The 72,089-nt window shown below is 35.0% G+C and overlaps 6 protein-coding genes across 6 annotated transcripts in view; 3 read left to right on the top strand and 3 right to left on the bottom strand.

The window, feature by feature from the left end:
- Positions 1-13,202, top strand: part of LOC107193994 (unconventional myosin-XV) — a 74,231-nt gene extending 61,029 nt beyond the window's left edge. Inside the window, 8 exon segments of the mRNA XM_015583548.1 lie at positions 6,479-6,855; positions 8,869-9,172; positions 10,032-10,427; positions 11,204-11,388; positions 11,549-11,681; positions 11,828-12,032; positions 12,295-12,431; positions 12,972-13,202. Of these exon segments, the coding sequence (XP_015439034.1) occupies positions 6,479-6,855; positions 8,869-9,172; positions 10,032-10,427; positions 11,204-11,388; positions 11,549-11,681; positions 11,828-12,032; positions 12,295-12,431; positions 12,972-13,202 (1,968 nt within the window).
- A 2,221-nt stretch (positions 13,203-15,423) lies between these two features.
- Positions 15,424-22,966, bottom strand: LOC107194123. Its single transcript, XM_015583690.1, has 6 exons — positions 22,928-22,966; positions 22,473-22,599; positions 21,836-21,933; positions 19,052-19,268; positions 18,024-18,576; positions 15,424-15,779 (listed from the first exon to the last, which is right to left on the bottom strand). Exons 1-6 carry the CDS (start codon positions 22,964-22,966, stop codon positions 15,452-15,454), a joined length of 1,362 nt encoding a protein of 453 aa, XP_015439176.1. The 3' UTR covers positions 15,424-15,451.
- A 5,277-nt stretch (positions 22,967-28,243) lies between these two features.
- Positions 28,244-29,275, top strand: LOC107193902 (probable RNA-binding protein 46). The gene is made up of 2 exons (XM_015583438.1): positions 28,244-28,675; positions 29,045-29,275. Exons 1-2 carry the CDS (start codon positions 28,244-28,246, stop codon positions 29,273-29,275), a joined length of 663 nt encoding a protein of 220 aa, XP_015438924.1.
- Positions 29,276-30,938: 1,663 nt separating this feature from the next.
- LOC107194182 (adenylosuccinate lyase) lies at positions 30,939-70,797 on the top strand. Its single transcript, XM_015583760.1, has 6 exons — positions 30,939-31,187; positions 67,490-67,693; positions 68,001-68,283; positions 68,465-68,616; positions 68,988-69,386; positions 70,070-70,797. The coding sequence occupies exons 1-6, from the start codon at positions 31,044-31,046 to the stop codon at positions 70,331-70,333; spliced, it is 1,446 nt and encodes a 481-aa protein (XP_015439246.1). The 5' UTR covers positions 30,939-31,043; the 3' UTR covers positions 70,334-70,797.
- Positions 46,548-51,562, bottom strand: LOC107194183. Its single transcript, XM_015583761.1, has 4 exons — positions 51,517-51,562; positions 50,398-50,608; positions 49,786-49,971; positions 46,548-46,804 (listed from the first exon to the last, which is right to left on the bottom strand). Coding segments are annotated over exons 1-4 (630 nt in total). The 5' UTR covers positions 51,519-51,562; the 3' UTR covers positions 46,548-46,573.
- Positions 64,225-66,596, bottom strand: LOC107194184. Its single transcript, XM_015583762.1, has 4 exons — positions 66,546-66,596; positions 65,011-65,217; positions 64,817-64,936; positions 64,225-64,335 (listed from the first exon to the last, which is right to left on the bottom strand). The coding sequence occupies exons 1-4, from the start codon at positions 66,594-66,596 to the stop codon at positions 64,225-64,227; spliced, it is 489 nt and encodes a 162-aa protein (XP_015439248.1).
- Positions 70,798-72,089: the final 1,292 nt, after the last annotated feature.

Below are 72,089 nucleotides of genomic sequence, written 5' to 3'. Positions count from 1 at the left end.
AACCGATTCCCGGAAGATCGAGCCGAAACCCTTCAACAACGTCCAAAGAATCGTTCGTAGATCGGAGTTCCTGCGTAAATTCGAGTCGAATGACAACACCAGAAACTTCGACTATCGTCGAGAGGTGAAGATCGAGAGGAGATCCACGCCAGACTACGCTTTCTGTCGCGTAGATGAAGACTACAGGAAGCATTACGACGATCACGACTCGAAGTTAGGCCCACGACGGAAAAGCTTGAGTAATCTCGTCGGGAAATTCGAGCAGAAGAATTTCTCCGATGAAGATCGAAAGACGAACTCCCCGGACAGTCTGCTGGTGAAGTCCTCGGAATCAGATCTGAGCAGCGACGAGTATGGACAGACCGACGACTCCGGTGCCTTCCTCGAGAAGGCTTCGAACCGCGACAGAGGGATGAAGAGCGACCAGAGGAACAGGTTCATCAAATTCTTCGCGAAGGATGACTGCAAGAGGAAGAAGAAACAAGAGGAACGAAAGGTGTCCCCGGACTCTGGTCGACTGGACGTGAACAAGAACAATGTGAAGCAAACGTCGAGGTGCTTGGAGTCGAACAAAAAAGAGTCGAAAGTGTCCGGTCAGCAGAAGTTCGAGTACGAGAACATACCGAGGATCGATGTGTCGAAATTAGAACAGAAGTCCTTTCTTAGCCCTATAACTTCGACGGTGAGCTCGTTGAACTCAAGCAACTCCGATCGACCTCAGAGTCAACCGACCATCGAACAGTTGAGACTCGAAGAGGGTTGTCTGTTGAGAAACTCGAAGAACGCCAGCCAGCCGGGCCCGATCAAGAATAATGAGTCTCAGGAAATAAAGTATCGAGCTCAGTCCCCGGGTAAACAGAGGCAAAACTCGGAGGATTTACAGGTGAACGATCTGATCCAGGATTTTTACGACAGCGATCAGATCGTGGGTCGGATGAACGGTGAACGGAAAGTGTCGAAAATGGAGACAATCGCGGAGGAGAATCCTGACGGGAGCAAACTCAGTGTCCGAGAGATCCTGAAGAGGTTCGAGGAGCTGAGGACCCAGAACGAGACGCAGATCGAGGAGAAGCCGAATGACAAGACGCTCTCCACTATACAGGAGACCTTGAAGAAACTCGACGAGAAGGTCAAGAGCTACCAGGTCACGATCTCGATAAAATTCTTGTCCTCGATTAATAAATAGTCAGTAAATCTTGCCGACTTCGCGGAGAGATCAAACGTTTACAAGGCTCGTTGGTTTTCTTTTCTTTTTTTTTCTCGTAATTTTCTGTACTTGTACTTTGGTGAACGACGAAGACGTTTTGAGTGAAACTTTTCGAAAGAATTTTCAAGCATAATAATTGACGATTTTTATTCCTTTACTCACGATCGTCGGGCTTTTATTTCGCAACAGATCATCGAAAATTTCAAGCAATTAGCATTCTTTGTAACTTTGTACTTTCATTTGGTTCATTCGATTATTTTCGTGATTTCTTTTTTACCAAATTATACATTCATTCACTTCTTAATGCTTCTACCGACAGCTAATGTACTGTGATCTATTCTAATTACTACCTGAACAAAGACGTCGATGGAGTTGTATAACGCAGGAAATTTCTGTACGCAAATTTTTCGGTTATGTAATTAAGTTCATCATTAGATCATGCACAAGAGTTATGTAAAATCGATGCCTTTACAAACAATCTATGCAGTGTTCTAATTATAGGCACAGAGTAATAACAGAGGTTCTTTAACTGAATTTATATCATGCAGTACATCTCACAATTTAATTCTGCAGAACGGTGCACCTATTTCCTCATTCGCACTTAATTGTTCTCAAAGAATAGATACAGAATTAATTTCAGGAATTAAATATATCTGGATTAAATATATATGACCCAAAATGAAGACTATATTTCAATAGGCATTGCGTTTTTAAATACTTGTTTTTAGTATCCTATGTACTTAAATTGTACGTCTACTTTTTGCGTATTTGCCGTTTCTTAAAAACAAATCATATCAAAGCTGGAAATAATTGTATTCAAAGGGATGCAAACGTGAAGAATAAGTTAGAGGAGACCAAATCAAAGGTGCAAAAACCTTGTAATCTTGTAACCGTTCTATAAGAATTCAAAAAGAAACAAGTACAAGTGGTGAATACAATGGATTTACATTTGTTTGAGTCGGAACAAGATATAGACTTATCATTTTTACACTATTATATTAAAAACTAAACGACATGGAACGAAATAATTTCTACCATCGAAAGGAGTCAAAAAATTTGATATAAGAAACCTGTAAAATATAATTTTCTTTAAAAAGAGGAGTTAACACACTCTGGTTTAGAGCACTCCAGACATAGAGTATCGACCCTATACATACAAAACCTTCACGATCTATAGTTCCTAGATACCCATCATCATTATTACAGATACTACCAATTATATCAGTGTTTATATAACATCGAACGCCGTAAACGTTTCCTTGCTTCGCATGCAAAACGAAAAACGAAATTTCCCCACACCGCTTCCCGATGTTATCGCAGTCTCAGGTCGCAGTTAACCGGGAAACGATCGACTTGCCGTTGTCGGATGCGGTTTTCCATCGCGACGATTTACGCGCGTCGTCACTGATGTCGTCGAGGGACAGGGTCGTCAACTCTTGTGCTTTACGACCGATAAAATTTCATTTCCTATTAATCCGAGTCGCAGTGTCCTTGATGACGCCGCTGGCGCTGGGATCTTCCCTCCTCGCCCTGCTTCGTTTTACAAGTGCCGCGTGAAAATCCGTTTTTTTAGACAGTCACTCTGCCATCGGAATCCCTGCCCCTCTCTTCAGCAGCCGATTCTCAAAGACGTGAAATCGTCGGAGTGAAAAACACTGTTTACCGTTATCCGGACGATACGAAGCATCGAAATGGAATGCAGAGGTTGCCCCGAAGCATCTCGCATAATCAGCCCTGTTTACGTCTCCACTGTCCAGGCGGGAGGGGGATATATTAGTAAAGCGATCGCCGGTGTAAAGGTACCGTAATTGAAGGCTACGCCGTGTGTAACGAGCGGAACCATTAAAAGTTTAAAGAGAATTAATGGTGCCATCTTAGAAGGCGTTCCTCGTCGGGCAATTAAGGTTAACGAACAATGAATTACGGCTTTATGACGGCTGAAATAGTGCATCCTTACCGTGACAGCCGTTGACGGTCCTTGGGCGTCTTCATTTTCTTTGGTATTTAGTATGGGTAAATAAGTAAATTATTGTTGATCGATTTCGTTGACGAGTTTATTTAGCTGATCTTTTCTAAATGAGAGTGATATAAGTTCTAATTGTCGTTAAAAATAGACGGTAAAGGTGGTAGAAATATTGAACTGGTCATTGGTTTATGTAGCTTTAACAATCGCATGGTGGTGCCTGGATCCATATAGACCCGAGTATTTAAAGACTTCATCTTAACTCATCAACTTATGAATCGTATTTAAGCTAAGAGTTGCTGATATTAAGTCACATAAAAATGGAGATCGTCTTTTCACGAGTAATAGAGAATTAGAGTAATAGAGATTTCAGGAGTAATAGAGAACCGCTGATGTACGAACATTAAACAAGTCCGCCTTCCGAGGATTATTAGTGTTTCGTTTAATTATATCTTGTTTGAGAATAGGAAAGATTCCCTAGAAAATACATGTATTAAAACGGTTGAAGTGGTCTTTAAAAAGTGAGTAAAAATAGTGTAGAATTTTTATAATATTTATTTCGAATATTGCAGTGCTTAACGGTTTGAATCTAAATATGTAGTGGTAGCGCTCTCTTACCATGCATTGAAATCTCCTGAACTGCATTTACAATACCATCTTACATGACTCACACTAGCCATATTTATTCCAATTTCATGCCTTCGAAATGCTTCAATTTCTTACTCTCTCATAAATACTGACATTTAGAGTTCTAAAAGTTGATATTTTAAAATTATTTATTACAAGAATAACACATGCTGTTAAGGTTAGAAAACTGTGACAACACTTCCTCGCGACACACTTTACGTTTAATAGACTGTACCTGATATGCGTAAATCTGCAAAACTGTTTCTCGATATGTAGGAAGTGAAATAGTTAATAATTTGTTATTCATACAACCTGTCACATTGGTATTAAAATTGATTTTATAAACAGGCCGGAGAAAATCAAGTGGATTGATGTGCTTATTAGTACTACACCGTAGCTATGTGTGTGCATGTCTTCCGCCATATCTCGATGCATTGACGATTATGTGGGTCAGGGTCATCATCTGCTTATCCCGCTTCCTCAGGTACATTCAGGTTTTGTCAGCGGAATCTTAGGTATTGATATACCGGGTGCTACTCAGTGACATCTTTGGAGAAATTGCTTGTTCGAAAAATTTCCACGGCAACGTTTCGTTTACAGTCGTTTACTTCTAAATGAAACTATACTTCTAATAAAAATAGACTAAACGAAACCTGGTTGTCATTGCTATAATAACTATTCTCGCGTTATAATCACATATAATTTAGGTGTCTCTGAAACTGACATGGTCTTTAACAGCAATTATTATGTGAATGTACAGTGTGGAAAAACACGCAAAACGTCCTCGTTAAAAAAAGATTTCATTTCATTGATTAAAATAGGCAAAGCTTTCGAGACCACACGTCTAATGACTATTAGTATTTTCATAATTACTAACTAAATTGTTTTAAGCAGTCAAATATTATCTTCAAGATTTAAATTATTTATAATTGTATTTTTCTTATTCGTAATAGTTTAAAACAAAATGCCTTGATTTCTAGTCCGTAATGCCCTAAATAGTTTTTTCCTTTCGAATAATAGCTGCTCATTACTCTCAAAATTACAGTAGATTGAGGATGATATTATTGCATTATCATTCCCTCAATAACGCCGGACTGTAGTCATATTCAAGAGAAAGACATCACAATTTACTAAATATATGTCAGCCGAAGCAAATAATAATAGCAATCAGTCGGCCCCATAAACTTTCACAACACTATGAACGTTCTCAAACTGCATGTGTAACGCGGACAAAACCAAATCTGTACCATTACAGATAAAAACACAACAGATTATTGAATCTATTGTCCATGAATTCTGTAATACTATTTAAGATTAAATATTCTTAACATGCAATTGCAATATTTACCATTAGATGAAGGGAATACTTATTTTAAAAACTATCTTACAATAAATGTGGATTTATGTAATTTTAATCGGAAGATCCGAATACTACTCTCGGTCGTATTATTAATTCAGTAATTAACCTTGCTATTCTCTTCGGGTCTATACATATAACCCACAATGAAGATTATATTGCAATAAGTACATTGTTTTTAAATATTTGTTTTTTGTATCCAACGTACTTACATTCTACGCCCATTTTCTGTGTATTTCCCATTTCTTTAGATGGGGATATTTCCCATTCATTCCCAAGTTTGAACTAGTTTTATTCGAAGGGATACAAACGTGAATAATATAGGAGACGTCGTGTCATATTTTTAATCACCAATAAACAAAGTTCCGCGATGAAAGCATCGATAAGTCTGTGTATTTAGTAAATAACTGATATTTATTGACGGTTCATAAGTTAAGAAATTTACAATTCCATGGTGGAAACGAGGAAAATGATATTTGTACCTCGGTAATCATGTTGTTCTTGGCATTCCTTCTCTGGATCTCGATCGCGTGCAAGGAAACCCGTTTTCTCGTACGCGAGATCGATCGATGGATCCAAGATATCCGTGACGGCGGCCGGTGAAAAGCAGGAAATGGAAGTCGAAAGAGAAAATGAATAATAGGAAAGGTCGAGAAACCTTCGTGTAAATCACTCGCGAAACCAGGGCGACGCTATCGCCTACATGCGAAGGATTTTACACTTGTAATTTACGCGGGCGAATGTAATTTCGATCGAGATTAAAACGAACGGAAAAACCGTGTCAACGAAACATGAAATCTCGACTTGTGATGTCGATCGGAACGATATTTCGTGTGTCTTTCCGTCAGTTTCATTACAGGAAGCGAATAATTATTCGCTAATTACTAATGTGTAATTGTCAAAATGTCACTAGCGATGTGGTTACGTGTTTTAATTTATATCGCGTAGTACAATTAAACGTCGTATAATTGTCACTTTCTTGGGAAAAAGGGAAACGATTTCCTTTGCCCTAGTTCTAGTTTTTCTTCTGTGAACGGTGTGAAAATTTCAATTTGTGGTCTTTTAGTCTACAAGTAGAGTCTGTTTAACAACTTCTATTGAAATTCTATCGCCAGAATTATAGAACTGTCAAGTTGAGAGAGAGTTCTCCATCAATTTCATAAACGTATTAAAATTCAACCACAGAAAGGGTCGATGAGATTGCAATCTTGTTAAAAATTTCATGAAACATTTGACTTCCAGGGATCAATATAATAATTACAAAAAATTACATAATATTACGACATAAAGGATACAATAAAGTTAATTTGTGATTTAATTGCAGGTCGATCAGAAGCCTCTGCACAAACCGAACCATCACGAGAACCACGTGTCCCAGATCACAAAATCGATCCAATCGCAGACGAATCACGGTTCTCTGAATCACGTCCAGTCCCACGGTCAATCTAATCACGTTATCTCGAATCACGAGAACCACGTGCCCGCGAGTCGTGTGCCGAACCACGTGTCGGCGGCGAACCAGACGAACCATCAGAAAAACCAGCAGAACCACCGGCTCAGCCCGAATCAGGAATGGCGGCAACCGGAAGACAACGGCCGGTTGCAAGAAGACGGTATCTACGAGAGCGGTCCAGTGGTCAACGACGGAAAACACTCACTTTTGCAGTACGCCATGTTGAACTTCAGGCAGAGCACGGAAAAGTTAGTACAACTCCTTCCTATAGAACGTCAAAATAACATTCACGAGCTTCGTTAGTTTACTATTCATCCGCTCAGATCATTTTTAACCCCTCATCCATTCCTCATTTTCCCAACTTAATTTATTGTCCGGTGTCAAATTGACAACAGTAGTAAAAAATTAATATTGTAAAGGGATAAATAGTTAAATTTGCAAATTTTTTAAAATAAAACGGAGTCTCAGCTATATTTACCTACACATGACAGAATAACATAATTTTTTAAGAATAACATGTGTCAAATTGACACAAAGGATCGATGAGGGGTAATATAGAGGGTAATTACTGATGTTTTCATTTTTATACACTCTTGATTCTAAACTCATGCATCTGTGAATTAAAAACAAATTAGGAGTAGTACGTTTTCTTTCCCTAAATGTTACATGCTGTACACTGTAGGCTAATATCAGTAAGTACATATTCGAAAGTAAAACATATCAGGACAGAAGATCCCCTTTAAGATTCTGTTCTACGAAAAAAAAAAAAAACACCCACACCGAACCGAGGCACAGTAATAAAAGGGAAATTAATGTTTAAGACTAATTGGCCTCTCTTACGCAAGAAACGCTAGACGGCCGTGTTGAGAAAGCATAACGCACTGCAGTTCTCAGAGTAGCATCGACCATCTTAGTGAACGCGCGGATAACCAGTACGTCTCCTCTTCTTTGGGCATCTTTCCGCGATCCGCGAGTTACCGTTTCGAAGCATTTCATGCGTTACCTGTTACGAATCGATTTAACGAAGTTCAAACCATTTATAGAATTTTAAAAAGTTTGGAATTTCTGTCGCAGTTTTCCCAGTGCAACCAGAAATCAGTGAAATCACATTAAATTGGAGGATTTTGAGATCAACACGACTGTTATGTAGTAGGTAGCGAAAAGTGTATGGAAATCGACGCCATTTCTAATCAACGATTGGATTCACGTATTCTTTTGTAAGAATATATTCTAACAATTTATGTGAACACTATACAATTATTGCCACTTGTATGACACATTGTAGTAATGAATTTTTGATTGGTCGAAGAGATGTTTTGCTGTCGAAAAATGGAAATTTTTTAACTTGTTTAATTCACTTTTATGTAGGTAATAACCTATGTATTATCTGGAAGATGTTCTGAATAATATAACAATTGCTTTTTCCGTAATAAAGTCGTGAAGATTACATTAATCAGATGCTGCTTCGGTGATTTCAATGCGTGGTAAAATAACATCTCCGGGCCGCACGCTCGTATTGTCAGTCTCATTATGTACCTGCTTAGTTCACCGTGTGTGGCAAAGTAGGAAGGTTCTATTCTAGTTTAACAATCTAAAGCTGTACTTCATTTTTATATTAATAGTAAATACAATAATGCATTCGAAAAAAAAATCTAAAGAATTCCACGTGAATTTGAAAATGAGTGAATTCAATGTATGTAACCTATATTTATAGTTTTAAGTTAAAAATAACATTTTATATAAAACTATGAGCTACACTAAGAAATGATAGAAGCGTGTCAGATGTAAAAAACGACAGAACACGGTTTCAATACAGAAATACAAAAATAGATTTCAAATACGGTAACAAATAGACTGCGAGACGAAAACTACGGTAAAAACAAAAACGAACGTGCAGAATACGTAGGGTCGAGTTAAAGAAGAATCATTAAGACACCTAACTAGAGTATAGATTTTCTAGACATGACTTTGACAAGTGACGACCACCCAGCCAGTACTCTGAACGGGACTTTTTCCTCCTCTGTAACAACGTCCTGCAATGGATAATCCATTTACGGCCACGTGCTCCACCGGCAAGACGTTTTCCGTTTTGGAACGCTATTACCCGCGTCGCCTCCGAGTCCCGTTCCTTCATTAAATTGATCCTAACAGTCGTCTTGCGCAATTAGAGCTTCGTACGATCACGTAACCGATAACGATAACACGGCAAAAAAAAATATTTAAACAAATCGAGGTTTCATTATGTGTATTCTGTTCGGTAGATTCGAGATGTTAAAGACCGCAGATGGCTCCATAAGCGGCTCCCTTAAAGTCATCGAGTCTCTGAAGAGCAAGAAGAAAAGCAAGAAGAGTAAAGGTCAACATGACGGCGCAGAATGGACCTGGAAGGAACAGGTGGACCTTGTCAAGTACTCACCTGTGCCAATAGAGCAGAGTCTATTGAGGCTGGACGGTGATTTAAGCGCGCTGGCCATCGAATGCTTTCTCTGTCTGATGAGGTACATGGGTGACCAACCCTTGCCTCCAGATACCAGCGAAGTCAAATGCGTCTACACCATTCTGATGGTGAGTATTAATTTATGTATAAAATTGTATTTGAAACATTGGGAGCAGTTCAAAGTTTGCATTTCTTATTCTGCTATGTAAACCGAATACAGGATTCCTGGAGACTATAGTAATTAGCAATTTTGTTAAAGTTTTAGTAGGTAGGTATCTAGTACCGTAACAAAATTATCCTTGGGTGTAATTGACTCCTAGAAAGTTTCATACTTTCTTCAGCTTCAAATAAGAATCGGTATAATGAAATGTGTCAAAGAAATCTCTATATAGGACAGTCCAGAATCAGAACAATATCTTGTTATAGTTGATATAACTGTTGCCTGTAGCAACAGAAATGTGCGGTTTCCCTTGAATTATCTCATCAGTCTCCATAACACGTTCTCTAAAGAAAGTACACCTCCAAGTTCCTAAATGATGCGTGAAGGTCTCGTTAACTAAATCGAACTTCTTTTCACGATTAAAAAAAAGTGAAACTTTACCTCAGGGTTGGCAATTTGATCCACATCTCCTCAGATTATCACCTAAAAACTTATTATACAACATTTCAAACATTACCTAAAGAAAATTATTATGATCAGAACAAACCCAAATTATATTAAATTCCACACGATCGAAGTTCCATTTCTTCATGTCGTCAACATCTCCACTGCTACGTTTATTCAAAAAAAGAACGATCTTCCGACGCGTTCGAAGGACAATCAACGGTCCTCTCGGTTGTAATTATTCCTGAGGCGTTAATTCTCCAAACAATTACCGAGAGTGAAACACAGCTTTCTCTTCTCCTCGCTGATGAATCTGCGAGTAATCAAACCAACAACTTGACACCAAGAGACTCCCTTCACACTGTGCATCGACTGTGTTGCAGCACTGTCACAAATACGAGCAGCTCCGCGACGAGGTCTACTGTCAGCTGATGAAACAGACGACGAACAACAAGAGCCCGAATCCAGACAGCTGTCAGAGGGGCTGGAGGATCTTCAGCATCGTGGCTGCATACTTCACTTGCAGCGAAGGTTTGAGACCTTACCTGACGAAATACCTGGAAACCGCGGCGTACGACAAGAGAAGGGCCTATCATGGCACTGCCACAGTGTGCCTGCAGAATCTTAGGAAGACTGTTAAATACGGAGGAAGGAAGAACGTGCCCAGTGTCGACGAGATCATGGCGATCAGCGCGGGTAGAAACGCCAAGAGACAGATTTATAGATTACCTGGAGGAACGGAGAGGGTTATTAATACGAAATGTACCACGGTTGTGCAGGTCAGTTTGAATACTCTTGGTGTACCAATTAATGTAAAAATTACTTAGGTGTACCAATAAGTAATCCACTACTTTTTAATACTTTTAAGTACCTTCTAGGTCTGTCGTTGAGTAACAATGTAGCTTGCAGGAAAGTCACTATGAATATAAATTAGACAGTATAGACCCTTGACTTCTGTAGAAATTAATATCGATTTTGTTAAGAAATAGTGGATTATTTAATCGGTGCACATAATAGTTATAGTCTGGATTTTGTGCGAATACAGCAGATGAAACTAATAAGTGAAGAATATTGAAATTAAAACTCTGAACCGTAGAGCCAGAGTGTATTAAGTCACGCTTTTCACTCGTTAGGGGAGAACAAATCAAAGGCGCGAAAACCTTGTAACTTTAGAACCGTTCGGTAAGAATTCAACGAAAAATATTCGATACTTTCGAAGTATTGAATGGACTTCAGACAAGTCTTGATACGTAGAAATGGTGAAGATTGGTATTAAGTCTTCTATGTGATGGACTTTACACTGTTTAGCTCGGAACAAGATGTTGACTTAATATTTAATACACTCAAACTCTAGGGCCCAGAATTTGCATGAAATTTTATTCAGAATTCAGTCTTGTAGTAATAAGTTTTTTCCAAATTTTTGTCACAAGTTACATTCCTAAAAATATGAAATTCAAACGTCACATTTTTGATAAGTTTTGGGAGACGGAAAATTAAGAAGTAGGTATTGTTTTTTGTTAATGTCATGTGTAATAATTATTTCTTTCCTGGACAGGACGTTATCGAAGAGATGTGTAACGTAATATCCGTAAGACATCCCCACGAAATGGACGAATTTTCATTGTATTGTATCGTCGATGGGGATGCATTCACCATGCCCTTAGCTAGAGATGAATACGTGCTGGATGTAACGACAGAACTCCATAAGAATCATCAAGTCTTCTATTTAATATTCTGCAGGTAATTTATCATGTTCCAATCTAGTATCTAAATATCACAATATTTTTTTATCATTTATTAATTTTAATCCTAGTCAGTGTATAGAATTTATATGCTTCTAGAAACATTATCAATTTTAAAATGTTGCCTTTTTCATGAAAAACGTACTTTTTAAATTTAGGTCAGTTTGGTACTACCCTCTCAGATTGGACGCACCGCTGTACATAGAAGTTGTGTTCAACCAAATCGCTCCAGATTACTTGGAGGGTCTTCTACTTGTTCTGCCTGGAGAACATTTACCTCAAGAAGTTGTAGTAAGTATCTCCTAAAATTATAATGGTCATTCTACAGTGTGCCCAACTGAAATGATTAATGAAATCAACTTTCATGGAACAATCATTTTATGATAGTGGTTCATGAATTTTTTCAAAATTAAAATTATCACTTTTATTTTTTTCAGTACGATATGGCGCAAATAGCAGCCCTTCTACATAGAGCGGCAGACATGACGCATGAGCCAACCACTAAGGAAATTAAATACTTATTGCCAAAACCGGTGCTAAGTTTGAGGGAACCAAGGCCTCAACAGTGGTCCAACATGGTTCAGCAAGCGTGGAACAATGTGCAACATAACACTGTCGCTGCCTGTAAAGCGCAGGTTCTTGGTGAGTACTTCATTTAACGCAATAGAACCGACATTAACTGTTATTATTTTTGTCCTATTAGAACAATCATATTATAGTGTTAAGAGCGTTTGTGATCCCAAATTAATGTCATTAAATTAAAATCACATACTCAGCAATTTTAGTTTCTAAAATAATTTCTTTTTATTCATTTGAATAATAATGATTTTATTATATTGAACTTCGTTCGTCTATCGAAAAATAAAGGATATGGAAAATAATACCGGATTTGTTTATTTTCCAGAAATTTTATGGAAGTGGCCGCTATTCGGGTCCAGCTTCTTCGCCGTGAAAAGAGTGCCTGAAGGAAAGGAGAAGGGCGGCGATCACATTCTTGCGCTGAACAGACATGGAGTGCATTTTATTGATTTAATTACTCACGTAAGAAATTTCATATTATTCAAAAATTATCCTATCGACTTTCAGTTATTCACTAAATTCAGTTATTCACAATTATTACTGCGATCTCTACATTACATTTCACTTTTTATTATTTCAAATTCAGTAATTTTGTTTCATTAAATTTCATTCAAAAGTTTATGTTCAAATGCATTCTCGATATTAGTAGCAACTATGTCTGAATCATTGATTAGACAAAATTTTGTGTTTGGTAGTTTTTCCTCTTGAATCCACCTTGCCTACATAATAAATAAACTACGGATTTTAGTCATTTATAGCATGCACGATAATTCAGATTACAGTTATCTGATACTCAATACTATAAGATGTATAACAAAAATGAATGGGGTTTTTAGTTTACTTAAAATCATAGAGAACTTTCAATAATAAAACCAAATTCTTCGTGGATTCCAATTTTCATAAACTATACCACAACAGTCTATATTTGCCTAATCATTTTCAATCTAGTAATAAAAAATCCTGTAGGGAATAACATAAATAAGATGTTATACAAATTTGCAGGAGACGCTGTATCATTACCCGTACTCCGAGGTGATATCCACCCGGAAAGTAAAGTCCGAGGAAGGAACCCTTTATTTGGACATGAAATGCGGTAATTTGATGCAGCAACGCATCACAAGGCTCCAGACCGAGCAAGCTCACGAAATTTCGCGGTTGATTAGACAATACATCACAATGGAACAGAGAGCTACCAACAATCAAGGCGCTGGAATTGGGTTTGGAATGAGATAAGGCCATTCAAATTTTCCTTGTTGTCGATTAATTAATCGTGAAATATTGTACATACCTATTTAAAGGAACAAAGTATGAAGGAAAAGAAAAAGAAGAAAGGAAACGTGTCTGAAGGAGTCTGTGAACAAAGAATATTTGAGAAATTTTTATACATATCGTTTGTTGCTTCTTCGATCGTGCTTCTTGCTCGTTATTAATTTTTTTTGTTCATGAAAATACAAAATACAGAAATAAATGTTCACAATTCCGAAAGTAAAAGGAGCACGAGACGAAAAAGTTCAACAGCGATGGAAAAACAATTATGATGTTTAAAAACGGTTTTATCGATCGTGATTCCGAAAGATTGCGAGGTTTCGCGTTTCACTCTGTTGTTATTTATTTATTAACGTAGAAGGGAATTGTAAAAATTCTAAGGCGCCATTTGGATTAATATTTATCGGGAGGAAACGCGGGAAAGAATTTGTTCTGAATAGTCTTTCGATTTGTAAATATGTTTAGAAAGCCTTAGTGGCAGAAACGAGGAACGAACACGAGGTTTTTTCACGAGACGAAACAAAGAAATACGTAACTTTCTTTTAAAAGCTGACAAAGTGTCTCCGTACACTTCCCTCTTGTTGTAAGAACTCTTTGATCTTGATGTAGACGGTCAACGAATTCTCGAAAATATACAGTAAATGGTACACTTATATCTCGATTCAGATAAACAGTAATCGTTGCGTTTGTGTGAATGCACCGACGAAGAGTTACGATGAAGATTAAATGCAACGTTTAATATGCATTGTCATATAGGATAAGACGATCTAGTTACACCATAGACGTTTTCGAAACGAAAACTGATGGTCTTCTATGCCAACGTGAATCGATTTGTATGTAACACGTGGAACACGTTGACGTACAGAAGGAAGAAGAAGAAACGAATGCTCAAGTATCTAAGCAAATTATTCTCGGCTCTGTAAATACGCGTTTAGAAACGTTTTAGAAGAGATGATCGATTGATCGAAGGAAGAGGACGACGGTTCTGCGAGACGAGAAATGTTTATAACAATCTCGATTGTTGGGTCGAACCATGCAGGACACGTTGATACTCGGGATCACTGTTACGTCTTCCGATTGATTTCTTTTTCTTCACGATCACGACGACGAGCTTCTTCGGTTCAGGACGAGGAAATCGTCGATAGTGTGTCGCGAATTAATATTAATACGATGGTTACAAATAATTCAGTCTCGGTGTAGAATCGTTTTATTTATACGAAAACATGAGAAAAAGAAACAATACGGTACACGAATGATGTTTTTTTATAATGTAAATCCGATAAAAGACTAATCTCTAACGAGTACGTTATGATGGAGACTAACAAGTTGCGGTTACATGTTATCATAAGGAGACATTATTATTAATAACTGTACGTATGCGTATCGATGTGAACAGTGGTGTTAAACTTTATATTAAAATTTCTACATATATGAAAGTGTTGTAATATGGTATCTTTCTCTTTTTCTTTATTATCTTGCAGAAACAAAAATTTAAGGGAAATTCAATTTATTTGTTGAGTTTGATTAGTAAGAAATGAAATACAGTACTTGTTAAACGTAAATCTGCGTTCTGTTAGGTATTACGTTACAAAATACAAATTTTAAATTGTTTCACGACAAATTAGCATTCGTTTACTACAATAACTCATTAATCCAAAAAGTAATGATGTATTTTTATATACATATGAATACATGTTTACATATTGATACATGAAGGCAGTGATTGAAAGTAAAAATCATTACGAAACAATAAACCATCAAAAAAACAAACTGCACAATAAATACGATTGGACTATTGACACTAAGTAATGGATAAGCAGAGGTATTCAACCTGTTTGAAGTCCCTTAAAATTTAGAATAAAAAACAAACATGTTTTCTATAAAACTGAATAAACAATCTCAATACTTACAAGTAAAAAAAAGACATTAATATACCATCGAACAAAAACAAAATCAATGAAACTTGAATAGTCGTTTTTCCTTTGGTTCATAATATCTAGACTTTGGAATGAATGATTTAATAAATTTATCATTTTATTTATTGATTGCTTAAAGTCTCTGGTAAAAAATATATATTTAATTTGGGTTTTCATAAAATAGCAATAGAAAATCTCAAGCTCCATAAACATCCGTAATCTAGTAATGTAAAATTCTGACGACTGGCAAGGTTTTCAGTTTCATGTCGTAAGATCGATCGCTGGTTCCTTCACATGTGATCAATTTTTTGCATGAATAGGACTACTACCAGGTGTTTTCGTCTTCGTTTCGTGAGGCCAGTTATTAGCAGTGTGTCGAACGTAACCAGGATCAGTCGGTGAAGAAGGCACTCGAGTTGCGGCCGTTTGAGTACCGGTACTGGCCGTTCGAAGGGAACCGAAACACTCTTCGAGCATTTCCATTTCGTCTTTGATTTTATCGTAAGCCTTCCCGAAACCCTTTGGAGGTGATGGAACGTTGAACGAAACGTCACGATTCTTTTTGTGGTGGGGTGAACTGCCTCGCATTCGAATTGGCACGTTATCGTACTGACTGATGTCCGAATACCTGTTGATTTAATAAAGAAATAATATATGATTAAATGGAGAATGATCATTTAAATGAACAAAAGAAATTGTACACAAAAGTGGAACACAGAATTTGACATGGAAGAAGTTTAAACATTCAGTGACATCAAATTTACCACGCATAAGGGAAAATGAATTCGCACCCCCGTGAGTCGAACAATAAAAGTGGATAAGTTAAAATTTCCCAATTTTCATTTCATCGCATAAAATATCTTCCAATACGTCAGAGATGAGTAGAAATTATCACACATAACTTTGATTAGTTAATTCTTAGTTTGATGCAAGATTGCTATATCTTGACAGCTGGCGTTGCCTGCAAACCCAAGCCAAATTTGGAAACAGGTGGCTATGGCTTTTTAGACAACGTTTGTCGATATTTGCTGGTAATTTGCTCGAAACTTGTACACAACTGGTTATCAGGGATATGAACTGCTATATGAATGAATCAGTTTCTTTTCACTCTCCTAAAAAATTGCACGTGTTCGACATGTGACACCTTTCATGCAGGGGTGCGAATTATTTTATACAAAAAGTACGTTCACATTCAAATTTTAGTTGTATTGTTTTCTATTTTCTATTACAGCTTGCAGTGTTCTTACTGTACAAATATTACAATATTTAACACGAATTGTACTTTTGACATTTGAATTCGTATTATATGACGGTCACCGGTGACCGATACAACATGAACGTAAAATTCTGTGCCGATCACCAGTGACCGCCATGACATTAGAGAAAAGTCGTATAAATGTAGTAAGTGATATTAGTTTACAATATACAGTAAACGATCGATGAGAGTTTGGAACTCGTGACCGCTTTGGATTTTTGGTTTCAGTTTTTTCAATTAAGTTCCTCAATCTGTTTTTTGCCCGAAACCGAGCCTTGATAGCTCGCCTTTGTATTTTGTCGAACATAGAAAAGGACAACGAGTGACAAACACAAAGAGAAGCCTGACTCTTAACTTCTGTTTACTCTGCTCGGTTGCGCGCCTGCGACGCTCTCGCCGTCCAGTGGTTACATTGTAGACGCTGCGGGATGGCTCTATCCCACTCGGTCTCCATGTGTCCCGTTTTGCTCTCTTCGTTACTGGTCCGATTGTGTGTATACCGTTTCGGCCAATAATGAAAATACACGTGACTGGAGGTCAGTGTGACCACCATTAGTACTTTCGTACTATGTACCCTAGTACTTTGTTAAAATTTTTTAGTGTTCTAGTACGTGCATCAACAAATTCAGTACTTTCGCCCTCCCGAATAATAATAACAACAACAACAATAATAACATGGGAGTTAAATATGTCCCATATATCACATTCAGTGAAAGAGTGAAATATGTGTGATTTCCCCTTTTTTCCTCTCTAATCCCGTACTCACATCCGTAGTTTCATTTAACAAATTGTATTGTTATTAAAATCTCCGTAAATAACAATTTAAAAAATTCAAATATTCTATTAAGTTTTCTCCACGAAATCAAACAACTTTCATATGAATGTTCGCAATAATTATTACGAGATTTACACTCAACTATTTTGCAAATTAGATGTATAACGTTATTATTAAATTATAAATATTTTACATTCATATACGTCATATTATCGTTAACGTAACTCAGAATAATCGTCATTATTAATAATTTAGAATATTGTACATCACACTACGTTGATGTATAACATACTAGAAGTAATAATACCATCATTATTTTAAATGTGCAACAACCCGTGTTTGTAATGTATCATAAGCCAAAATGAAAGAACCCAGATAGCACATGACGCCTTGAATACGGCTTAAAGGCGCCTTAGACCTAAAATAGCCGTAAAATGGGCGTCTTTAAGGTGTCATGTGCTATCTGGGAATATGAATTGTTAACCCCTTACACATAAGTAACATGATCGAAATTATATCGTGCTTGGTACCATTTAATCAGAAAAATCTCACCAATATGTTAGTAAAATTTTCATTAACAAAGAACCGAAAATAAGAAGGTTTCATTGTTGCATTATTGTTGTCTCACCGATACCCGTGCATTTAATTTTATTCTCGGCTCGTGAAATGGAAACCGCTGGCGTGTTACATTACTCGCTTGACTGGTTCCACGGCCTCCCCCTTCAGTGGTGGGGATGAACTAGGAACTCTCATCCGGTACGTCCTGTCGAACTCTCATCAATCCTTTACTGTATAAGCACTGAAATTTATTAATACGCTACTTTGCATAAATTTCAGCCTACCTGTAAGAATCGAAAGCTTCGTCGACATCGTGCTCGACCTTCATAATCTTCACACCAGGATTGACAACCTTCGCGAACATAGTTTCACGTCTAGCGTCCATTTCCGTTGGAAACCGCGGCGTATCCACTTCGTCCACGGGTCGTTGATAGATGTCCTGAACTTTGTATACAACTGTAGGCATCTCATTTCTGTGATCTATCGTGTACGAGTCCCGTTTCCCATTCTTCTGCATCTCAGAGCTTCGAAATCTCTGCGAATCTCTGAGAGCTCGTCCATTCTCAAAGTTCTGCGTGTACTCTCTCCGATCCGATTCCTCGCGTACGTAACGCCCAGTTTCGTCGTCTCTGTGCGCCCCTTTCGATGTAGGACGATCGTGTTCCCATCCTCGAGGATCCTCGGACACATCTTCAGGTGACCTTTTCTGGTGACGTTCTTCTGCTTTCTCGAAGCCGTCGTTGACAGCGCCGTCATCCTGGTTTGAGACTTTAGGGTTCGATTTTGGAGACTTTGATTCTTTTTCAGTGGTTAACGTCGCCGCCACTAGATGCTTTGCTGTGACATCGTAACAGAGAAAAGAATTAGTATTCTTTTATTTTTCAGCTATTATTTCTATAATATATGCTTTAACTTCAAGAAGAATAATTATAATACAGTAAATCGTCGATGACTGTTAGAAGGCTCTTCGACATTGACAAACAGAGGTTCCCAGGTGTGACACTGACTTTTTCATGAGGTTTAGCATAGTGATAGAATATGAAATTTTGAAGCCAATGATACTTGTTTCAACTGCATATGGCCATTACTTTATGGAATATTTAATGTTCAGTTTCGAGAAGCCTTCGGACACTCGTCGAGAATTTCCTGTACTATTCTTTTACTTTTCAGCGATGGTTTCTATATTCTGCAACTTCAAATAGAAATTTTATTAATCACTGTTGGGTAAGAACAAACTATTTCGCTAGCAAGACGAAAGGCTATTAACCATTTATCTACTGGATTCTTTTACTCTAGTTCTGTATCAGATTACCTGTTTTATTTTTCAAGTGTTCTGCCATACCCTGAACCTTCTTCTTAGGCGTGCCCATCAATAGATCAGCGATGAATACTAAAGCTGTCACTAAGCACAGAGCCCCAAAGACTGCGGCGTTATCTATCAGATTCTCAGGGACGTTCTCAATAGAGGCCATGGATAAGGCTCCAACGATGCCAAAAAGAATAACACCAAGTCCGAGGAAGAACAATTCCTTGAATGAAAAAAAAAAACCTTTAATTCCACACTAACAATAATGATTAAGTATTCCTTCCTTGCACACAATTTTAAATACCTCTATTGTCCAAATTTCGACAACAAAAACGAAAGAAATGCTGCCAAAATTTGTGATATTAAAAAACTCACAATACCCGTTGCCGTTCAATTCTTTCAATAGATAACAAAATTGTCTCGTAAATCTAGTCAATCATCACGTTAGTTCACATCGTAGGCATACTATTACAAAAATTATCTATCGTTCGTGGTGTCCCGGTAGAATTCAAAGATTCCTTTCTGATCCGCAACGCCGACAGGTCCCAACCTTTTTCAATGCAAATTTCATTCATCGCAGATAAACAAAGAGATTTGCATATTCAGGAATCATCGCAACTCGCCTAGCCTCAGCTATGACTCATTAAATAAGTCACAGGAGCGTACACGCGTTACGTGGCTCGGTGGCCATAAGCCAAGGATGCGGTTACGTGCTGTATCTTGCGACTACGCCGTGTTAAGGATGCCTGGGTAGCCTTGGCCGTCAATGACAGATCCTACCTGGACTCGTTGCACCGTCGATATTCTCACGGTATCGTTCAGGTGCGTGCTCTATTTCGAGACGGTTTCTCGTCCATCGCCGTGGCCTGTGTGTGAATTAACATAGGGGAGGGAAGAAAAAAAGATCCTTGGAAAGAGAGACTTCTCTGTAAGTGTGCCTCAAGAAGGTGCTATTCCATTCGATTATTATGCTGATCGGTTGCGCGTAATGAACGAGGCGTGTCCCAGGTGAAACGATTCGCACCAGGAAGGATATATTGAGAACGTAATATGTAACGATCGAGATCGCTATCGTGAGACTGTGAAATCTTTCGCCTTGGAAATACTTCTGATTTTAATTGCAGAGGCATTTCATTGATTTATCATCGGGGTAGAGTGGATATTTTTGCAAATGTTCGTTGTTGTTTTGCCATAGATATTTACATACAGTGGAGCGCGTTTCTTTATTGAATTCTTTGGATTTGAATGTAATGAATTAGTTTGAAAAGGGTATAGCTGAATAAGGGGGTCAAAAGTGCCCTTGAACCGTTGAAGAAATCGGTTTTTGATTTTTAAAACTATGGCGCACCCTATCAAAAAATCTGCAAACAAATAAGGATATTACTTAGTATAATAATAATAAGGTACTGTGAAAGGATAAATGTTGTGCCTTTAAAACTTCAATAAGAACAAAACTTTCTTCTGAATTTTTTAGCGTTTTAAATTTTTCGTAATTAGGATACTCAACTAAAAAATCGCAAAAAATTCTCTAACACGTGCCCCGGTAAATACTGTCTATTAGATTTTTTACAGAATTTTTGCGTATTCTTGAATAGGAAAAGTTGAGGAAAAATCGGCAATCCGAATTTTCCTTATTACTACCCTTCTGGTCGAGATAGAGGATTGAAACTGGGCCGAAATTTTTTTTTCTTGACAAGGTATCGAATGATGTAACACAAATCGAAATCGGTCTAAGGGATTTTTGACCCCCTTACTCTGCTATACTCTTCTTCTATTTTTAAAAGTGTTTGCAAGCTAACTGCAAAGCAGATTTAACTGTTTGTAATGTTATTAAAATTTTTCGAAGTATGGAAGTATGGATATTTGATCAAATTTTACTTTTCTTCAGACTATATTTTTTCGTAGAACGGATCGATGCACTTGCAAAGTAGGTATAATTATACATAGGTGTATCAATATCTAATTCACTATTCTCGACAAATGTACCATATATTTTGAAGAAAATTATAAACTTCTGCTTCCTCAGTAACACACGTTCTTTTCTCCAGCAACCTATGCCATTTTACCAGGAAGAAAGCGTGACAGATATGTATGTATCCTGAATTCACTTGATATCACCAGCTTGTTAAAAGATAGTGGATTGCTTATCGAATAAAATATAAAAAGAACTTAGGAAAATATGAATAACATACGTTTTCTATCATACAGCAAAATTTCTTCAATTACTCATTGTAATATAATGTTTCAATTAAAAAACTGCAATATAATAGAATAACTTAGTTTCCCAGAAACGATCATAATTTCTATATAAATTCGCATGTTTATAGATTATTTTATAGAGACCGCATAAAAGAATTATTTCGCGTATTAAACGATTGATAAGTTTAAAGTGCCTAAATAGGCATTCTATTAGTTATTGTTTAAATTGTTTAAATACACCACGAAAGTATAAAATCTGTAGTTTAATTGCAGCATTTAGAGATTCAATTCACACAGAATTGTAATGATCACGTGAATGAATTATTTCGTCAGTGGTTAAATTTTTGAATTCGCAGTATTCATTGAAAAGAAACATTTATGTTTGATAAAAATCGGTGTCCTCGAAGGACACCGCGTCCCGTAAAGGGGAAAGAATATCTCCGTGAGCTCAAACAATGGGACTATTAAGGACAGCAAGGTCTCGTATAATTGTTACGGAAGATGAAATTAACAGTTCCTAGAGTGCACGTTGAATTCTCGCTTGTGTCGCAATGTGGTACGCAAAAAGAAACGAAAATGGTAAATTATTACCGTCTTTCGGCCAGAAAGTTCTCCTGTAGCAGCAGCGATCAGAAGACCCGTTGTTATTATTATGTAACCACCGCAGGTCGCAGTTGCTAGTGCGGCGCCTAGAGTAACAGAAAAAGGTTAATTGTATACTTTAAATGAGAATTTATTATAATTACTTATTCCTCAATGACTAATATACTGAAATATACGTGCAATTTTTTCTTAGCGGATTTTATGTAATTAACAAACTCAAGAAGGTTATACAATTTTATAGACTAGAATTAAATGGAAAACAATTTTTTCGATCAAGAATATTGTTACGTTAAAAATTAAGCAAGAACACCAGTAGACATTATGTTACATAAATAGAATTTTTTATTTCATATGTTTTAGGTACTCATTCTAGATATAAAATAAATGTATAATATCATCAGTTAACTGATAAACAATCCGGTAGATAGTAATTGAACGAATCAAAATTAAGTTTATACAATTTTTTACATTCAATAGACAGTTATTTTATTCGTGAGAAAAGGGGAAATCCAATAAACGAGTTTTTTTGTTAATAAGGAGAATTCATTGAAGGTGCATAATACTTTCTTCATTTTATTAATAAAGAATAATATAAGAGGATAGAATGATATAAAGATACTCGAACCTATTGCACCCCACGTCACATTATTCAAAAGGGACCATTCCCTGCTTCGACTCCTCAAGTAGTGGAATACTCTTCGACTCTCATCATCGGTCACCCTAAGTGCTACCACACAAGCAACACAAAGTATCTGCAAGTCGAATTTCCAATTATCCTAATGTTATTTAAACGAATGAAATGAAAGGAGAGAATAATTTTACATTCAATCTTTCTGCACGATCGTTTCACTGCACTGTAATCCTTTAACCACAGGTGTAATTACGAGTAATTAATTGTGAGAACGTTCAAAGGTATAATTATCTTTTTTGTCTGAAGAACAAGAAATTGAATCAATTAAAATCTTTACATTGGAATGTAGATGCCATGTACGATAGAAAAAACAGATTTACATTCTAAATTGTAAAGAAGAAGAGGCTCTAATACATTAATAGTAACGGAATTATTTCATTTTCACGCACCACTTCGATGATCCTGATGAACACCTTCCGGTTCCACATATTCCCGACCGAAAATATGGCGATCCTCGCGAAAATTCAAATATAACAACGATGCTGACCTCTTTGCGCAAGTTCCACTCTTGTTCGTCGCATTACGGGGAGTCTCAGGCTATTAACGAATTATCCTTTTACGAGGTAGACAGGTAGATGTTACTGTGCTGCGATTTTGAAACGAGACGTCATTATTATAATTCACCGAGGCGAACAGTTCAACGCGCGTATTTCAAAATTTATGTGTTTCAAGAATTTACTTCAATTAATCGTATCACAAATTAAATATTTCCAAACATCTAACACTTTAAACTAGAAATATTTACAATCATTTTTTTTAATCGAGTAATATTGAAAGATGCAAATTATTATTTTAACGGTTTATTTTATTATTATTGAGAGAAACACACTTCCCTTCACTCTCGAATAAAATAATCGAATTGCACAAGCGAATTTTCCATCGTTACTTCCACTATCTCACATCCAAACTGTTTAACACTTTTCTTCCTAAGATGTGATCGATATCTCTAAAACCGGTGAAAATCAGAAGAAATGAATTTGAATTACCGGTTCATGGTGTACAATATCGTCGAAGATAGATCGATCAGACGCAAGTTTGAAGAGCAACGACCAAAGTCATTCCGACACACGATGCAGGAGGAACGAAATTAGCAGTCGATAAAGAAACGAGTTCGACACGCGTGCCTTGTCTTTCTCATTAGCGGGGTCCCTCGACTGAGAGGATCGCGAAAAAGAAGACTCGGATCGCGGAGCGCTCGAACGACAACTGAAGAGATAGGAAGGCTCGTGGTTTTAGTAGCACGAGCTACTCCGTGTCACGCTATAACGTTGGCGTAGTGCAGGTAACAACAATGCTATTATCGCACAAGTGCATTGGCGCAGGACGGTGTGAATTTTCGCGACAAGTGCCATGGAACCTGGCTCTGTCGAACCTTGAAACAGTTCGACAGCGTTTCGTTGAATCGTCGAGGAAAATCAAGCTTCTATAAATCGAATTATACATAAATACACGTATACTCTGATCGATCAGATGGATATGTATAAACAATGAGAGAAGAAAGTATTCGTAGCCTGGTGACTTTAATTATTTATCATTTGACAACGTTGCTTTCAGTAAAGTTAAAGGATGTAGTTTCGAAAATGTCAAACTTTCGATTTGGTTAAACAAATTTTGGTTAACAAATTCTCCCAAATAACTAAAAGGTTTTTTGTAAGGTTTGGAACATTTGAAAATTAATATATGTATAATAAAGATGTTTATAATATTCCATATACATAGATATATTTATATGTGTATATTCATTTTGAAGTGCACCAAAAAACCTTTTTGTTTACCTGTGCTCATTTGGGGGTATTTGAGACAATTTTAGCAAGTTTCATCAAAATCGAAAGGTGGACATTTTCGGAATCGCAGCCAAGTTAAAAATTATTTTCTTCCGGTTATTCCGTAATAATTTAATTTTCTATCAATGGTATAGTCAGATTTACAAAGTTATGAACTTAGGTGCTATACTGAAAACATTATTAAATGTGTAAATACTATTTTCTGCCACTTCCGTTAGATTTCTGCTAGGGAGATATTATTTGGCTGAGTCAGAAGTATTAATTTCCATCGAATGTGCGTGTTATAAAAAATGTACCACCTTTAAATCGTGGAATTACTAAAAATAAAACATGTTTCAAGTAGAATAATATTTTGACACATTTCATACAAAAAGATGTATGTACAACTAGATATTTCTTTTATTGTAAAATCCTGTGCTTCAAAGAGTTCAAGAACGATGAAGTGTGAGAAATATCAAAAGTACACAGATGTGATCAGACTGTAAATGTTAATGCATTTATAATAAATTAAAATCTGAAAAACGCAGAAAAATAAAGGTTTTTGAAAAGTTTAATAATATCTAGATACATGTGATATGAAAATGAAAATTAAGACAGAAAGTTAGTTCCTAAGCTGGATGTTTTATTAAAGTACAGTGTCTAAATCTTTGAATTTGCATAAATATTCGCGGTCTAGAATTATTGCCGAATTTAGCCATGATAAAGATGAGCAAGGTTAATTGCTTCAGCGAGACTTTGTAGACCGTCACTATCAGAGTTTTTTGATCCGTTGAACATACTTTTGAGAGAAATTTTGTTTCCGTTTCGATGGACGAATGAATTTATGTAGATTAACTTTCGCGGGTAAATGTATTCTTAATTAACAATTCTACATGGGTTTCTTATTAAAGACTTCTTTTTCCTTAATGCGCGTTTTAAGAGGAATTTTTGTATTACTTGTTAATTACCAGTGGAAAGAACTATTTAGCTTTCTATATTACGTTCTTGTACTTTATTTATAGTAAGGGACGAATAACTTTGAGAAAATAGGTTAAAAAGAGAAGGGAATAAATTAATCCATGATAGTATAAGCTACTTTTTCAAGTTGTGTTTAAGTATATGCTATGATTTTTGCAATTAAGTCACTTATGTGAATCACCTGCATGCCTAACATTACGGTAATTGTCCGTGTTGACCGGAAATGCGATGATTCTTCGGTGATCAAGTGTCTTTCCACGCATATTCATGTGTAATTTTAGTATCTTTGCAATAAATCTGATAATATACAAGTACAACATAATTGAGAAAATAATGTATTCAAATATGATTCAAACATCAAACGTCTGGTACATTGAAAACTTAATATTTCTATAATTTCTTGTTAAAACATTGTGTCTTAAATGTCTCCAGTTATATGAGTCATAAAACATTCGATCTTGTCTCCGCAACATTACATTACACGCAGATTCATTTGTTACATACGTACGGAAACAAATGACGTTTGACACCAATTTCCTAGAAATAATAAAAAAAAAACCAACCTCCTTGCGTGCAGTTCAGAATTAGTAAAAAGAGGTTAATATACCTCACATCAAATACAAATACGATGAAACTTATTGCAAATAAAAATTAAATATAAAAACCTTTGGGTAAAAAATAATTTCATTCCTAATTAAATAATTGAATATTTCATGGAATTACAATAACGCATTAATCTTCTAAATATGACATGCAGGAAAAATAAATGAAATCAATGAAATAACGATCATTCTGAAAAGATTACGTTTTTAAATTAAATTAAAATTATTTCCTTAATTTTAAATTTCAAGAATTTTATTCAGGTCACCATCTGAACATTAAAAAGTTGGAGAGCATTTGTTTCAGTTCGTTCCCTGTACCTCGTGGCTCGTGGCACGGGTACGAGGACGAATCAAAGACATTGTATGATCAACTCTGGGCAACAGGCTTTTTTCTCGGTCCTTCGACCAGGCGACAGGTTGCTCGGGCAACAATGTAACGTCGTCGACGGATAGAAATACTTCTGAAAAGATTCGAGTCGTTGGTCGAATTTAACTAACGAATTTCATATTCATTTGCATCGATCTAAAAAAATGCAGTTTAAATTATGGTAATAAAAACTTACACTACTTAAATTAAATTTTATGTTTCATATATTTTCTAATGAATCATTTTAGAAATACAACAGTTTCTGTATTTTGTGGTTAATAATTAATAATTACCCGTATTAATTATAACTCTGTAAATATTAATTTTCCAACCCATGTTTATTAGGACTTTTTTTCATCATTTAGCGAGTACTATCTAACTTAGAAGTTATAAACCCTTCTTTTATTACTCTGTATAAGAATTCCTTTAATTTTTGAGGTGACAATTATACATACAGTAATACAGGCATTGCTCACAGATTTTAATTAATTATTGATTGATTTTTCATATTTAATGCATAATAAAATTTTGTTTAATGAAAGAGATCTGAATAATATTACGTTCCAAATTGAGATGATTTTTAGGTTAAAAAATACGTAAAATAATTAAATGCAGTTACGGTATAATCTTAAAATAGCAGTACATAATTGAGCATCTACCCTACGGAATATTAAACATAGGGAACAAGCAACAAACAAAAGCAATATTAAATATCATTGTTATATTTTCCATGTAAAAATCCTTTTATTCGTGCAAAAATTCACATAATCTATAAAGCAGTGGGATCATAAAGAAACAAAAGAAAGCGCAGAGATGTAAACGAAGACAGAAATATGTATTCCCTCCAAGGGTCGAAGAAAAATGAATTTATCCAATCGGAACGGTCCGAAATAAGCGCCATCTGACCCCATACACTTGACCCATGGGATTGCCGTAGCCCGCTTCATCAGTCCCATTCAAACCGTGGCTGTGTAATTAACTGTCGATCATCGATTCCTCGATCTGAATCTCCTTCTCCCCCTGTTGGACTCGTTGAACAAAATCGATCGACTTTATTTTACCCTTTCTGTGAATTAACCAAAAATTATCACCTAATGGTCTGGAAATGTTGTAACAAACGGTAATGAAATTTATTCTGAAAAATTATGTCATTGAACATTAACGACGACGAGATCCAGAAAAATCGGAATACTGTTATGGTTTCGACTTTAAATATCCAGGAAACTGAGCCTACGAATGTAATACAGAACGAAAAGGACAACAGAAAACAACTCTGTAAGTACTATTGTGAAATATTGAATATTTTCGTGATAAAATTTCTTTTTTAAGATTTTATAACAAACTATTGTCCACTAAATTGTTGAAAGAACGGTCTGTGGTTTTATGATTGCTTGCTTCTTTTTTTATAATGAAATATGCTATTGTCGCCTGTTACTGTTATTTGTTCTCGATATAATTGTGTGAAAGTGTCTATGCTGTCCACATTGTCGGGAACTGAAAAAATTAATGAATGATTTTAGTCTATTATTTGTAGCCTTGGGGAATTTTACTATAATTATTAAGTGTTCAATTCTTAATGATAAAGAGTTAGAAAATGCGATGTAAAATATTCAGCATTCCAACGAAATATATAACAGGACTATTTAATAATAAATTTTACTTGAATTAACACGTTGGATGCCAGTTTTCACTTTTAGGACAGCATCATGATAAAATACATTTCCTTAGAATTTTGGTATTAACAATATAAGTATTCACGCCTTGACTTGAACACGCATTGCTTTCATTATTACTCTACTACTAATTATATTTATAAAATGTTAAATGTTCCTATGTAGAAATTCAATATTTCTTTTGTATAATTCAATGAAGCCTGTGACCACTATATATAGTACTTAACTTGTTAAGTTATATGTTACGCGATGTTAATTCCCCCTTTATCAAATTAAAGTGTGCACAAGCAATCGGAAACCGACACCACGAAAACTACTAACCATGAAGGATCAGATGGAAAGTTGTCTGAAGCTGCTGAAATTCATGGCCGATTCCCAGTTAACGTTAACGCAGATCAACGGCCAGAGGAAGCTGGGACCGCCGACGGAATGGACGGGTCCACCACCTAGTCCGAAATGCGAAATCTTTGTCGGCAGCATCCCACGAGATTATTACGAGCCTGAGATCGTCCGAATATTCGGTACCGTGGGTAAGATATACGAATTGCGCCTGATGATGGACTTTTCCGGCACGAACAGGGGATACTGCTTCATTATGTACACCACCGAAGAGGAGGCAGCACGAGCAGTGAAGGAACTAAATCAGTTTGAAATCTATCCCGGAAAAAGGATCGGTGTCGTAGCCAGTATCAATAATTGTCGTCTTTATATGAACCAGCTACCACAGAACATGGACACTGAAACGATTGTTAGGGTACGGATTTTTTAAATTGATCTTACACTGAAAGCTTGAAGGAAATTATTTCAGGATTTATAAAACATATTATGCACGAATGTGTAAAATACAGTGAAAGAGCTTCAATAAACTATTGAATATTTGGCGTGAGAAAATTCTTAACACGACCACTGCGGAGCATATTTCGGTTGACTTTTAGACTGATTGTATTATATCTAACTCTTTTTGTACGAATGTAATTTTTTCATTGTATAGTATTTTACAATTAGAAGTGTTCAAAATTTTTTTTATACTTCGCGATTGGTACAGTTTTAAAATCTTTGTGTAGTAAACTGAAACGTGCACAATGTGTGAAGGTACGTAAATAATTATATCATATATTTTCAGCGCATCTACGATATAACAGACGACGTCGACAATGTAGCCGTTTATCGAAACAGTGACGGTCACATTAATTATGTATTGGTTTCGTACAAGACTCATCGTGGCGCCGCTATGGGAAGAAGACGATTGGTACCTGAATCCACGACGCTGTTTCGTAACTGTGAAGTAAACGTGGAATGGGCGAATCCAAACATAACTCCCTCGAACGTGGTGGGTATACGAAAACATTTTTAATTTTCTGCAACAGAAATTCTTAGTTAGTATAGAACTTATAAAATCTAGTTGTAATATGAATTTGTCTATTCTATTAGTAGTATACTTACAGAATTTTTATCCGTAATTACTATATTTCGACCTACTTTGAATCTTAATTCTTCAGCGCATTTTGTGTATAAATTTCGGATTTCAATTACAGTCAAGTGAATTCACATTACAATATTGCAATTTCGACACTCAAGATTTGAATATAAGTCTATATTGAAAAAGTCTATTCTAAACGAAATTATTAATAAATAGAATGTGGATGTTTACAAAGTTTTAAGTTTTATAGACAGTTATTTAACAGTTTGAAAGTAAACAATGCAAAGTGCATAAGGTAGAAGGCCTTATTTCTACTGACGTCCCCATTTCTACTCGTTATTTTTATTATTGTTTTAAATATTTAGTAACCATAAAAATTGTGTATATTTAAATATTTTAAAATTCTTCGAGTACGTACTCGCGTGCACTGTGGACGCATAAAATCCGCAGCATATTGATAAGCATCGATCGTTAATGTACACAAACGCGAGACGATGATAGAACATTGACGAAGGGATGGTAATATTTGCAAGTAGGCATCAGTTGCAGTTTATGCTTTTCCTTTTGCGTGGAAAGAACAATGACATCAGTCACTTATGGTCCCACGTGAAAATAGAACGTGGGTACTTTCCCCAGTTGCCTTGTCTGCAATTGGTATCGCGATTTACGAGAATCGAGAGCCATGTGGGTGAACACTCAGACGCAGATCGTTTTATGCAATCGGTAGATCGTACTCTTATTCATTACGTCTTGATACGAATATATTTTTCCACAGAAATATATTTGCTTTCTTTATAAAAAAAAAAGAAAATATTAATTCTAGGCTTTTATTGAATAGTAGATTAATGTTAATAATTTTTATTGAATAATACAATACTATACTAGAATGTTCTGATAAAGTTTACAATTATCTTCACATAATGTCGGAATTATGTACTTCAAAATGAAACAAGAGTTACTTTTTTTGTAAATATTCGTTTGGTGGTATATGAATCGCGTCTGAATTATTGTTCCTCCTCTAGTTACAAATTTATATACAAAATATTCAATCTATTTCCTAAATTATTGAAGATTAGAGTTTGTAGTCTATACGAAATTGGATGTACTATACAGAACTGAATACAAATTTTATCACTAAAATTTGGAAATTCTTTAACTTGTGTAAACAATATTTCAGAAGTAATCACTGTACCTATTTATCTTAAGTATTTAAACCCAAGTACAAAATATAAAAAACAGGATTCGACAAATATTATTCTATAATTATGTGTATTATAATTTTTTAAAATACGTAACGAGTCATATGTTACATAAACATTCAGAAAAAATATACAAAAGCGCTCATATCAATTTTGCTTCTTTATATTGGTACAAAAACATTCTTTAAAGTCATACGTCCAACCTTCAGATAGATAAACACAATTCGATCAAACATTTGTTTTCTAAAAGTCAGAAAATCGTTCAGAATTATCAAATTTTTCTGTATCACGATACGAACGCAGTTTGAATGAAATAGTTCACAGTTCTGCCGACGAGCCGCGCTGCAATGGTCGGCATTCATTAAAGAGAATGCGCAGCGGCAGATGTGTCGAGTCGATCAGCTGACCGCGTGCTTCCTCGTGCTCTCGTATTATACGAAATCGTTTTCGAAAATCGTACGGTCCACTGAATCAATTTGAAATCTATAAAAACGAGTGTCTCGATGGCGGGAAACAGTGAATACAGTGATTACCGCAGTCCTTTGGCGACTAGATACGCGTCGAAGGAAATGCGATACAACTTCAGTGACCAACACAAGTTTAGCACGTGGCGGAAATTGTGGGTATACTTGGCCAAGGCAGAAATGGTTCGTACCTGTTTATTGTAAGACACTTAAAGGAAATTATCATAACCGGCTTGATCCACTAAGAGTTCCTGGTCTTTATTCAAATAATTGATTTTCAATACTGCTTTTTGTTAAAGACCGTATAGTTACTCCATTTTTTTTATAAATCGTTTTTGTCAATAATCTGTAGGTATAATTTCTGCCTATCACTGAATCAAAGAATTTCAGATGTTTTGTGTTAATTAATGTTAGTTCAAGGTTCAATTCATCAGAATATCAATTTGGAGCAGTTTGTCCTAACCGATAAGAGTATCTAAAATTGAAATGCGTTCATTTTTTTGTTGCTTAGAATTTATCTTTGCAAGTGTTTATTCCATGTTTTATCAATAATCAATCATTCATTTTAAATAGTTTTAGTGACGTTTCAATTGGAATAAAATTTTTACTTTTTATTTAGATAATATTTTAGTTTTATATGTGTATTTATTGTGTTTCATTATATTCGTATTTACACAAATAGGAATAAAGGGAGTCTATTCTTATCTGAGAATTACGACACGATCCTTAACATTGAATTGCCACACCATATTTGTTATTAGGAAAGTTTCGCGAACATGGTTTTTTAAGGGTTATCAGAAGTTCACTTGCGTTGCACAAATATGTTATTTCAGTAGATCGTGGTTCAAATAATTACTTTCAGACTATTTTCGTAAAAATGGAGTTTCGCAAATTCTTTAATGACGACTTCAAGCAAGCATGTGTGATTTCAGAACGAAATATTGATGTATCAAATGTAGATCGATTAGTAACGCTAAAAATTTTCAAAACCACCTCAACATTTAGCAGTGTGAATTTCATACATATAAAAAAAATAACGAAAACTTGTGCTGGGCATGGTTCATCGGTATAAATGAAAATTTAAACAATACATTTTAGTAATTTAATACATTAAATACAATTCTAATAAATTAAATAAAATTACCCACACAAAGCGATGCCAGTAATTTCAGTCAAACTTGCAGACACAGAACGTCCCTTCGTTAATCGAAAATTAATCGTCAAATACCATTAAACATTTGTGGAGTAAAAAATAGAAGAAGCTATAAAAATTCTATTTAATCCAGCAATTCAATAATCTTTCACGAATTATAGCTCGAGGAATCCGGGATCGTAGACGATCTTGGCAACATCGAAATCACGAAGACAATTCTCGGGGAAAGGAAACTCGGCAAATCATTAGGTCGTATGAAGCAGAACAAAACCGCGAATAAACGATCGAACGCGATGATCAACCGAAGAACCCATAAATCAAACCATAATCCACCCATAAATCCAACGCCGGAATGTCTCCCAAGAAGTTTCGAGCATTCGTCGAATCATTGCACACTCGAGAAATGTCAATTGAGAAGCCTCCTTCCTTGCAATTGCTCGGCAACAGGGATCAGAAACGAATGTAAAGCGAATCAAAATGTCGACAATGCTTGGGACATTAATGGTAACCTCAGGACCATTACGGACCATTCTTTCCTGCACGAGAAATCGAAGAAGAATCACGTATCGCACCAATCGGACCTGATTCTTCCATCGATTAGTACATATCTGAACAAAGGGAAACGTCCTAAAAGTCTGAAATTGAACGAGACTCAGCAATACTCTGACGAGTCTCTCGACCATCATCGAATTATTAGCAACAATTTACAAAGCCCGACTTGCAATCTGGAAAACAATTTAGCGTTATATTCCAACTATTTGTTTCAAAATCATGGAACTTGCGTGCCCCCAGAAATTAACACGGGAGCACAGAACTATTATTATTCAATGGATCGCGGATGGAATTCGGTGGACAATCTCGTGCCAAAAATTTCGGAACTTTTGAATATTAAAAATGAGAATGATAAAATACACGCGAATAATGTCGACAGAATGTCTAATAACATTTTCAACGGTCAAACCTTGGCCGACACTGGCCACCAGTTCGTGAATTTAATTCGGTTCGATAATAATCATCAGAATTTTCCCGTGAATAACTTCGCCCAGAATGGTCATGTCGCTTATGCTCCATTGTCCGATGAAATCCCGGGACAATGTAACATGCAGAACGTTCGAGGATCGATGTACCAACAGGAATCGGATCGTGAACGTTGGTTGCAACAATTTTTGCCGAATAACTTAAATTCGGTAGCAATGGGACAGAATTTTGGGTGGTCTTCTGCAGGATCAGTATTTAATCAGTCTTCTTCCGGTGAAACTGGCAAGTTTCCTGAGTTGTTTAATGGGGTCCCTAGTGGTTTTAAGCAATCTGGTGGATATGAAACGATGAACGGTGCGAAAAATGCACTTGGAGTCGGGTATCACGACAGTCAGATTAATCGGGGGTCCGTTTTGAATTCTACTTCGAACTTTGCTGACACCTTTCCTTATTATGCGTATCCTATAAAAGCTACGACGTATTCGAACGATGGTATTCGTACGGAAAATAGGCAACTGCTTGGGAAAGCTTTTCCGGGCGAGAGAAAGTGTTATATGAAACCAATTTTGAAGGCTTCCGATGACAATATCAAAGTAAATTACTGATTGTTCTATAATATTCTATGCAAAGAAGTGTTTGAGATACATTATATCTGCAGAAAGGTCTGATTTCTTACATGAAAATTAGGTGACACACAACCAAATAGTTTATTGGGTATACTAAAATTGTAATTTTTTATGCATGGATTGCATTAAAAAATTTGGAATTATTCTTTTTTAGTTGATGTTGCTCCTCCCTTTTGGGCTGCATTTTAGTAGTTTGTAAAGATTCTTCAAGCATGTTACGGAATCATGAAAATATGTAACACGTTTCCCGTCGTTCTCGATACCCCTAAACAATTAAATAGAAATGAAAGTTAGAAAATTTATTTGTATACTACCCTTTGGAAAACAAATTATTCGATCGAACGGTTTAAATTGATCGTTACGGAAGTTGTTTAATTTTATAAATTAATTTAGTAAATAATATTAAAGGAACAGATGAGTAAACGACGAACGAAGGAAATATTAACAAATTAATGAACATTCTCGTGTGTTTACCTGTCACGGAACAATATACATTGAAGTTACAAGAATCGGAAACCATTTTTTATTTTGTGCACAGAAGAAAGGTTAAGCACTTACATTTACTTGCGCTCATACCTTTAAATAAACTAATATATTAATTTTCATATTACTCTTTCGTTCTATTTCTTTGACTATCGATAGAAACATTTTTCGCGTCTATTTCACGAATAATTTTCACTGTAAATGTTTAGATTTCTTCGATTAAGTAATTTATCAATGACAGTAAAAATGTGAACTTGTAATATTAAGGATGAGAAGGGAATGCGTGACGCTTCATGTTTTTTTTTTGACACCTTGTATAATGCATTATCAAAGCAAAGAGAAATTTTCTTTTTGGAATCGCTTCGTTAGGTACCATTATGTAAAAGATTTGAAGGAAAAGAAATGGATTATTTGTCCCTCGCGATAAATTGAATCGAAGCGAAGTATTCAATAGAAATATCGGAATCTTAGTGGCAAGGTTTATCTTCGTAAACAAGTCGATAGAAGAAAGAAAAATTTCTGATCGAGAAATAAAACGTGAATACTTAGATGATCTTGTTTCACGATGATCGAAACTACGAATCGTTTGTGATATTGAATCACTGTACAAGATTTTGCTAATTAGTATTTGAAAGAAAGCAGTAATTAAGAATAAACATTTTTTACGATCAGTGTTGTATAAGTAAACGTATTTATCATTAATTTCTAAGCATTTATATTAAGCATGAAAGACAAAGAAAAGTATTTTTCTCAAAGTTTATACAAACTTAAAGTTCCTGACAAATGGGCGTAGTTTTATAATTAAGTGACACGACGATGGTTCCTTTTATATAAAGATTAGCTGCGTTTATTAATGGTAACTAAGTTTATTGAGTGATCGTTACTTTCTACTATTATAATTATATTATCGTATTATTTCATGTTATTATAATCATAGGGATCAGTTTGTGCATCAAATAATTGATCTTTGTATAACTTTATTTTCTAACTACGTGTAATATCGTTTAATATAGTTTCTTTTTTCTGGATCGTATGGATCGTTACAGCTTCTCTATCTTTATTTCCTTGTAACAGAATCAGAAACGGATGTGTAACATTTTTTAATACATCGCTTATTATTGTGTTTTTCTGTAATCAAATACTTTGTACTGTTGGTGGTAGACAAGAAATAACAATGGAGATACAACTCGGACAACACCGACGAATGATAAATTTTACTTTACAGTATTTTACACGAATATTCAGGCTTATCACTTTTTTAACATTGTTGAAAGGATTGTTTCACTTGTATAAAGTAATCTGTAACTTTTATTTCGAAAAACACGCGATGGCTTCGTACATTCGAACAAATATTCATTGTATTTTATATAAACAATGTACAATTTGTGTTAACTTTCTTCAAATAAATATAGCCTATTGTAATCACCCAAAATATTATTGTTAATTAAGCGTGTTTCAGTAAGTACAATAATTACAAAGCATTATGTTAAAGTACATGTTCATGCCTGAAATTAAAATACTTTTATAATAAAATACAATTATACTCTTTAAAATGTACATTATCGTTAATCTCAATTCAATATATACATGAAAAATCTCTACGAAATGTTGTTAAATGTAATTCTTAATTATTTGTACATATTGTATTCGAATTTCGATGATTCGATGTTTATCCTAATTTTTATTCCGTTCGCAATTCATTTTCATCACTTCATCGTCGTTTTTTCTCTTACTGAAGCTGCATGTTTTGTTAGAGACTCACTTCTTCTGGATTGAATGCGTACGCATTGGCATTTGAGTGCATTTGGGACAGCTGTCATTTCTGTTTCGAGTATACTGAGGACGAAAATTTGTATTAGAATAATATTCAAACTATTATTAAAAGAAGAAGTATCTAAAAAATCGTCTTTACAGGCCCTTCACTCCGACTACTCTTCTGTCGTAAACTATTTCCACAGCGCGTGCACCTCAGACGTTTCAGATCGTTTGCTTCCTGTCTATATAAAACCTGAAACAAAAAAAACGAGAAAAATAATAATGTTTACTGTACCACTATTTTATTAATAGTCAGTGAACGTTTGCACAAATTGTCATTTTCATAAATGATTTCACAACGAAATTTTAACAGAGACGATCGGTTTCTGTTACAACTTCTATTATATTGTGTTTTACGTATTTGCATAAAGTTCGTTGTCTGTTCATTAAAAATAGTAATTATTTATCATACTTTCATAGTAGCAGTTGTTGTGGAACAGTTGTCACAGAACAGCCTGCCTCGTTTGTCCCTGTAAACACTGTAGTACAGAAAAGAGGTCGTCGTTGGGAAATACTGTTGAAACATTAAAATAAATTATAAAATATGGATTGTTGGATCATGAATTACAAGTATACATGCAATAATCATTACCTGTAGTCTCTTGCAAGAGGGACAAACTGGCATTTCTCCCACTATACCCCGTTTGTCTGCTATGAATTTCTGTAACGTATGCCATTAAATTTGATTAGTTGTATTCCGTTTATTTTTCGTTAGAATAATTCAATAAGTATGTTTTAAATTAAATTTATCTAATGGAATGGAATTGCAATGCAAATAACAAGTTACACATAGTCTACAGTGATATGCAAACAGTATTATATGACTTCGTTCCTTTCGTTGTTCAAAGCTAAGCAATTTTAAAGTCTGTTTATAATTACCTCAACGTCTGGTTTAATACCCTCTGATACAACTTCGTCACTGTGATCTTCAGAGAACCAGGTTTGAACGTCCGTATCAGCAGTGCTAAATATTTATTTTTTAATAGTTTTTCCATTTATCAAAGGTTTAGTGTTATGGAATTAATTCGAATTCATTAATTAATTAGAAATCGTAGTATGTTTTTCTCTTACACAATTTCAGCAGGTTCAACTTTGTTCCTCTTCTTTAGAAAACTCATCTTTTTGGTCTTGTTGAATGAAAGATCTATGTCAATTCTAACACAACAATATATTAGCTTATAACACATATAATTAGACAACAGATGTTTATGAACATTCCGTCTTCGATGTATTATTTTACAAAACCCAGAATGAAAGAGAATTATTTCAACAATTAAATCAATACTGATATAACTTATTTTATATTTACTGAAGGTTCACTTTCATTCTGTTTAACACGTTTCTATATCGTGAAAATGTATACAATTCGCAGTCTCGTTACTACATCTCGACAATGTTTCTATTACAAATGCATAAAAACCGTAATCTGTAAAATAATATTATGGAAAAATAGTTTCACATGACACCAGTGTCAACAAATTATTTAATTGATGTTGATCATGGTTCCAAATGTCGTGACCACAAGATTGGAAATAAATGTACTCATGTTTAGTCACAGCGTTTATGCATTCCTGTGTTTATGAGATTACATAACGAAAGAGACAGGTTCGAGCCCAACAACTGATAGTCTAGTCTAATAGATTCACAAAGCAATTTCCGGTTGACTATCAGCTACGTATTGGGGCCAATTGAGATAGAGGTGCATAGGCATGGGCTGGGTTGTTGCACTCTAGAAGATTTACTACAAATTCAGCTTACAGTATTCCTCAATTAATTTGAGGTCCATCGAAATACAGTGAAAATGAGTTCCACCTTATTCAAGTTTTGAATCGACTATTTCTGATCTACGAATTTGACAGGAGCATTTTCGGTCACGTTATATTTAAGACATATTAAATATGAGACAAAGTTTTTTATAATTATATTAGTTATCACCACATATCACGAGACTACGGATACTTATATCCAGATAGCACATGACGCCTTAAAGACGCCCATTTTACGGCTATATTAAGTCCGAGGCGTCTTTAAGCCGTTATTAAGCCGCCATTAAGCCATCTTAAGTCGTCTGTGTGTTATTTGGGTAGAAATTCACATTTTTCTAAACTATATTACAGACACCAGAATAAAAGTAAAATTTGTTCTGGCAGTAATCATAGTCATCGTTCAATAACTTGATCACTTAACAGTCAAAGTCGTTAATTATTATTCAGAGTAAATTTCGTTTAATTCTACCATAGAATGAAACATGTATCTCTTACGCTTGCGTTTCTGCGTCTGGTTTAGTCGTCGATGTCGTTCGCATTGATTGTCTCTCTCTCCCAGTACTTAGTCGGCTCAATGACAAAACCTCCGCCTTCGATTTAACACTCTCATTTATGCTACCAGTAGAAGCGTCGCTCGAAGTACTATCACTGTCGGCCCTTTTCTTCGCCTTCTTATGTGCCTCTTTGGGAGTAGGAAGGCATTCCTTTTTCAATTCACAAATTGTGATCCCTCCTTCCTTCACAGGTCTGTCGATCTGTTTTTTAACCCCTTCCGTAACCTCTTCTCTAGCTTCCACTGTATTTTCCTTTTTGGCTTTTTCTTTAGCTTTCTCGTTATCTTTCTCTTTATGTTCCTCTTTAGCTTCCTCTCTAGCTTCCTGTTTACCTTCGTCGTTAGCTTTCTTTTTAACTTCGTCTTTATCTTCTTCTTTAATCTCCTCTTTGGTATCTTCGATCTCTTCCGCAGCCGCTTCCTTAACATTCTCATGGATATCTACTCCAATTTCTGATTCCTCCATCAAGATACTCGTCTCCACACTTGCCTCCACGCCAAAGATCTTTCCTTCTTCCACTTTAGAGGCTTCAGTGGCTACTTTATCCGCGTCGTCGCTACCTTTCCCTCCCTCGATCTCCTGCAACAGAGTTATCATTTGCGCCACTTTCTGTGGCGGTGGCACCAGCGCAGGATCCGCCGCGGGGACGACCATTTCAGATTGTTCTTCGTACACGTCTTGAGATACGTCTGGAGCAGGTTCCGATGGTTTTTGATCCTCCGATGGCCTCTTCGATCCGGCCTTTGACGACGAAGACTTCAACGACGATTTTCTCGCAGAAGGTTTGCTCGCCTCTTTTTCGGAGCTAACCGATGTCTTTGCTTTTCCTTTGTGTTGTTCCAGCGATTCCGACTCCATCGATGACGATTCTCTCACTTTTTCCTTTGGTACTGTCTGTACACTTGCTCTTTGTTTCTTCTGTTCTGACGTCTCGGATATTTTTCTGCCAACGCTAGATTGGATAGAATACAAAAACGATGAAGAAAAATGGTACTTTATGATCAATAGAATGAAGTCAGAACTGGTCTGTCTGTTAGAACTGAATTTTTATCTAAACCAAATGGATTTACCCTAATAACCAGTTGTATGCAAGTTTCGAGCATATTGCCAACAGATAATGACAAAACTTGTCTAAAAAACCATAGTCATCTGTTTCCGCATTCAACTTAGGTTTTGTAGGCAAAGTCAGTTGACAAAATGGTAAAGCAAATTGGCAGCAAATTAGCAGCAACTATTGGAACACAACCCAGGCTAATTAATCTAGGTCAATTTATAACCTAGGCTATATCGTAAGACTTGCTGCTAATCTGCTTCCAATCTCCGTGCAAGCTGTTAATAGCAGACCTTGCATCAAACTTGTAGCCATGTTGAGTACGTAACATTATAACAGGCATTGGACAAAATTTCGCTTTGCAGGTTTGGCTAACTGAGAAGTTTGAATGTTATTTTCACAGAGTATTGAGATGAGAAAAATCTGCACAGTATGTACCACGAAGATTCAATGTGAACTATATGAAAATTTAATGGTTCTTCAATTGTCTTGTTCACAGTTTATGCTAATAATGCCGTTTTAACTGAAGCAGTCGAGTGATCAAGACTTTGGAATGTAATATTTTAAATACTATTCGATCTTGTATGTCAGTGAATGGTTTGAATTTTCGAACGATAGAAATTCGTGTATATTTTAATAAAAAGAAAACATCCTACACGCACCTCATTTCGTCGTCGGTGGTTTGAGACGATATGTCAGTCTTCTTACTCGGTGTCACGCAGTACGACGCGAGAGTGAGTTTAGTAATGGTCCCTGACACTCCTGACATTTTCGATTCCCTTTGTTCATCTGGAAAATGGTGACAATATCGTGTCTTTGAAGGGAATCGCAGTGAAAACAGAATATTTCTCGAAATAATTCTTTGTCTTCTTCGTGTTTGTTAGTTACGCAAAGTGAAAAATGGTAAAACAATTTAGGAATCTGTTACGGTATTTTGGATCGTGGACGAAATAATCATTTTACATCTTTTCAGTCGTATATTTTGTCACATTCGATTAAATGTCTTATAATGATGAAGGTTTACTGTGATCGAAGTGTGGTTAAGTATATTACACCGGTCTTTTCTGGGCGAGATGTAAACTAGTGATCGAAATAAAATTAGGTCTTTTTCGTGTCAACGCCTGTACTCGAAACCTGACTGGCGCGAACTTTCTCACTCGTCAACATTCCGTAGGATTTCTGGTCCTGCTGTACCCATTGTACGTCATTGGTCGTTGGTTGTTCTTGGTCCTGTCGTTGCGTCTGCTGATGCTGACTTTGCTGTGGTACTTGAACTATACCTGCTACGCACCTGCAACTGTTTTTAACATAATATGAATAAAATTTATTCAAGATATGAAGCAAATTGGCATATTGGCAATTCTTAAGCATCGAATAAAGGATTAACCTTATAATGTGGAATATAATTATTTTCAAACTATGTAGTAATTAGATTGCAAATTTTGCGATAATTCATGAGGAAAATAGATTTTAGAGATTGCTAAATTTTAATAAAGTTCTTCGGTTTACTGTATCCTTCGTTCCATAATAATCGTTCACTGTCATAGTCAGCGGCCCATTAAATGAAAACAACAGAATTATAAACGTTTCCTCAGTTATTCAATGATTGTGCATGAAAAATTTATCCTTGAGAAGTACACGAATGTAAGACTAGTGTAAGTATTATTATGTGTGGAAAACTTCAAAAACAAGATCGTGAGCGATAATTGATAAGATGGAACAGATGATAATAGCCAATTCATAGGATGTATATACACGCTCATAAAACCGAAAGAGTTAAGGGACAAAGCATATTAGTGTTGAATAAAATGTAATCGTTGCGAAATTACTGCGTTCATGAAATATCATTTACTGATAGTTAAGGAATAACACTAACCCCGGACAACATGGCGCTCCTCGGAAAAGCTGCAGGAGCGCTGGGCAGGGTACACACGGTGCTGGGTGCTGGCCTGCTAGTGGCACCTCCATAGCCGGAGAGAATACTTGCATTTGTCGATTGCATAGTTCGCATTTGCTGACCGTCTGCACCGGGGTCTCCACCACATTTTGTTGTGTCTAAAAGTTTTTCAACGTTTACCAAGTTTATCCAACTCGACGCAGCACAAAATAGCGGTCCTCAAAGTTTGAACAGACGAGTTGTTTTTTTACCTTTAACACTGAACTACCAGGACATGGGCATAGCCAGGGGGGTGGGATTAATCTTCAGATAAATTCCATTATATTGTTTTCCCCTCTAGGGGAGGGCAGAGGCCAGTTCTTTCCTTCTAGGGGAGGTGGCCTACCCCCTGGCTACGCCCATGAGCGTTAAATGTATGTATACTGAATTAAATTATGTATGATAAAGTGATATACAAAATATATAAAACAATCTAGCATAATATAGTGTAATACAAAATGTACAGTAAATTAAATATCAACATACACCCCAGCAAAAGCACTGTTATAATTTCAGTGATCACTGAATAAGAAATCTGCAATCTATCATTGTGACAGATTTCGTAGTTCTAGTGTTAATAAATTTATTCCATTGTCACGGATATTGCGATAGAAACATCATTTCAAGTTTATAATTCAGTTTATATTATTATACTATTTATTACTTATTCAGTTTTATAATTCAAACGAAAATTCCCATGGGAGTTGCACATTTTTCTAGAATAATTAACCGATGCCACTCACTTGGCACTGCATACTGCACATCATGGGCTGTTCTGTTTGACACTTGGCAATGTCCAGGGCGGACTTTGATCGCGCACTAGTCGGACGATCGACGTATTGTCGACGACGCGCACATCCCATTTTTCGGTAGCAGTGCTCGGGAATGCCATCCTCGTCGCCGGATGGTACTCTGATGCTGCTGACGCTGGTCATCAAATCGTATTTGACCGTCTAGATTGCAGAGAGACACCTTAAAAGAGACGTTCATACTCCAGGAACATAGATTACTTCGAACTAGAGTGCTGGATGTATAGTAATCGAGGTTCTCCTTTGCCATTATTTGATTAATTATTCGATATATGACATAAATATTTGGAGATTATACTTAATTTCAGCCCTTCTAAGCGTTCCTAAGTTTGATTAGTGTTAAGAGGTGTGTAAAATTTACTTACAGTAAATCCTCGATGAGTTTTCGAAAGGCTCCTCGGCACTGACAAGGAGGGGTTCCCAGGTGTAATGCTGACTTTTTAATAAGGTTTGGCACAATCATAGAGCTTGTAATTTTGAAGCCAATGATATTCGTTTCAGCCGAATATGGCCATTAATTTATGAAATATTCAATGTTCAATGTCTAGGAGCCTTCGAATACTCATCGAGAATTTGTGTACTTACATGTGTTGCTAAAGTGTCACTACTGTGTCTATTTCGCTACTTTTTAATTATTACTATTTTTGTAAGAAACATATGAAAATATTTATAACTCACATCGTTTCACAGGATTTCATTGTAGCTTGCTATCTTTTTGCCAAACGAAATAATGAATATGAAACTAATAACTATAAAACCACTATAGACTCAGGTTATAAGTTTTTAAAATTTTTAAGCTTTCTACACATTTCACAGTGGAGGTAAATAAAAAAAGTACTACATACAGCGAATCACAGGAATATTCGTACCCTCGCAATTCTTGAATTCGAATGACTAATAATTCTTTGACAATACATATTCAGAAATGTTTATCAATAGTAATGTAAATAAAAACTCGTAGTGATATAGTATATAAATTCATAGCAATATAAATGAAGCTCACAAAAGTATTCGTATTCGTACTATGTAGTTGTATCCTTGTGGAATCAAAATATTTGTAAATTCTTTGAATTTTACGAATTAGAATACTTTTATGAGATTACATTTTCGATGATTCGCTTAAGTTTCCACTTACGTATATTACTATTTTCAATTAATGATACATCGTTCGAAAGTTTAGTTATTGTACAATATATCCTTACACAATGTATATTGTTAAAGTATATTGATCATTCGAATTCAAGAATTGCGAGGGTGCGAATACTTTCGTGGCTCACTGTATATACTCCGATTGTAAGTGTAAACATTTCTGAGTTTTGTGCGTATCTCTCGATTCATTCACATACGAAAATAACTCAATTTCCTAGACGGAAGTGAAAAAAGTAAAATGAATACTATAAAGTTAGTTTCACTTTCAAATTCTATGCGATATCTTTTCTGTACAAAGTAATCGTTACTTGAACTCACATTGCAAAGAGGATGACAATAGTTCTCATCCTTGAAATAGTTATCGGTATGATGACCGTTGCAAGTGCACCGATTGCAAACGTTGCAAGATCGTCTCCACAACCTGCATAAAATTCACGTACACGAATTTTGCAAGTGACACACGATTACGTATTTGATACTTACACGAGTATTATCATGACATCGATTAAAAACAGTATACACGCCAGTAGGCAGAAGCACAGCATCGTAATTATGTACCAAAGTTTGGTGGCGATAAAAATTGGTATTAAAAAAATTCCAGCAACTCCAAAAAGTATGGCGCCCAGAAAGGAAAGATAAAATATCTGTCGAGAAGGTGATATTTAAAATATTTCATGTGATCATATATATGGTTTACATAGACTGCTATCGATCGGTGATTAACACGCTTGCTACCACCATATTATTTCGAAAACGTTCGTCATAAATCACTCCATAGGTCTGCATCATTCTCTTCGGTAAAATTTTCTTACCTTTTCGGTTATGTATCAAAAAGACATAAAACAGAGATAATGAATAACACGTACCATATCTGAACATTGCAAAACACATTCTGTTTTTATTAAACAAAGTATACTTAGAAATTAGACTTTGAAATTGGAGCCTCACACATATGTAACGCCTGGTAGGAAACGTGTTAAGAATCTTACGAACTACAATTAATAAATTTACACTCGTAAACTTATGTTTATGCAAATGATTACCGGTACTTCATACAATTCTCCATTGCTGAATTGGCTGATCAGTTCTATTGCCAGGACGAAAACATAGACACCGGAAAGGACGATCAGCAAAAGACACGTGATCGATGACACTTTCGTACTACTCGTCGCGATCGTGTAAATCACGAGCACGAAGATTAATAGTACCACTAGCTGATTGATAAAACGTAAGTGATCGGTTGTGTTGAAAAGATTTTCACAAACTTCGTATTCACAACCTTCATACTTACAAACTGGAATATTCTAAGTGGTCTGAGAACCAACCTGATGCCACTGCTGTGCTCGTCTTGGTCAACCACTTTCGATTTGAACGGATTTAAACGTCGATACCATTTAGTTGTATCTGTAGGTTAAGAAATGTAGATTGTTTATCTTTTTGTATTAATGAACGAGAAAGTGTCCCTTATTGAATTCCAATACGTTAACCTTTTTCTTTCATAATTCACTGGTTTTCTGGGAGTTCGTTCTTTCTTTTCTTTCTATAACATTGATCGAACCTCTAAGTAATTCACAAAAACCTCAGATGTCATTCAATTTTTTATTCGGTGCGTTATGAACATTGCACAGTTAAATTGGCGCCTCGATTAATTTCCGACTTCGTATTGGTCGATTAAGGGAGTGGGAGAAAGTATAAATATAACGATTGTCACTCCATTGTTATGTTCAATATTGTATTTTCAATAGTACAGTTATAATTTTGTGCAACTTGCGTCACGTTTCATTGTCCTTTTGAAATATCCTATAAAATTTAGTAAAATTGGAAAATTAGGAAGGTTTCTACAACATGTGTATAATAAATGATCGACTTGTATTTTAATGGTTATCTTTTTAAATTCAACAAAATTGAGAGTACCTTGGGAATACCTAAAAATTTGTTTATTTATTATAAATTTTTGTAGTGTGTTGTGTACGTATAGCAAAAACAAAACGATTGCATAGTTTACGGAATATATTCATATTTAATTACATTAGTCATTATGTAATACAGTTTCTTATATCTCTAGTGTATACAAATATTATCTAACATACATATTTGTTAAAATAATGTTCAACTGGACGGAATTGTTTTGATAAAGACACATTAATTTTGGTTAGATCTACGAGCCTATATTTACGTCGATAAGCGTATGCGACGGCCAATTTTGATTTTCATTTTCAGTATTCAATAATCACTAACATTAGAAGATATACTATTTTAATTAAGAATATTCATGGCAATTCTGAGATTCAATTTCATCGTATGTACAAAAAGAATACCTAGAAAAGACTACTTTTTAATAAGAAATCCATACTACTTAATATAACATTAATTGTGTAATTATGCAAACTTTGGACTGCAGCGTAATATTAGTAAGAATTAATATTTCGGTGGATCCTAGAACATAAACTATAGGTACAACAAATTCGACAACTCTTTGGACATCGATCTTAATACAATTTTTATACTAACCACTAAATAATACAAAAGTGAAAACAGATTTATAAATTGTAAAAAATTATTCGTTTAACATATTATCGTTTTTTATCGTACGATCTTACTAATCTATCGTTATACAAACCAATAAGTTAACATAATGTGCTCTCCTACAACACATGTAGATATTCGCGTTTGTACACTTTCTAAAAATACTAATAAAAAGTTAATTATTATTTATGTTTTCAATAAATGCTATCTTACTTAAAACTTACAACTAATCCGTGAATGTTTGGCTCAAAAACTTACATATCGATTATAAATATAAATTTTAAATTATGGACGGAATGTCGTTCCACAAACACTTCGTATTCCATCGAATTTTACATAAGCTGTTCCTGTCGCACAATTTCGAACACATATGGTGGACATTCTTTCACGAAATGTTACATTATGTCTTTTCTTTTTAAAGGCGTGAAATAACTATACATATAAGTATAATCATCCTGTAGGTACTAACATATTGACTAAGTGTCACTCACGACATTATAATTCGAGACATGAAAATAGTTTCGATCGTAACCGTACATATCTCTGTTCGTTAACGCGTCGTATCCTGTATTATAGCTTATAATCAATTTATTTTAGCTTATTGGCAGTTGTCAGTTTCTCATTGTATCTACATACATAACAAATATGCCATAAAATAATTCTTTCCGATATCAATGGGTTATTTATATTTCGTTCGGTTAAAAAAAAAGAAATAAGTCCTCCTCATTGCGAGTTCTTCCCTGAATACCTTATCGTCAAAACAATGTCAACGATGAAAACCAACGCGTTCACGAACGTGAACACCGCTCCCGATATGAACATGTCCATGTACTGCTTGCTCGGATAAAATTCGTTGTTATTGTAATAGGGGCCCATAATCTTGTTCCAATTATAAACAATCACGCTTCCTGCGACGATATGCAAAAGCGCGCCGACTGAGGTGAATATTATCAACTGGAACCAAAAAATATCAGTGCTTGAAAATCGATTTATTATTTATCACGTGTTTTCTTAATCTTTTTCTGTGCAATTATGTGACGTATGCAGAAGGAAAATATGGATTCACATGGCATTCGCAGTGTATTTATTGCAGCTACTGTACAAGGTCGGCTATTAAAAGTTGCCATTTCGAATGTGGCTGGAACTATAGGAATAGGTAGAAAATTTTTGAATAAATAGTATTTCATGTGGAAGAGACTATCTCGTAAAATTTTGAATATTAATTTTAAAAAGTGTGTCAATTGCCATTTATATTACAAAGCTTCCATTCTCTTGTTCCTTCATGAAGCGAAATTGTACAAAATTTAACAATGTTGCACTAAGAGTGCAATATTTTAATGAATAAACACTGAAAACACAATTGTACATAGAAACTAAATAAGTACACTTAACTTTACAATAGTAATCAAAATTTCGTTCGAATTTACCATTTAAATTTTGCAATATCCAATTCTCTTATATTTATAAATCATGTTTATTTAATACACAGAAGTATTATTTTTGTATGACTGTGACCACATAAGACCAGATTTTTAACTACTATCGTTAAAAGAAACAGAATAAATTTGGTCACAAAAGCTCAGATACCCAAAAGAATTAATTGTACTCAATTAGATAATCATATAGTTTATAAATCTCATCTCCTGTGAAATATGTATGTATATGGAAAGTACATAATACGCGAGTAACGCAAATCGACACGTCTTATTCTTGAGCCTTTTTTCCTATCGGCTAAAAGGAGGCCACTGACCCGTCCTCGTTCGTATCGAAGTCTCGAATTATGCAGCTTGTTATCACACCCGTGTGACCGTAACAATCACCATTTTCTTCGAATAAGTAGTCCCCGATAGTGCGAGTTCCAATCGTTAAACGAGCATAAACGGTGTAAAGGAAGGTGGTTGATAAGACGACGCATGGGAACTTGAACGTCGATAAGGTATGAATTTTAATCGAATTGGAACGGAACACATGCGTATACATCGAACGTTTCCTTTGAAAATAGTTAAGTCCTTTTCCAAACTTATTAACACTAATCGCCATTCACTTTAAAAAATGGTAATGATTAGTCAGAAAAATTATACAGAACATCGAACATTTTTGTGTGACTAGGTGTACTTTCAAATGAAGCACTTATATTTCATATCTGAATTAATAATTCATAGGTCTGATACAAACAGAAATTATATTTATCTAACAATCACAAATACTTATGACAGTAATATTTTGAAGTTCATTGCAGATTCGTTTTAATGATGTCCATTACAATTATTAAATTATATATTTATGTTACATTGTGACTAAGGTAATGGTGTTGTTAAAACTGTATTACTTAGTTTCGTGTCATAAATTGGACTCTTATATTTCATGGGGATATCTGATTCTATCCATAGTCGCACGAAATTGCATTTTTCAGGAAATGTCTATAGATGGATCGATACAGCTTTTAACCGTCGTCTGTAATCTCGGGAACCTACTACGATCCAGGAAAAACAAGTGAACCTTCATTAGACAACCTTGAATATTTAATGGTGCTCATTCGAGTAGCAGTATTTGCTCGAAAAGTATGTTACCATCGAACACCATTTCTTTAACTTTTATGCCGTATATTTTCCGTTAAAGAATAAACAAAAATATTAATATTCAAAAATAAAAATATTAAAATTATTAATAATTTTTATTCCTTTGTCAATAAACTATTGATAAGATTTAATCTCCTGGCATTAATTGTCTAATTATACATTAAACATATTACTTTAATTTACACGTCGAATATGGAAGTTTATTCGACAAAATCTTTTACTGAAATAAAAGATTCACATTTTTTACATTTAGAATATTCTCAGTTCCCAACATCACATTCTCAAAAATACTACAAAATTCAGTTTCGCAGGAAATAACTTACGACCACTTCGACTATGAACAACCGTTGAGTTTCTCCAGAGACAAATATATAGTCCCGTAGAAAAAATTCGAAAATATAGGTTGTATTGATACACGTTACGAAGGACATGACGCATCTGTTAATTATCGAATGCGTGGTATCTGCGACGACTCAGCTGTACAAATGGGCTAGGCTCTAAGTGGAGTCCAGCGAAATGTTGAAAACATGAGTCCTGTCAGCGTGTATGTTATATCGAAAATATCGAATGGAGGAAACGAATCTGACATAATACTACTCCTCCTTTTGTGATCGTCACGCGATCCCTCGATTGTGTCACTTTGTCAATTTATTGTCACGAGACACGCCACGTAATCTAGATTCTAGGTTCTACTCTAGCCGGGTGTAAGAATACTTTACAGACTGTCAGAATCCCATTTTCTTTTGTCGTATCAAAATTTTATTAGCGTTTCAGGATTCTTCGTTAATTACTTTCTATATTAACATTAGACTGCGAATAGTATATCTAAATATAGACTTTTCCGGATCAATTTACAGAAACTGAAATCAAATATGTAGAAATTTATTTACTCTTAAGATTCTTAATCGTAACTTCCGTTACTCTTTTAGCTTCCAAATAAAATAAAAACCTCATTGAATTTCATTGAATTTTCCGTTACTCGTTTAGATTCCAAATGAAGTAAAAACATAATTGAATTTCACTGAACTTTTTACTATACTGAACTGTAGACACCTAAGTATGCTATAAATATATGAAATTCACAGTCTAATTATCAGTTGCAATTGCAAGTATTCTCCACCATTTTCTTCCACCTTTGGTGACAATAAATACATAAAAATATATTACTATCACAAGTATTTCTCAGTGTTTTTTGTTTTTGTGAAAATGAATACATGAAAATATATCAGACTGAAAGCATATTAGTTATCGATTAGGAAATGTTATGTATATTGTGCATTTTTAACTAATACATTTTATTATGGTGTTTCATGGCGGATGTCTGAAAATAGAAAAATGTATCGGATGTTAACTCACCGTTCTCTTTGGTATTCGGTCGCCGAGGAAGTGGCAAATGATGAAAAGCGTGTTGATTATAATGTAACCGGCGATGCTGATGTAAATTATCGCGGCGTCGTCCAGTTTGAATTTCGATCTGATCAGTATTCGTTGGAACGAGTTGAGTGGGTCGACTATTAATCCGATCGCGAACACAGACAGAATCTAGAAAGAATTTCATGCGACAGTAAATATAACGCTACCTGTAACGAATACTATAAAACGTTAAATGAATAAATTGTTTAACCCTATAACGCCCAAAATTTCAATTTAAGAAAAAAACTTTTCTATTCTATGTTTTCATATTTATAAAAAGATAAATTCTAAAACACATCTCGAAGTGTCAAGGTCAAGTTTACTTTTTTCTTCATATGTTACGAAATCGTCACATTCGTTCTTAGATTAACTCCATAAACATTCTACTTTCTCTATTATACGTGTACGTTACAAAAACGTCACACTCTGCTTTATAGGGTTAAGTAACCGTATCAGTAAAACGTTCCAGTGAAGAATACATTCAACGATTAAAATGGTTAATTATTATGAACTCCATCATTTCCATTGATTATCATAATTCGAGATATAACTCACAACTTCCAAAATCTTCATTAGAAACGGTAAATGACCGATCATCTTGCGCTCTTTGGGGAGACGCTGTTCCTGTTGCCCTTCGTCTGCCATTCTGACTCTGCGGTGTTTCCCTTTGCCGTCACCCAGTTTGATAGATTTTACGTTCACCCTTTCTTCACGATCAATTGTTTCACCTTCCAATGCTAGTCCTCTGTCATCGAGCACGGCGACCCTAGGTTGTAGCAAGTATCGCGATAAATATCAAGCTGCCTGGGGAAGGTTGAACGCAACCCCCATGAACAGCGGGGGAGGATAAGCACGGGGAAACGTGATTTAAGAACATGCACATAAATTTTAGAATGTATTTCAGTGTAAATGCAGATAGATGAATTTTTTTCAAACAATTGTACACAGTTATTTATTTCATTCAGACAGTATTAAAGAATCTGGGTAATGTTTTTTAATGCAGTTATTGTTAACAGTAAATTGAAATAAATTTTAAATGTGGTGCGAATTTAAATTCAATGGAGTAAATAGTAGATTTTAATAATGTAATAATCGTAAAAGTTCTTAATAGTAACAATCTCCGAGTTTCCTCACTAACTTACTGTTTGAAAGTAAAATTTATTATTCATATACGAATTACAATTGTGAGGTGGCTTGGAAATTTGTATTCAATTTCCTTTTTTTTAGAGAAGAACTTGAAGATGAAACCTGTTTATTGGTACTTTTCAGTGCATAAAGAATGGAATGTTATTGTTCAAGATTCTTCTGCCATTTGTATTATGCAATCAGGAAATACGCGACTCAATAACATTCTATTCTATTAGCTTTTGAAATTATGTTCGCGTTACTGTGATAAATCTTAAGCGTTTCAGAATACCGTGTGCCTATAATCCACTTAAACAATCCACAATCTTCAGAGTTACACCAAATTTTCCTCAACCCTTCAACCCTCAATTGACAAAAGTTGATTTCATCGAGACGTAAGATTAAAAATCGTTTTCAAAACTTAGATTATCGACCAAAAAATTTATTTCCCATACAAAAGTAATGTAAAAAAAATTCAATATTTCAAGATTAATTATAAAAATGATAATGCCTTAGGACTCCACCTACCAAGGGCTGAAGGATACGTACATATATACCTCTTCGAACAACTTCTGTCTCCACAGCCACCTAAACGTGCTTGTACACTCTCTGAGAACTCTTCCAGCTACACAGGTTCACCAAATATCAATGGACTTATCACTGCCACCTGTCCATCAACCCCCTCGTTGCTGTAGTGTCACAAATTGCTTCTTTACTCGAGGTAATGAATTCACAGAATTAAAGAGGTCACGAAAAATCTACAATGAATCTATCGGATGGATAAACGGACGCGTCTCAGCTAGTGTTTAGTCACGTTGATCGTCGGCAAACGATGCGGAATCGACTGTGAACCATGCACCTCCACGCTGCGTCGCGGTATAACTTAAACTGGAACGCGAAGCATGACACACCGGAGACTACGCCGTACGTACACATAAGTTGCGCAGGCGGTCTGCTGGCTTTGTTAGCAAGGTTCACTGTATGACCGTGTGTCGTGGGTCCCTTATGTACGATTGTGTCACTATCACGTAATTTCGCGAAAAATGGTCCCGTGGCCCTCCCCTTTTGGGTTTGGTCTCATTTCGTGCCAATTGAAGCGGACCAACTATGTTGTCATCGAGCGATGTTTGTTAGTTTCTTCATCATTTTACGAGATTCGATTAATTATTTTTCCTTCCTTGGGAAATTTAATTTGTTCTTAATACGTTTATCACCATGACGATCACCGGTGACCGACACTGAGCTTTCCGTTTACGTGTTGATTATGGATCATCGTCATTTTAACACTAGAATTATCAAAATAATCAAAAGGACTGGTTAGTAGGGTGTTATAACGATAATTAAAATGTTACAATAATTCATTTTTTTACATCTGTCACTACATTTATTATAATATGAATATCAAAGAATTGGTTAATTAATATTTTAAAAACGATGTCCTGATTATCGATCTGACTAAAACTGAATCTGACTGAACACTCTCTAGTGTTAATGTAGGATGATCGAATTGGTGTGGATAGAGATGCAGCTGAAATATTATATCTTGCGAATTTTTCGATTCAAGTATAATTATCTCTCCATTTATGCGAGATACTTTGAAATATTCCTTAAAAAATCTTTCAATAAGATTGAGCATATTCCCTGTTTCTGTGCAAACGTTGACTAAACCCATTAGTATTTTCTTTATTACGTAACTCGAAAGTTTATTTCGAGAAAGAAACATTTCTATATTCCATTTTTATACGATACTTTCGCTTCATCTTTAATAAAAGCATAGGTTAACAGAGCTTGAATAAAAATGTCAGACATCCTACGTAGAACGAAGTCAAAGATAGGGATCCAGTGAACTGAAACTTATTTTTATATTAGATTTATGTGGAATAAATTGGCATTGGAAAATGTAAAAATTACTATTAAAATATGCAAAATTTCGTGAATTATTTTCATTTCATAGCATTAATTAAAATGTATTATAAAGTATAATCGATAGATGTATATGGAGATCATGTACAATTAGGATACTTTACAGAAATTAATAGTATGGAGCAGTTTATTTCCCAATATTAATGTTGTTCCACCCAGAATACTATTAATACACTTCCGGATACCAATACCTGCTAACGGAAAGGTTAAAAAGAAGTAGTTGGTCCATTACGTCACTCTTGTTGCTTCATTGGTTCTCGCTCGTCACTTCCCATCAGCAAATGAAAAAATCATCAACCGATTCTAAGGTGTAAATCAGTGATGGGCAACTCAGCACCCGCCAAACTCACTAGCGGGCAACACCTTCCTAATAACTTTTCTTAACCGTCTGATCACAGCAAAGAAGAGTTCGAACCAGATCCGACCCCACCTTACCAAGTACGACCTTAAAACCCATTTTACCATTCGACAGTTAAACTCTTTATTTTACTGAATTTCCCATGTTAAAATTTTTTTTTGCGTAGTCTAGTTATTAACGACTCAAAGTCCAACTTTACAGTTTATTGTAGGTACAGTTTCGTATGTTTTGGGTAGTGCAATAGGTTATGAATCGATTCATTGTCCTTTAAATTTGCTCTTAAGGTGATTCTTACATTAAATTGTTGCCTATCAGTGCTGACTGTTTCACGATCAATCGTTCAAAAATGTTCACGTGTTTGAGCAATCGTCGCGACACGATGGAATCCCGCGTAACCGAATAATTCAACAAATCCCGGACGTGCGAGTAACGATTACGAAAAGCAAAAAAAGGACAGAATGTCGCGCGCGTAATTGGAGCCTGGAACGAAGGGCGAGGTAACCACGGGATTTAATTCATGAGCACGTGTTGTCGGTACGTCGGAAACTATGCATCGGAGCATGCTGGACTTCACGTGACTCACGGTGTATAATTTTTGCGTGGACGTACACACCACGGATGTTATACACATGTGTACACGTGCAAAAGCCTTGGACCGAGCGCGCACGGCGGGCGTCTTGTTTAAACATGCACGAACGAAAGTGGAATTGGATCGGGAGCACGAATAAAACAGTGGCGAATTTTCATCCATAAACGAACGGAATGGGTCGTGCTCACTGCCCACATTGCGACACTATCGACCAACTTTGCGAAACAATCCCCTTTTACAGATTCTCCTATTTATTCGAGTCATTTTGAGCCATTTGTCTATATATGAGCATTTTGCGAATGTTGTTAGAAAAACTGTGATAATCTTACACTGCCTCTTTGGGGATGTATCAAATACAGTTAGAGAGTTTTCTTTATTTTCCTATTTACAATTTGCAATTTGTTTACATTAACATATGTGAAATTAGTGTTGGTAATTGTAACGTGTAGATACTTACTCAATGGTCAGTCATGTTATCAGTAATCAACTGCTGTTAGACATCTTTTTTTAGTTTCCCAAGATTGGATTGTTTCAATGTTTTTTGCGTTTATACTCGGAGATCGTGTTAGAAGTGGTTGTCAATTTTGTTTATTTCTGTGTAATAATTAATCGTGAACATATAATTTTCTCGTAATTGTAGTAGATACTTTCATATGCTGATACAATAGATTTTCCAATTTTTATAAATTTTGTATAATAGTGATTCGAGGAAAGAAACTTATACAGTTGGCGTTAGAATAGGTTGACAAGGAATCAAGAGGTATGTTTATTATGAAATTATTTCTTATGCAGGAGTTGGCTTTAGGAGCCCCATGTAAAAGAAAAATTATCCGTTTTAAATTTATTAGAGAGTCTACGTATATTAATGAAACAGCTTGGTGGTGTCAAAGACCAAATTCCAGCAGCTAGTGCGAAAGTGACTCGTATATATGATTTATGGCCGCAGAAAAAAAAACAGCAAAGCAAAGAAAGGTATTGCAAGTGTGCTAGATATTAATGCAGTAATGAACATACAAAGTTAACATGCCAATGATGTTTTGAAATGCCGCAATCTTCGCCGTCCCCTGAGTTTATGTTCTGTTTTTTTGTATTCTTTTTTTTGTGATGGTTATCGTCAGTGTATTCAGTTCGCAATGCATAATTAAATCGTACTTATTTTCTTGTAGTTGTAGTAGTAAACCACGACTTAGATAGCGACGAATGGAGGGTTTATAAATTTCTTAATCGTTAATGTAAATGTTCCTTTGATTCTTGACTTTGTGAAATAGTCTATAAAAATGAGGATTCACACAAGTGTTCACAATGTAGGCCAATGAAAATTTTAATAACGAATCTTGATTTGTCTCTATGTTATAAAGAACAGTATTTATTTTTCGTTCGGTGTTACTAGTTCGTTGAAGTCAATTGTAAATGGAATAAGGGCAAGGTAGTTATGATTGGTGTACCATAGTCGTAAGTTCGTTTTACAATAGTCGATAAACAGTGATTGCGATAGAAAGTTACAACGTTCCGGCCATGACACGGCAAGCATATCAGAGTGTAAATATTAAAGTGCTTAAAATATGTCAGTAACTTTACGTATGACAGTTGCGGATCAAGTATGAGTCAACCTCGAAACGAGCTATCTTCTTATATCCGATATCGATCATAAATTACCTAGTTCAGGGCATAATTTTACGCTGTGTATAGAAGACACGCGTTAAGTAAATTAACCGTCCATCGTCACATATTCTTCATTTGAAGAAACAACTAAAAAATTAATTTACTTTTAATTTAAAGAGTTTATAGACTCATGACCAAGTATAAGATGTAGAGTAATAATCAATTTTTTATTAGTAGGACCAGTAACGTTTCATTGATATGTACAAAAGGAAAATGTGAACATTAACCGACTAATTAAAAAAATAGTTTTATTTTATTTAAACCCGTAACTTTCAAATAGAAATTGAAAAGTTTGTACATACTATTCGATCAATTTATAGCTTAAAATTAGACGAACAAGTTATGTTTAATTGATTTTTAAGCAGAAATTAGTAATTTCATTTAAAACTATCATTAATAAAGAAAAATTGTAAATAATATTTATTGTATCACTTAATATGGTTTATTGTTATATATTTCTGACTATGGAGAATGTACAGTTTGTTAATATGTTTTTGATTGACAAACGTTAATGGTAAAAAGTATGTTACTAATCTACGATAGATATAGTTTTAAAGAACGACTTACATACATCTGTTTACATTCTAATAAATGAAAAAGTCTTAAATCCAAGAAACAGTCTAGCTGGCAGTGTCTCATACTACTGAACAGATTATTTTCTAATTGCGTAATAGTCTTAATACGTTGCTCCTCTTGTTACAGGAAAACTATACTACGTGCACTTAACTATCGTAACAAAACACAGTCAGTTGTACAGGTGTGAACACCACGCATTGCTGATCGTATTCACAAACACACGTACGATGGATCACGTGCTCACTGGGTCAGTAGGTGCGGCCGCATCTTCACTAATGTTCATTATGGGATCCTCCTATCGATCTTGAGTTACTCACAACTTCCGTTTTGTAAATCTTAAGACTAAAACATGCAATTATTTTCGTTTATTCTCTATTATTTCATATTAGACAGGACCATTTGAATACTAGAAAAACTATACGAAATCTTAATTGTTAATTCCATAACCTTCTCGTATTTTCGTTTACATACCTTAAACTCATAAGAACTTACTTGCTACTCTTATTAAAATTTTGTCAATATCGTATCCTTTATTGTGATAAATATTTTACAAATCTGATATTGTAGGAAATTTTATTACTGGGTGTATTTCTTTAGGAAAATCTGGATTTTTGTTTATATAATAAGTTTCAATAATCTTACCACACGTGTACTATTTAAGGAAGCAAATTGCCATGTTAATAGAATATTTGATATTTCTTAGTCAAAGATTTTTTAATGCAAAATTACAGAATGTGTACCAATATTAATATCAGTTAATATTAACATGGTAATGAATGCGAAGGAAGCACACTATATAAATACGTCAAACTTATACTCACAGTTATGTAATAACGTTCTCTTTGTTAATGAAAAATTTGCACTCGAACTATACGCATGTTAAAATCGAGGGAAATTGATTCAGCAATTGTTACCTTTCTCTATTAAAGTACGTAAAAATTCAAGATTAAGGAAGTATATTATATAGTCGTTTAAATTATGTATTCTATCTCTTTATTTCGGTCTCTCTGTTTTTCCCTTTCTTTTGTTACTAAATGTCGGTTTTCGAGTCGTGCCTCGAGAGGTTAAATTACCAGCAACGCTCGTAATTAACGTGATTATGTATCCGGATCGTGGGTGTGGGATCGTACCGGTCATTCACGATGATTACGAGGTCAAGTAGACTAATTGATGCATATCGTGGTCGCATCATAACCCTCCTTGGGTTGCTCACTCGTAGATACGGAAAAAAGCGTGATTGTCTTCGTTCAATGTTCGTTTATTATTTCTTTTTTCTTTAATAATTCTTCTAAACTGTACTCTTACACTTGCTACGTGAAAAACAGTATGTTGAAAAAACTATATTTTATAGTTTTATTCATTAATTTAAAGATACTAAAATCAAGATTAAGTCAAACAGAGGTCTTATCGGAAGAAGAATTTTATTAAACTTTATTAAATCGTTTATTTTACTGATTTTTACAATCCTCAGTGTTGTATTGATTTTATGAACAGTTAAGAAGTTTTATCAGATTTCACTGATATTTATTCCTGTTCGCTAATGTTACATCGTATAACTCTTAAAAGAACATGTTACTGATTTTCATTCGATGATGAACGTGCCCGTTCCTGAATAAGACGATAAGCAGCCACAGCCATCATAGACAGAGAATTAACTATCAGGGCCATTGATAGCGCAAATTCTGAAAGACTGTCGCAAATTCTGTTAATAACGAACTCTATAAAATGACCCTGATAAATGCCGGTCTTTTACATATATCTTTGCAGAAAAAAATTTGTAACGTGGTATATATTAGAAAATTAATAGAAAAATTGTTTATGAGACGAAAAAATTTATACAGTAGTTCTTTCTTCTGATAAATATTTGATATAAAATAATTTCAAGAACATACTCGTAATCGCTATCAGGATCATGGTCATCCTCAAGCATCCATGTTATCCACGTGTACAATTGGTAAATCCCACAAGTTAGACTTCCAACTGCGCCAATCACGGCGAAGCATATTTCCTTGATGAATACAAACGAGACAGATTCAAATTTCCTGCCTCCCGATGTGATCTCGAATTTTGTCAGCATACTGCGTGATTTTCACTTACTCACGAGAAATACATATTCCTTGTACATGAACAGAACCACGAAATCGGATGAAATGATGATCAGGTAACCGATTATGAACGTGGGCACCAGAATTCCAAAACATGGAATCTCAATGTATGGATCCAAGGGGCTGTAGTATATTGCCGTGCCTATTATGCAGGCAGCCTGAAAAGTTATCGACCGTGAAAAGAAATAAATTACGCAATCATATCCTGTTTTCAACTATAACGATTATAATTCAATTGAACATAATCCTTTAACTATTTGCAGTTTTATTTTTTTGACGAGTTTATCTACCACATTTAGTGCCCAGTTTAGGCTACTTGTAAGAATATACTGTGTTTCTAATATAATATGAAATTTTTCACATTAGAACATATAAAGTTCCTTTTTCGAAATTTCCGTAAGAATTGGAACATAATGAAAGATACCAGAGACAGCGTCTTGCATATTAACAACGTCTTGTCAATGGACCACGCGTTCAACCGTAAAAGCTGTACAGGGACTGGTATATCGTCCATTTCTTACTCGTAGAGCACAATTTTATCGAAATCGTAATATTTAATGATCTATGAATTATAAATATCCGCAATCACATTTTGTTTTTACATAATATTCCCTGAACGTCACGAAGATCGATCATTCTTATCGATGGAATTATACAAGAATTTCACGTTGTTGCTGTGCACGAAATAACGTTTTGAAAGTGACCAAAGAGGCAAGAGTCGAAGATGAAAGGATTTAAGGAGCTATTGACAGATATTAATTTTATATTAAGAGTGGTCGAATGTGTAAGTTGATCTTTCAAACATACATCACGGAATTTTAGGAAGCGAGTGGATAATTTTATGATTAGTTATGTTGTTTAGATCCTTTGTATCCTGGCACTAATTTTTTATACCAATGGCGTAGGGATGATAATGGTGCTTTCCATCCATGGTTGGCTGTTTTTGTCATTCTTTTATATTGTGTCCTACATATTCGAGGATCAGACGGTGTGGACGGTGCGGAAGTAACTTTTAATCATTTCAATTATCTTCTCTTGTTAAGAATCATGTTTCTTATTTCAAAAGTAGCATAAAAATCTTAAATCACCTAATGTTTCTGTAATTTGAGTTTACTAATGAACAATTTCATAGCTTTTGGCTTATTATTGAAATTTTGCAGCGACTAGATTTATGTTTTTATAGTAACAACATATTTATCCTCATTAACACTTTTATTCTCGCGTGATTCCTTATCTGCTTATCTTGTAATACCGATACTATTTATGTCTCTGATTAAAATTTTCTATAATTTTCTATTTTCCATTTCACAAATTTTATACGATATTTCTCGAAAAAATTTTCGAAACATTCTCAAGGAAGATGTCTTTAGTAGAAACAGTACTTTTATATAAGCTAGACATTTTTTAAAATTTAAAATATTTCAAGATAGCAAATAGAAGGGGATAAAGTCTTCTAAGAAAAGACATACAAGGAGCTATTAAATCTCTCTTTTATCTAATATTATTTGTGCAATCACTTGGCCTCTGTTTTCATAGGAAGTATTCGCTGTCGGAATGTACATCGCTTTAATGTTGTTCACTGCGTTACTGGACCTGTCGAAGCAATGTATTATGCCGTTTGTACTAGGTAACAAAACCCATATCGCGACGATAATGGAAGATAACTCTAAATTAGTGTTACAGAATTTATAGGCGCAACAGTAGCTAATATTCTACGTATAGGAAGTAATATTAAACATAGTAGAAAACAATAGATTACATGGTATACCTGATAATATACAGGTATCGAATACAATACAATATTTAGTTCCATATTACAATATGTATATGAATCCATGGTATCCGAGTCACATAGGTGATATGTATGTACATATAAATGGATTATGTATGTATATGGAAAGACATATTTATCTAAGAGATTGTTATACAAAATTTTAAATGAATATTAAAAATACATCATGTGATAGTTACAATTACAATATGAAAACATAAATTTAACGTAACACTGCCACAATTTTTCGTCATGTACTTGGTTATAGCATGAATTGAAAGAATCTTTGGAGCAACTGTTTACTATAGCTTTATCGATAGTTGTGCAGTATGCAATGCACCTGCACGTTATGTGACACCAGTTTACAATTGATAAAATGACATAAATATTTAAAGACGTGAAAAACCACGGGAAATTTATTCATACGATTTTGGTGCTTTCAGCCGGCGTATTAATTGCGGATCTGGTGGTTCTTATCATAATGAAACGTGAGTAGCAAGAAAGAAACGAGAGCTGGCAAACATAAAATGACCTTACTTCATTCTACTGTTTTCTATGCAATATATTCGTATAACAAGAATACGCTGTTGAAATGTTTAACCAACTCTTAAAACAGAACACGGACACCGCATATACGAATAAAGAACGTTTATTTACGTGTCTTGTACATTACTAACGGACGTTACGTGGCATTTTTTATTCTCAAAATCTCTGTGTAGACTATGTAGGCAGTTTCGAAAAACAAGATGACGAAGTTACCTGAAAACGATCAGAATGTTACGGATAGATTGAGGATTTCTTGTTTTTGTAGAAGATGCGAGTTCATGGAACAAAATAAAATTAGATTTTCAATGACAATCGCTACAACTTACTCTACTTTGAATTTAATGAAATCTTTGATGCTGAAGAAAAAATTTTGATTTGAATTGTCGTGTTAATTAGATAGTTGTTTTAAAACTTGCGCAAATTTATATTAGTCACGAAGTATTTAATTGAAAAAAGTTATACTTTATCCCTTCTCGTATCCATGGAGGGCATAGTAAATATTTAAGGAAATTTTGTTTTTTGATTTTACACCTAGTAGCAGTAAGCCTATTTTCATTTCGCTGCGATGCACTTCCAAATCTAACGATGTCGAGTTATGCGCTCTTTCGATGCCCATAATTGCGCCAACCAAATTGAAAATCACTCCGATCGAGAAGCAGGTCAATTCCTAAAAAGAAAATGACAGAAAAAAACATTTTCTTATTCGATGTTTTATATGAAATAAATATAAATTATTCTTCGGTAGTTATAACAATAAGAAATGTTTGTACTATGTTGTTAATATACGTAGACGAAAGAATAGGATTATTTAAAAATTCTTTGCAGAATATTGATTTAACAAGATATTATGACAGAGACAACCAACCCTAATTGCAAGTGCAGTGGGTGGATATGTGTTCAGTGAACTCCCCAGGTCATACTTAAGTGGTGTATGACAATTTGACACCCATGCATGAATGAAACACGGAAAATTTTGTGTTGCTGGTAATTACGTTAAATGGGAGAAACGTATAATATATCTTTCAGAATATTAATCACCAGATTGTGGAAGTTTATTTTTGAAGATTTTGCTTCTTCCTGCGTAATTTCATAGATCAATAAAATACTAATTTATAAATCACTTTACACGCGAATTCATAGTGTAATTATTTCTGGGGCAATGAAGTAATAAAAATAAATATACTAAAATTAAGTTTTCTTTTTCAACTAACTGCTACTCTTCGTGGTTTGTCGAATACGTGCGTCATCCCAATAGAAAAGTAAATGATAGAATACGTCGACGTGTCGATGCAGTAGATAACCCATAACCATCTTGGCATCGAATATTCATTGTATTTCGTGAGTTCGTGGAGGCAAACGCTTGCAATGATCTACGTGACCAACAAACACGAATGAAACTTCAAATCCATTCATAATTACTCGATAAAATATTCGATAAAATATTCATTTTACCAGTTCCAGAATTTTCAAGAGGAAGCTAAAATCTTTCAGAAGCTGTCGCGCGAGGGCGAACATGTTTGCTTAAATATAAAAAGCATGGAAGTTTACTTGAATCATCTATTGCCTTGAAGTTTGACGAATGAAATGACTCGTTAAATTGTTACTAAATAGAAATTAAATCGACCTGTCTTTAATTAAATACATTAATCACGACTCAATTGAAAATTGAATAATTAATAAATACATTAATAGGCTCCGATTAATTGGTTTCACTTTTGTTTATTTTTAAGTTTGCGTGAGTTCTGACAGTGGTTTTTTTGTCAATGATATTTTCAAGTTGTTTTAATCGCCGCCACCACCACCACCACCACCACCGCCTCTTTTAGCGAAACCTGGTCCCTTCCCTAAAGCTGCTAGTATGAGGAGGACCAAGTCGATTACGAGAGCTGCGATCGCCACTGTTAATGAAAAAGACAAGGAATTAATTATTAATCAGTAACGAACTAGAATATTGAATAAAAGTAACTTTCCTAGAGTCAATACAAGGAAAATTGTGAACTGGTCCTTCTCGCTTTCTGAAAAAGCATGACGATTAATACAGCGATATGGATATAGTGGCAGACGATTTTTGGTAGTCTCGTCAACTTACTTCCCACTAGGTACTTCGAATCGTAGTCTCGAATGTACATGATGACCGTAAAGACCAACATAATTGTCGATTCAATGACTATTAAGACTTCCTGAATGAGAGACAATTCATCATTAAATTAATTATTGAAAATTTATCAAGTATTTTTATGCTTTATAGTTGGTAGACTGAAAATGTTACGCATTAATAATTATTAATAAAATATTATAATAGGTTCGGTTGAGTAAATCAGAATGAACTGCAAAACTTAATGAGCTTGAATGCAGTCTTCATTGGATGTTTAATCTAACGCAGTCATTAATAGAAAAAATGTATTATTATTCAGTTTCCTTTTTCTCCTACTACTTTTAATTGATCAATTCTTTTTTACGTTGTAAGTATATATTGTAACGTAAGGTTTTTTGTAGTGGGTAAGTGTTTTATTTAAAATGATAAACGTGTCTTCGTGAAATGTAATTACCAAAATCGGTGCTACTTCAAACCATGTGAAACCGTACAAAATGATCAGCATATGACAAAGAACAACAATGTAATATCCTTCGACATAGACGAAATTGTTGCATTGTTTCGTGCTCCAATCGAAAACTAAAAATTCCACGACCATGATTAGAGCCTAAATCAAAAACACAGCTCGATGATTATATTATATTGGCATTATAATTTCAGATCACTTACGACTATAATAATCTTCAACACACAGTGGACATCTGTCCAAATTTCTGTGCAAGATCGACCCATTTTTTCACTTAAATTTTATTTATTTCACACGTTCTTCTTGAAAATTATTGTCATACGTACAAATAGCACAAACAGACTGTGGTCAATTGGATGATTACTATTCGTCTGTGCCTTGAAGTTGTTAATACATTTTTAACATTTGTTTTAAACGATACTTTTTGTCGATGCTCAGACCATTTTTATTAAAGACGGTAATCTATCCGATATATTAATTTATTGTGGATTATGTATGTTAATCACTCGAAGATGTGCTTTAAAAAAATTCCTATATTGTAAATAGTAAAAGTATGGTACTTATGTATAAAATTTAATTATTTCCTACATTCCGCAGGGAAATACCTAATACAAAAGTACACAAGTACAAAATATTTTATAGAGTGCGAATGTCATTCAATAACGCCATTAAATTATGGATAATTATTATTTATATGTATTACTATTATTTATTATCAAAACTGACGATTCTATTCTATTTCGAATGAAAATTGTCAACATGTAAACAATCATTTAAATGACAATTCAACTGTCATGATTCCTAACTAACTAATGGTTTATTACCTACTGCTGGAGGAATTAATTACATGTGGAATGCTTTCAATTTATGCGAATGATCTGCAAGATAATTAAAAAATAATCGAAAACTTTTCAAAAATATATACTCAATAACTACATTACATATAAAAACATAATTGAGGTTAATTCTTTTGAAAGAAAAGTTATTTTCAACTTTTTTTAGTTATTCCAGTCTTAAATGATTATAGTTGGTAAACAAAAAATATTGAAAAGTTTTCGTATTTTAATTTCGTATATAATTGAAACTGTTGATTCTGCGCATGATCAGAATTACTTAAAATAAAATATGAACGGATGATGTAATTAATTGTCACGCGACGTACGACTCTATTCTAAAAAGTCATCACGATTTTTCGCAAAGTGCAAAAAGCTCAATATCAGGTCCACCAGATACGCTGCACCTTCGATGACGCATAATGAACCAACCGCTAATCCCACCTAAAAAAATGAAAAAATATATTATATATAGACACCGAAAAATGCATAACAATGTGGTGAACAAGACATTGAAATCAAATCATTTCTAGGTACAGATGTATTCTAAAAATTTAAATTCAAGTCATTTTTCGAAGAGTGTTTTCTGCCTATAGTCTCACAGCCTGAGGCTGGTAATGCTACAATACAAAGCAATGTACACGATTCTGAGATCTATTAATTGTCTAAAGAGTCTATTTTATCTTGTAACAGTAAAAATCACAGTTCTATCAGCTAAGAAAGTAACTAATATCATTTTTTTACTTTTTCAAATCCAACTACCAAAACTCTTGCTTAGGTGCTAAATTTCTTATATTTAAAATAAATATTGAACATAAATTTTGTGGAGTTGATCACTTTGATGATATCGATGTGATTATAACAAAGATAACTGAACGTGATTACAGAGAGGGATTACTGTATTTTAAAACTTCGTCTTTGTTACCTGTCGTTCTTGGACAATAGTATCGAATTTGTGTTCCGGAAGATAGCCGTGCCAGTAATGAAGCGCTGTCCCACCTACAGCGATGAACATGAAGGTTCCAACAAAGTTCATTATAATTTCCTAAAAAATAATACATTCTTAGTGTGGTGAACTAATAAAAAAATAACAATATAAATCTAGAAACACGATCTTACAACAAGCGTTCTCTTGTGGTACGTGCTTCCGAAACAGAAAGTAATCAGAACGACGCTTGTATAAATGAAGAAGCCCACCAGAACTCCGGACGCAACAATTTCTGCGTCCGGACTTTTGTCTTCGTTCAAGTTCCATGTTCCACCGACACCCAAAAATTCACCTTTGAATCCTGTTCGGTACAGGATCAGGATTATGAGGTTAATTATCTGTGAGAATAATTGATCAAGCATTAGTAAGAGTGGAATCCATGTGACTAATGAATAGAAAAAAGTACTACATCGTGCTTGATTCGGTTTGAATATGTTAGAATAGAAGAATTGAATGTTTTTCAACATGTGTATACAATAGGTGTCTGAGATTAAATCGGGAAAGGAATTTGAAAATAAAAATATGTTTGATGTAATTTGATATTGTATGGCGGGCAGATATTTTAGCCTTCTTAGATTCTTACTAAAAACAGATAGGTTTATAGGTGTCTGAGATTAAATATGGAAAGAAATTTGAAAATAAAAATATGTTTGATGTAATTTGATATTGTATGGCGGGCAGATATTTTAGGCTTCCTAGATTCTTAGGAAAAATTGACTCCGGTAAAAAAGTAGTACACTCGTATCGCAATACCGTGCATCGGAAAGGGCGTTATATCGCTTTACAAACAAGGTTCCTTATCGGAGTACGATAAGGACCGAAATGAATCATAGAACTGCGTACGAATGCTTCTTGAATGAGTCTCGTTACTATGATTTATCAGGTGTACTGCATTAATTGACGAACCTGGCGTCACTGGCCGAACATTCAATCGTGATAATCGGTATAATTGAATTTACTACGGTTATTACTAGGAGTAACAATTACTAAAAACAACAATAATCAAACAGTAGTCAATAGAAGTGCTCCACTTAAATATTTCTACTCTGTTGTTTAGTTTTCCTCTACTATTTGATACACATTAACATCGTAAAATATATTCAAATTTAAATAAAATGAATGCGTTTATCTATACAAGGTATGTCAATTAAGTGACTAGACGATATTTTGAGTTGCCGTTAATCACGATTTCGTAACTATATATACCGTATTATCACCTTAAGATAACTTTGGTCGTGGGACAGTATAATTACGGTTATTATTTCAGAAATGTACTTTAAAATAATGTTCCTGTATTTTTGCAGTATTGACGGAGTGTGATACTGGTGAATTTTTCAATTATTTTAGAAACATCCTGCAGTATCTGTCTACTTTCAGCAATACATGCAGGTGGAATACCATATACTATAAAGAAGAAGACACAATTGTTGTTACTAATGAGTTAGACCAGGTGCGAATGCATTACCACTGATATTTACAGAAAGGAAACAATTGTTAATTAGAAATTTTCCAAATTGGTGTGATTGTATATAAGGGCCTTCTCACAATCGATTCCTCTCATGCATCACTCATCTTCAACCATGTACAGATTAATCACACAATTTTATTATTTCTTGGATAATCACAAATCATCGATGTAGTACAAAGCGAAGGATTTTCTTCTCACCAACTTGAGCACTTTTATCACTATACCCGCGACACTCTCTAAGGACACCATGTCTGCCCTCCGGAAACCGTACTTTTCACGATGGAAACGTGTATAGCAGATAACAGAATGAAACTGTCGGCGTGCTAGATGCCTACGACCCAGTACCAAGCCCTCTTTATCTAATCAGATGATACAGCATACGTTGAAAGAGGGATAAGAGGTATAGAAAGCACCTGTACATTTATCCTATTATCGCGAGCGATAATTCGAGCCGATGCCATCGAAATATAACGTTTGTTGTTACACGCTTTCCTTAGAATTGATTCCCACCGATATATATTCAATACACCTAGACGATAATTAGATGGGTACCTGCTGATTTTAAACAATTCCGATGAGATCATAACACCTGTATGGTTCCTCTTTTAAATTTCACTGACCCAATTATTTTGAATTCTATAATTATTAGTACATTGTGTTTTTATGCAAATTTACTTTTCCGTAGGCAGTGCTTTATATTTTTTTTTAAACCGTTTAAAATTATTCAAAATGAGATCGTGTGATGAGACGCACATATAAAGACAAACAGTATTGAAAATTGAATTATATTATCCTGTGTCTTTACCAGTTGGGCCACTCCTCCTCTTTATTCACCCCTTCCTTCTTTAGTTTATTGTTAATTTAATTTTTATTCGGTAGCGGCTTACGTTCGGAAAAGCTACAGTTCTTTTCGGGTCTTCGGACCTAGAGGAACTCCCCCTCTATGTACAATAGTCCCCGCTAAATCAATTTTGTTTAAACATATTTTCAACAGTGTTTTATCTAATGTTTTATGTGATAAAATCATTAAAAGTTGATGACTGAACATCCAGTAAATGTAGTTCGTTTCTATTTTGAAAATATTTTAATTGTACACTTTGCATATTGTAATTTGAAGCATAAACCGTAAAAAATTATTTTAGGAACTCGGATTGTCAATTAGTCCTGAACAAATTACTGAAATGGAGTCTCACGTTGACGACATTGACTTTGTGACCGCCGCGGAGGTGGAGAAAGCAACGAGACACGATGTTATGGCTCACGTTCACGTTTTCGGAAAGCAATGTCCGAAAGCTGCTCCTATAATTCATTTGGGTGCAACCAGTTGCTACGTTGGAGATAACACGGTAAATTTCCACCTGAACTATTCGTAATAAATTTAAACGAAACTTTTGTTTACTTCATATCAAATCAAATTAAGAAAATACTGTACTTTAATTATGTTCTTATGATTAGAATTATGTATTTATGGTTTTGTGTTACTTTTATGTACCAATACGTAGGAAGAGTGTCAGTTTCATATCAAATTTTGTATCAAAGTTGTATCCAAGAATGTAATTGTAAATGGAGGGTCTACGGCAGTTATAAATTGCTTTATAGAACACTGTATTATAGTTTGAATTTTATCTCTAACATTAATATGAATTTTTCAAGGATCTGATTATTCTACGCGATGGATTTGACATACTACTGCCAAAGCTAGCGAACGTTTTGTCACGTCTCGCGAAATTCGCTATGGAATATCGTGATTTACCGACACTGGGATTCACTCATCTTCAACCAGCCCAACTCACGACTGTTGGCAAGCGAGCGTCTCTTTGGCTCTATGAACTTTTGATGGACGAACGAGCCCTTCGACGTGCTAGAGACGATCTCCAATGTCGCGGAGTAAAAGGAACGACTGGGACTCAGGCCTCTTTCCTTCAATTATTTAATGGTAAATATATTCTATGTACAAGAAAGGTCTTTTTCAATTGTTATTTCATGAAAAATAACAAATGATCTTCAATTTCTATATACAAAATAAAACCTTAAACCTTTTGATCAGAGAATAGAGTCTATTTCAGTAAGAAGATTATGATTTCTGTAATTTAAATAAAAAACGTTTATTTTCATAGGTGACGGAGAAAAAGTGAAGCAGCTGGATAAATTGGTAACCAAAATGGCCGGCTTCGAGAAGCATTACCCAGTAACTGGGCAGACTTACAGTAGAAAAGTCGATGTAGAATGCTTGAATGCTCTTAGCTCTTTGGGATCGACTGTTCATAAAGTAAGTAATCACATGTTCTTGTTTTTTATCTACTTGAACGACCTTCCTTGAACGACCCAAACACCGGATGGTACAGCCAGGTACGGCTATGGTACACGGCGTACACGGCTAGGTCAATAAACTGTGTGACGCAACGTCTCTAGCGCGTTGGACCGACGGAGAGCACCGATACCGCGGCACGCTCTACCGTACTCTCTTGCTCGCACACCTCCCCCTAGAGACCCCCGAAATTCCTTGGCACGCGTCAACATCGACGAAGAGCACCGATACCGCGGCTCGCTCTACCGCTCTCGCTCTCTCCCGTTCGCCTGCTCCGACCATCTTCGGCATCGTTTAGTACGCGTCGAAAAATGTCTGTTTTAATTTTCCAGATATGTACCGACATCAGGTTGCTGGCGAACATGAAAGAAATCGAAGAGCCGTTCGAGACCACGCAAATAGGGTCCAGCGCTATGCCGTACAAGAGGAACCCGATGCGCTCCGAGAGGTGCTGCAGTATAGCCCGTCATTTAATGACATTGGTGAACAACGGGTTGCAAACCGCGGCGACGCAATGGATGGAAAGGTCGCTGGACGATTCGGCGAATCGAAGAATCACATTGTCGGAGGCGTTCTTATCGGCAGATGTGATTCTAATGACCCTTCAGAATATCACAGAGGGCCTGGTTGTTTATCCCAAGGTTATCGAGAGGCACGTGGTCCAAGAATTACCTTTCATGACCGCCGAGAATATGATTATGGCAATGGTGAAGGCTGGCGGCGACAGGCAGGTAAATTCCGGATGTTCGAAAGATTTGATGTGTTTTTTAAATCATTTTTGAACGCCTTACCCAGAGAGCACATGACGCCTTGAAGGTGCCCATTTCACGGCTATTTTAAGTCTTAGGCGTCATTAAGCCGTCATTGAGCCGCAATTAAGCCGTCTGTGTGATATCTGGGTTAATTCCTCGCATTTTCTAACAGGACGAGATATTTGGATTGCTAGACTTAACTTTATTTGACTTTAGAACTTAACAAAGGAGCTATACAATTGGTTTTTAATGTAACTATTTTGCTGTAGGTTCGGATTACATATTCAGAGGTTTAGTGTAAATTTAACAACTGAATTGAATTATACCATAGAATACTGCTAACTGTGAAACTTGGTTTCTAAGTCATACGTTCTGTCATTATTACTAATTTTATTGAAAATACCTTTCTTTCTTTAGAAATGGAAATTTAGATACATATCCCCGTTGTATTTAGCGTAGAAAACTTTACTACACTCCGAAATATTGACTGGAACTTTGGTAAACTTTATTTCTGTCATTGAAAATTAAATAAATATAAAATACCTACCTGTAAAGGATTGTAATTTTTCGAATACGGTTCAGTAACTAAAATTATTTGTACGTCGATTGTTTATTTGAAATTAGGGGTGGAAGAAACTAATTAAGGAATACTTTCGTCGCAGGTGTGTCACGAGAAAATACGCGTATTGTCTCAAGAAGCCGGTGCCCAGGTGAAGCAGCACGGCCGAGACAACGATCTGGTCGAGAGGATCAAAATGGATCCTTACTTCACTCCGATCCTCGATCAACTGGACAATCTTCTCGATCCTTCGACCTTCGTTGGTCGAGCACCAGAACAGGTCTTGGAATTTTTGACGGAAGAAGTGAATCCGATCCTCGATAATTACAAGGAAAAATTGGGTGGTCGCGTCGAGCTGAGCATTTGATCGAACATTCCGACAACGTTGTCAAACAACAAGCTTTCCCAATCGGAAATCCAGGGAGGATATTTTTTATAAAAAAATTGTGATATACCGGTTTTGATGTTTCTATTGAAGCTTCATAGTTTTTAATCAAGTAAAAACATGTAATGTAATTCGTACAAGATTATTATAAACAGCATTAAAACCAAAGAAAAATCGAGTAAACGAGGGAAATTGTAAAACGCATTGTTCGCAGCCACGTGCACGCTCCTTCCACGCTTAAACATTTATTACTTATTTTTATTTTACGTTGTTGCCTTTATTTCGATCTACTTCTCGACAACGTAACTGCTGTGATAGCGGGCGCAGAACAGAGAACAGAGTGGACAGACATGGCGGAAACGCGGCGGTCGTTTGGGAGAAATTAATTTCGATATTTACATGTAGACACGAAATCTCAGAGAGGAAGAGACAGACAAGTATAGCAAGAAGGTAGAGAAGAATACTGAAAAAGAAAGACAGAGATATAAGAGCCGATCGTTTATTTTAAACAGATAAGGCAGAGTAACAGTTGCTTATTCATCGATTAATTCATTGTTCAACACGTTGACTGTTACAGTTAATGTTTATAAAAACTTTTACTGAATGAAAATCCATTTTTCAACAAAATGGTTGCTCTGTATATCAATCTTTATCAGAGTATTATTTCTTTTTTCATTTCATTCTAAAGATCAATTTTTGAACAAGTATCGTGACAGTCACCGTGTCGATTAATTAAAGAACGTTTAAATCACGTATTTGTCATTGGATTTCGTCTTATTCGTTACTAGAACATTTCAGATGTGTGAAGCAACTGTCACGAGTTTACAGAATCAACTAAAAAGTAAGAGTTTACCCTGATACAGGAAATAGTTGGCTGTTTGAAAGTGGAAAACAGTTATAGCACATGAGAATCACAGCACAGGAGGAGGGAATGGTACGGATTTTCAGTTCACGATATTGTACATTCCGTGAGACAGCGTTCTCTTGTAGCGTAGATCGAGTAATACGATAGGTGGGAAAACTGGACTAGAGGCGAGAGAAGAGAGGAGAAACTTCCGTTTTTTTTCTGTTCGTTTCGTTGTTACGCGTTTTGAGAGCGATCCTCTTGGGTGTGTGAACGATTTTGTACAAACTTCGCGGAGATTGTGGCTGAGAGAAGGAGAGTGAAAGGGTAGAGAAGAAAGAACGGAGAGGAAGTAAGAGTAAGATTGGATAGAAAGTTTCGTAATAATAGAAGAAATAAATAGAAAATAAATAAGAGAACAGACGAGGAGAAAATTGACGAGATGAAAAAGAGAAAGGAGTGTATAGAGAAAAAATTTGAGTAGAGTAATAATTTTCGTTTAAAAGAATAAAGAGGAAAGTCACGTCTTATATAATGTAAAATGCACAGCATTGTTAGAGCATTGAATTTTATAGATGTATCGATAAAAAGACTAGAAAAGACGTCACGTTTTGGCGACATATATTTAACAGAGTTATAACGAAATTTAGAGTTTTAAGAGAGGAGAAGTCAGAAGAAGAAGAAGAAGAAGGTAGAACTGAGTTGAAGAAGAAAAGTAGATAGTAGAAGTGGAGGATATAGACAAAAAATTTGAAGAAATATGTTCAGTATTGTAAGAAATAAGTGACAGCTCTGTACAGAAAATAGTCAGTAGAGAAGGTATAGAGTGAAAATGAAAAATAGAAGAAGGAACGAGAAGAAGAAAATAAAAGGAAAAAGAAGAAGAAGCAGGAA

Source organism: Dufourea novaeangliae, unplaced genomic scaffold (assembly GCF_001272555.1).
Source record: "Dufourea novaeangliae isolate 0120121106 unplaced genomic scaffold, ASM127255v1 scaffold21, whole genome shotgun sequence".
Taxonomy (NCBI): Eukaryota; Metazoa; Arthropoda; class Insecta; order Hymenoptera; family Halictidae; genus Dufourea; species Dufourea novaeangliae.
The sequence above is the reverse complement of the archived record's forward strand: the minus strand, read 5'-3'. Positions and strand labels throughout refer to the sequence as shown.

Excerpts from the sequence above, each read along its gene's own strand:
- LOC107194123 (XM_015583690.1), bottom strand. The coding sequence starts at position 22,966 with ATGTGGAACCGGAAGGTGTTCATCAGGATCATCGAAGTG. Across the intron at positions 21,934-22,472 it reads TGTGACGTGGGGTGCAATAG|GCGCCGCACTAGCAACTGCG; the intron begins GTTCGAGTATCT and ends CTGTTACTCTAG. Across the intron at positions 15,780-18,023 it reads GAAGCTTTCGATTCTTACAG|GTATTCGGACATCAGTCAGT; the intron begins GTAGGCTGAAAT and ends TTAAATCAACAG.
- LOC107194182 (XM_015583760.1), top strand. The coding sequence starts at position 31,044 with ATGGCGGGAAACAGTGAATACAGTGATTACCGCAGTCCTTTGGCGACT. Across the intron at positions 31,188-67,489 it reads ACTTGGCCAAGGCAGAAATG|GAACTCGGATTGTCAATTAG; the intron begins GTTCGTACCTGT and ends AAATTATTTTAG. Across the intron at positions 69,387-70,069 it reads AGGCTGGCGGCGACAGGCAG|GTGTGTCACGAGAAAATACG; the intron begins GTAAATTCCGGA and ends CTTTCGTCGCAG.
- LOC107193902 (XM_015583438.1), top strand. The coding sequence starts at position 28,244 with ATGAAGGATCAGATGGAAAGTTGTCTGAAGCTGCTGAAATTCATGGCC. Across the intron at positions 28,676-29,044 it reads ACACTGAAACGATTGTTAGG|CGCATCTACGATATAACAGA; the intron begins GTACGGATTTTT and ends ATATATTTTCAG.
- LOC107194184 (XM_015583762.1), bottom strand. The coding sequence starts at position 66,596 with ATGGTGTCCTTAGAGAGTGTCGCGGGTATAGTGATAAAAGTGCTCAAG. Across the intron at positions 65,218-66,545 it reads TGATAAAAGTGCTCAAGTTG|ATAATTAACCTCATAATCCT; the intron begins GTGAGAAGAAAA and ends TTATTCTCACAG. Across the intron at positions 64,336-64,816 it reads CTATTGTCCAAGAACGACAG|GTGGGATTAGCGGTTGGTTC; the intron begins GTAACAAAGACG and ends TCATTTTTTTAG.
- LOC107194183 (XM_015583761.1), bottom strand. Across the intron at positions 49,972-50,397 it reads TAATGAAGATTTTGGAAGTT|ATTCTGTCTGTGTTCGCGAT; the intron begins GTGAGTTATATC and ends AATTCTTTCTAG. Across the intron at positions 46,805-49,785 it reads ACCGAATACCAAAGAGAACG|TTGATAATATTCACCTCAGT; the intron begins GTGAGTTAACAT and ends TTTTGGTTCCAG.